This window comes from Cervus canadensis, chromosome 16 (genome assembly GCF_019320065.1).
Source record: "Cervus canadensis isolate Bull #8, Minnesota chromosome 16, ASM1932006v1, whole genome shotgun sequence".
In the NCBI taxonomy this organism is placed as follows: domain Eukaryota; kingdom Metazoa; phylum Chordata; class Mammalia; order Artiodactyla; family Cervidae; genus Cervus; species Cervus canadensis.
In genome coordinates, this window is record NC_057401.1 from 55,085,375 (window position 1) to 55,157,463 (window position 72,089).

General features: G+C 46.5%; 1 protein-coding gene across 1 annotated transcript; it reads right to left on the reverse strand.

Moving 5' to 3' along the window:
- Positions 1 to 5,795: 5,795 nt before the first annotated feature.
- OTULINL (OTU deubiquitinase with linear linkage specificity like) lies at positions 5,796 to 33,012 on the reverse strand. Its single transcript, XM_043488792.1, has 8 exons — positions 32,698 to 33,012; positions 12,746 to 12,905; positions 12,626 to 12,657; positions 12,434 to 12,525; positions 11,065 to 11,214; positions 8,904 to 9,032; positions 7,745 to 8,014; positions 5,796 to 6,740 (listed from the first exon to the last, which is right to left on the reverse strand). Exons 1-8 carry the CDS (start codon positions 32,753 to 32,755, stop codon positions 6,567 to 6,569), a joined length of 1,065 nt encoding a protein of 354 aa, XP_043344727.1. The 5' UTR covers positions 32,756 to 33,012; the 3' UTR covers positions 5,796 to 6,566.
- Between the last annotated feature and the right edge of the window lie 39,077 nt (positions 33,013 to 72,089).

Sequence of the window (72,089 nt, forward strand, 5' to 3'; positions counted from 1 at the left end):
TGCCTCATGAGGCCAACCTTGTATGATTGTCACCCTAGTCTTTGATACCACCACATTTGTCTTTACTCTCCGAAGAGCTCGTTAATATTTCTATTAGTGAGATGCTAATTGTTACCAACCTTAATTATCAGGCGCTCTGAATGCCGATTCTTCTGCGCACCTGAGCTGTGAAAAACTCCACGTGTATTTAATGGTTTGCGGCATGCCCTGGTCACACCAAATTCCCAGAAAACGTCAGATCTATGCTGCAGGCACCCAGGCCCCTACCCAGGTCACAGATGATTGGCTGGAGCCGTGCACGTGGTTCATCGGCCATCGCAGGTTGAGCCAATCAGATTTTACTTCTCAGGCTTTTTTAACTTGTGAACTAAGATGCAGCTTCCTTCAGTGGCAGGAGCAACCTTGTGTGCCCAAAGGATGGAGAGCGGGAGACAGAGGTGAGAAGGGAAAGAGAATCACTTACAGAGTGAGGCGGGCAATCTGGAGCGATGAGACCATCTCTCCATGATTCATGAGAGATGCAGCTGGAAACTCTAATTCTTGGCTCTCAGGCCCCAGCCGCCTTCCAGGAGGATTGGCCGTGCTTCCTGCCCTGTTGGTCTGTAGGATTCTCCTTATCAAGCTGATTTAAGTGGTTCTCTGTCCTTACCACCAAATGGCTGGAACAGAACCCAGAGTATTTTAAGAAACATATTTTTTGCATTTCTGGCAAGACTGACTCTCGGGCAGTATTTCATATTAATCATAAAACAGCAACTGAAGCTCATAAACATGTGTCATTCACACTAAGACCCCACACAGAATTGGAATTCATGGATGTGCTCAAATCTCTTCCTTATTACAGACATTGAGCCTATGCCCTTATTAGCCTGCCATCCACTGGGCCTGTGAAGGCCGAGCACAGCGTGTCTTTCAGATGCATGAAGACCCTCAGAAACCAAGGCACAAAATGGATATGTCTGGTGGAGAAGAGACCTTATAAGCCATCTGATACTTAAGAACTCTCTCCTATCCCATTTGCCACCAGAAGTTATCTACTCTGTTCTGGTGATAAACTTCCAGGCCTTCATTTTTCCTGATTTCAGCCATGCACGCCGAGGGTTGCGTCCTTCAGCTCCTGACTTTGATAAATACCCGAGCTGGGCTCCAGCGTACCTGCCACAGCTTTGTGGATTCAGGCTGCTATGCCCTTGGGCCGTTTGCCACACCAGCCCCACCCTTCCCCGATGCCTCCTACCTGGGACCTGCCTGGCAACACTGCGGAGTCCGGGCTGGGGTCAGGCCTCTTCCACGGGAGAGGGAACACGGAACATGTGTTCTCCAGACATCTTGAGGTTCTGTTTGCTCTTAGGAGTTCGTTACCCCAATAAATAATGTTCTTTCATGAGCCACATTTGTTTAAGAACCCATTTCTCAGTGAACTAGATGTCATTGGTTAATTTTAACCTCACTGTATTGTGGCCATTTCATAGGTCACTCTGACTTGATGCATATGTTGGGGTATCACTAGCTTCAGGAAGCTTCTCTCCCCAGGACTCCATCTAAAAACTTGGTCTCTTCAAGTTTTGGATCAATAAAAAAAGAAGGAAGGAAATCACCACACTATGAGATTCTTTGCTTCTTTAAGAAGGTCAACAGCTGCACATGGCTTTCATTATCAACTAGTGACTTGGAATTTATTTGCTATTAGTGTGAGCACTGGTCAAGTCAAGGCGATGTAAGACCCACACTCCTTCCCACAGGAACTTGAAATCCAGTAAAGAGACAAATGTGAAGATTCCTGTTAAGCATTAAGAACTGAAATCAAAAGGAGGTTCTTGGTGATTTCTGCTGAGAGAACATAGAAACCTATGGAAGCCTTCTCAAAAAGCAGCAAATGTAACTGGGACTGTCTGATGATTGATCCAAGGAGTTCTGCCAAGCAGAGGGTCATGCCTCAGAAGAGAGACCCCAGCCCCCGCGCACCTCTTCAGTCAGGCATCCTGAGCAAGGCACACACTGGACAACTCCACACAGTGGCCTTGGTTGGCCCAATAGCAAAACAAAACAAAAGCACTGCCCTCTCATTCTGGCAAAATCCCAAACTCCCAGAGAAATAACATCGGGATACATTGAATCTTGCCTGAAACTCGTTTCAGTGTGCACTATAGACCAGTGCCACATTTGCAAACTCTCTGCTTGTCTGCAAGAAAGTGTACACAAACTGAGAGCAAGTGTTTAGAAACTCTCATCGCAATCTGACCTCAGTGCAACATTTCACTTTTACAAAAGTGCCCGTCTGCCAAGAACTGGACATTCAAAAAACGGGTCCATCACCGCACTCACCACAGACAGCTTTACAAGCACTGCTCTGCCACAATGTTCAAAGGGAAAAAGGCACTTTACTTCCTGCTTTAAAAAGAGAATCATGTGACATTTCCTCTTCCTGTTCAGTGCATGGAGAGTCTTCAGCGTGCTTGCATGAAGCCAGGGACTCAGGAGGGACAACCAAAAACGCAACTAATAACACAACTGGTCTCACAAGCAGACTGAAGTGTCCACTCTTACCCCGTGAAATATACACCAAGTGGGAAAATTAATTTCTCATTTACTGTTTTATGACTAATGTATTAAACCTAGGTCAAATATACACCGGTGCTGACCTTTTCCTTTAATCATGCTTAATTACACCTAAGGCTAGCTCCTGATGAGAGAGAGAAACACATATTTATCTTTTTTTTATTTAGCTGTAAGATATGAATATTTTATAACATTTTCACCAAGTATCACCTCATTTCTGTTTTTTTTAATTTATAGTGTGATACAGTGTGTGTGCTCAGTCATGTCAAACTCTTGCGACCCCATGGACTGTAGTCCGCCAGGCCCCTCTGTCCATGGGATTTTCCAGGCAAGAATACTGGAGTGTTTTCCTCCTCCAGAGGATCTTCAAGTAAGTCATAAATGTGTCTACTTAGATTCACACACTGAAAGTTCCAGAATATTTGTGCAGCTTTTTAGGTTTTCACCCCTGTTGTCAGTTTGCACCAACTCCTTCTCATCACCTAGCCCTGGGGCCCTTCCCACAAAGCTGGTCCAAACAGAGGCCAGCACCCAAAGGAAGTCTGTGGACATGCTGAGAGGTGGACACAAGCTGAGACTGGCAGGTACATGAGGAGGTTCCCCAGTTGTTTCCCAGATTCTGTCTTTGGGGATGATGGTGATAACAAACCATGGGGCCAGTGAAGTCTCAAGCTTCCGGGTTTGTCCATGTAGACGTGTTGATGTATGCTAAGGAGCAACAGAGTCAAGCTGTCCTTCACGTCACCTTTCCAAACTCAAGGGTGAGCAAAACAGAACAGTTGTCGGGGAATGTTTAACAATAGGATTCCTGTGTGCTGTTTCCCATCTCTCTTGAGCCCTCTGTTCCTTATGAGTTCCTGTCAGGAGCGAGAGTGGCAAGCCACTCCCAGGATTGAGACATAGAGACGGGATGCTTGCATAGGATTTCCTCCATTAGCTTTTCCATACCCTCTTTTGCTATGGATCGCCTTTTGGCCTTACCATCTCTATTGCTCCTTGTTTCCTTGGTAACTTGTTAAGTCTGGTCTTTTGATCTTTATCTGAAGAAGCTACCTTGTAATATGGTATATATATTCACACAGAATTCAATAAAGCACCCTTGTTCCACCAGAGACTTGGGTCCCCATGTCCTTCTTTCTCTCTTTCTGGTTGATTCCCTGGAATGCGGAGGCCAGCTGTGTAACCCAGGGAATATTAGCCTCTTTCCTTCTTTCACTCTCTCATCATCGACTCAGGACCACCAGGTTCCGGTCCATTAAAGGACCCCAACAAACAGTAAAATGTGATACTGATAGTTTTAATTACCAACCTGTATTTGGTTCTGTCTAGATGTTCCATCTGAGGTTTTATAAGTTAGAAGCAAGAAATATTCTTTGCTTACAAAAAGGCTATTTCAGTGGAAACAATATTTCTGTACTTCAGGAATGCCTCTTAGAACACGTCCCATGTTTAAATAAGCTGTTGTTGCTGTTTAGCCTCTAAGTCATGTCTGACTCTTCTGTGACCCCATGGACTGTAGCCCGTCAGGCTCCTCCGTCCATGGGATTTCCCAGGCAAGAATACTGCAGTGTTGCCATTTCCTTCTCCAGGGGCTCTTCCTGACCCAGGGATCAAACCCGTCGGCATTTTAAAATGGTGCTAATTTATATGTAGTTCCTTCTAATTAGTTTGTTACATTCATCATACAACGGAATTAAAAACAAAAACACATAATACCTCGTCCCCTAAAATCTTCTATTTCAATGTTTTCCCCAAACGCAGCAACTACTGAAGAGTCTTATTTTTTACTTTCATTATTATCATATTTAAATGTTTTCCACAATTTGGTCTTGCCCCTCTATTTAAAGAATTCTTTTCCCACCCTGCCCCATCCCCCAGCACGGTTAAGGATAAGCATCACGGGTTGATGACATGACAAGACTTATAAGCTGCCCTTGCCGCGCTAAGTTGCTTCCGTCCTGTCAGACTCCGTGTGACCCCGTGGACTGTAGCCCGCCAGGCTCCTCTCCATGGGATTCTCCAGACAAGAATACTAGAGTGTGTTGTCATGCCCTCCTCCAGGGGGTCCTCCCAACCCAGGGATCAAACCCAGGTCTCCTGCATTGCAGGCAGATTCTTTTACCAACTGAGACACCAGGGAAGCCCAGGGATTATGAAAAACCATAGATGCAGGCAAGGGCTGTAGAGATTAAGAAAGGCTGTAGAGATCCTGCTTTGTGAGGCTCTCAAGGTATCACAAAGCCCCTGGGTCTGAGCTGGATACTCTTCAGCTCTTCACCCAGAGAACAAAATGTCAGCAGGCCCAACAGTGGCTTATGTGGTGCATGCAGGAGAGTGTCCCCATTACAGAAGAATCTAAACGTTGGTTTCATAGACCGCAGCATTTAACATACCTCCTTTTCATTTACAGTAAACATATGGAAACATGAGAAAACATTAGCATCAAACATGTTTATAAGTAAGTCATTCTTAGAAGGGGTTTGTAACTTTGAAATAGTATCCCATTAGCCAGGATTTTAAAAGTTACTTTCTAAAAAAAAAAAAAGAAAGTTACTATGTATTTGCCAAAATACAAAACAGGACTAGCAAAGTACCTCCAAAATCAAGACTGCCAAAATAAACTGGAAAAGTATTTCCAAAATAGAGACAACCAGAAGTGAGCGAGCCTGAATATGTTAGTTGTCTACAGTTGCTGTAACACGAACCGCAAACTTAGCAACTTAAGCAACACGTTTATCTAGGTTAGAGGCCTGACACGGGTTCCACGGGGCTAAAATCGAAGTGTTGGCAGGGCCTCGTTGCTGCCTGAGGCTCTAGGGGAGAATGTGTTCTCTGGCCTTTTCTAGCTTCCAGAGGCCGCCCACAGCCGTCAGCTTGTGGCTCCTTCATGTAACTGCAGTGACATCCTCGTAGCTGCTGCAGTGACCAAAACCAGCTGCCTTGCCTCTGTCTCTCTTACTGTTCGTCGCTTCCTCCCATCTCCCCCTGACTGATCCTCTCCCAAGTCCCCTCTTCAACTTTAAGGACACTTGTGATTATGCTGGGCCCACCTGTAGAACCCAGACCACTCTCTCTATTTCAAAGTTAGTGGATTAGTACCTTAGTTCCACCTGCAACCTTATTCTCCTTTGCTGTTTAACCCAACCTATTCACAGGTTCCAGGGATTAGAATACAGATATTGGGGCGGGGGCGGGCATGATTTCTACCTACACACATTAATACACATGTAAATAAATACACATTAAATACACCAGTTTAATATTTTTGTGACAGTTCAATAATTGTCATTCAGTTGCCTTAATCTGTAGAATGTATCTTTTTGGTCTATATAAAACATATTAAACTGGCCAGATGCAACAGTTTAAAAAAAAAAAGTAAAGAGATATAAAACAAACTGTACAACATTACAAAGTAGTGGCTATGTGTATGTATGTGTTTAGATATGTATATATAAAACTATACATGTATACGTGCATGTGAGTATAAACACACACACGCACAATTTTAAAGTTAATCAAAGGGTTCTGGAAAATCAATATACCACAGAGATTCCTGGGAAGGTAATACTTATAAAATAAGGCCATGCTTATGAAGATCCCAAGTCAGTCAAAGACAAGATTCCTAATGAAGAACATAAAAGGTTACAGCCAAAGAAATTCTTTCCCTTTAGTCCTTTTCCCATACTTGTTTTCTTCTCACTTGTTTCCTGTTGTTGTTCTTGTTCAAACTAAATGTCCTTGTGCCCTACTGTGTGTGAAGTGGCCAGAATCTTCACAAACAAGGGCAAACCACCAACCCACAAACCCATTAGTGCAGCTGCGCTGGAGGAAACCAGTGTGAACAAAGGGAAGGCACCACGGGGTCCCCTGTCCAGGGTACCTGCGCTCCTGGAGAGGGAGGTCCCGAGTCCTTCCACGGCAGCAATGCCAGCTTTGGTTTTCTAGAAACACTACTTGCAAGGGTGACTTCTGTCACTGGCGAGAGCTGTAGCCCAGTCCAGCCTGACTTAAAAGACAGGAATGTGGTAGTGGCGGTCGTTCTCGGTCAGCAGGGAGATCTCCGGCCACTCCCTGAGCGACTCCTCTGGATAGCAGACTTCAAAGTCTCTGGAGTTAAACTTGAACAGTCTGAACACTTTTATCTTTACTTCCAGGGAGTATCCGAGTATAAACATATCAATCTGTGGGGAGATGAAAGCAAGGTCACGGATGCACATTCCCAAATGCCCACCTCCCCCTCCAGTGGAGGGAGAGTGTTCTGCAGCTTGTGAGATGATGGGCTCGTGGCCAGACCCGCACGTGAACCGTGCGTGGGTGTGGAATTGGGGACAGACATGGAAGACGTCTGCGTGGAAGGCAGGAGACAAACAGAGAAAGGTCTCTGTAGGGGGATCACAGAGCAAGCTGTTTGGAAAAAATATAAAGGAATGTTTGCAATAAGAGTTATCCCGTTTTCTAACTTTTTTAAAAAAAATCATTTTAAATGAATTAATTTTTATTAAAATGTCAGGTAATTTTGAGTACCTCCTAGGAGAGCAAGGCAAAACGAAGCCCCTTTGCTATGCACATAGAAAAGCATTGTCTGGACTTTTAAAGTTTCAATAACTTTTGTTTACCTGCGCTAAATAACCACATGCTTTCCAAATGTTAATCTCAGTTCACAGCTGGACTTCCTGCCAGGTAACCTCTGTAGTGGGAGAGCCTGTTCCCACCTGAGAGGCAGCGTGAAGGTCAGACAGGCGCCCGGCACTGCTGCTGGCTGGCCACCGAGCTGCGAAGACACAGCAGCCAGTGTGGGGCAGGAAGGCTTGTATCACTCTTCCTGACTGGAGGGCAGTAATACCCACCCACCACCTCTCTGCGGGCTTCCCGGGTGGCTCAGTGGTAAAGAATCTGCCTGCCAAGGCAGGAGACCCAGGGTCGATCCCTGGTCCAGGAAGATCCCCCGGAGGAGGCAATGGCAACCCTCTCCAGGATTCCTGCCTGGAGAATTCCATGGACAGAGGAGCCTGGTGGGCCACAGTCCATGGGGTCGCACAGAGTCGGACATGACTGAAGAGACTCAGCACGCAAGCCACTCTGCAGCTGGTTTTATCACTGCTGACAGTAAACTGCAATCACCTACATGCTCAAGTATTGCCAACATTGTCCTTCATCAGACACACGATTCTTCTGCCCCGATTACCTGCTCCAGTCCACACGTGTCGCCGACAGAATTCAGGTGATTCATCATGAAGCTCAAGGGGTCAGATGAGGTTTCCCGGGTAAACAGGAGTCGAAAAAGACTGGGGATGACCTTTTTGGTCTTCATTTGTTCATAAACCTCGGTGACTTGATAGAGCATGATGAACTTCAGGGCTTCATAAAGTTTATATTCCAGGAGAGCATCAGAAAAAAGGATGTTGCACATACTTCCTCTCTTGTGATAATCTTTAATCCCACTAAATTCAGTCCACTAAAAACACAGATGTTAAGTGAAACTTAGAAGAGAAAGGTCAATACATACACAATTGCATAATCTTTAAAGTACTTGTAAAACAAACCAGGGATTAATGAGGGGACCCATTAACTTTTTATTTTATATTTTTTGACACTGATTGTTGTAGCTCTAAGTATTGATTACTTTTACAACAACAAAGTAACTTAGATAGTTTTTCAAAAATACACTGTCTACTAGGTAGAATACTAAAGAAGTCAGCCTCCTAAAGCTACTTCTAAGGATGTCAGATTACACAAAGGATAGTCCAGTGACAAAGAGTACTAATTAGCATTCTTCACTACTAGCTGTGTGCCAGGGTGGAGTATAAAGCAATCTATGGGTATTTGCTCATTAAATCCTCATAATAACGGTACAGAGTTGAGACTACTCATTTTTTTAGTTTTACAGATCAGAAAGCTGTGGCACTGAAACGGCATTTCCCAAGGAGGATTCATTTCAACATCTAAAATCTGTGTCTTGTAAAAAGCAGGAAAAACTCTTTAGTCAAATGATAACATCTGTGCTGTCCCCGAGTTACTAACAGGGTGCATTCCAAAGGGCATCTCCCAGTGTCTTGTCTGGACCTCACACCACATTTTTCTAGAAAAACGAAAGTATGTGATCGTTAAGGTTGGCTGGCTAGTTAGCCAAAACTGGCCCAACAACCGTGTAGAACAACATTGCTCTCGATCATTACTTGGGAGGAGAACAAAGAGCGGGAAAGGAAATGGTCAGTTACTAGACGAGTGTTTCTGCCTGCACTTCCTTCTCACAGGACACAGAGCGACATGCCTGACATGGGAGGCAAGTGGCTGCGTGTGGGATGCACGCTCTTATTCCTCGTCCTTTCCCCCTGGATACTCACCTGTGTTTTCAGTAATTCCACACATCTGCGTAATTTTCCAAACACATTGGAACCTGTATACTTCTCAGGACCAAAACTGTACTGCTGGATCCAATTACAACCTTGCGAAAAGAGCAGTTTTTCAGGAAGCTTGAAAAGGAAGTAGATGCCAAGAGTGGTCAGTATCTCAGCGTGTCGGACACACAGCTCGGAATATGGCACAGCGGGTAATCTTATCTCATTCAGAAGTCTTCAGTGTAAAAGATTGTAATGGCAGTTAAGTAAAACATAGTCTCTTTTTAGATTTGTGGATTGATTTGGATCACCTTCTTGATTCACAGTTTTACAACAGATGAAAACGTGAATGAACACTATGTCTACAGAAACAATCTTTTTACATAAAACACTTCCCAGACTTCCTAGGTATATCCATTTAGAAGTTATGTTTAACCAAACAGCATTAGCGTAATTGGCCAACCCAATACTTCAGGGAACACATGGATTATAGAAGGGTGCTTTCTGTGGTTCAAACCTAGCTCTTCACTGGTCTGTTGAGAGGTTACTCAACCAGCACTAGTTATGTTACCTCTTAGCGCATCCTCCACTGTAAATGAAGGGCAATCTTATCCATTTTTCAGGACTCTTGTTGGATTAAATATGATCATGGAATGCATAAGAATCTGATCCATTGTGGGTATCTGATCCATCTTCCACCCCGCTGAGCTTGTGGAGCCCAGGGTCTCAGCTATGTTCTCTGTCCTCAGCAACAGGGCTGGCACACAGCATACACTTGACAACTGCTACATTAAACTAAACTACCAAAACAACTCTAAATAAAAGATGTTAAGGAAACAAACCATGTGGAGTTATATATATGCATATACTTTATATTTCTTTGCTTCTCCATCCATGTGGTTAGGCATATCATTGTTGTTTAGTCGCTAAGCCATGTCCGACTCTTTGTGACCCCATGGACTGTAGCACGCCAGACTTCCCTGTCCATCACTATCTCCTAGAATTTGCTCACACTTATGTAACAGGCATATTACATTCAAATAAAAATTAAGGTTATTCATCAAGAATATATTGCCTGGCACTGTCAAGAAAATGAAAAGAAAAAAGACAAGGCACTGGCTGGGAGAAAATCTTTGCAAATGACATATCTGATAAAGCACTTTTATTCAGAATAATAAAGAACCCTCAAAACTCAATTTACAAAGTTGGGTGAAGGATTTAAACTGAGACTTCTCCATGGAGGTAATGTGGGGGGCAAATTAGTACCTGAAAAGGTGCTCAAAATCATTATCTCTTAGAGGAATGCAAACCAAAAGCAGTGATACAAATGCACCCTTATTAGAAGGGCTAAAAAGCAAACAAGAAACCTGAGAATGTAGCAGAATTGGAACTCACATGTTATTGGTGGGAAGGCAAAGTGGCAGAGTCACTTAAGAAAAGACTTGGCAGGTTCTTATAAAGTTAAAGAAAAACCTATCATGAGACCCAGCAATCTCATTCCTAGGTATCTACCCAAAAGGAATGAAAACATAAGTTCATACAAAATCCTGAATGGGAGTATTTGTAACAGCCTTATTCAAGCTGGAAGCACTCCACATATCCTTCAACTCGTGCATGAATGGGTAGACAAGATGTCCTCTATTCATATGAAGGAACGCCACTCAACAATAAGAGCACTGAACCACAAATCCACGGAACAACACGGATTATCTGCAAATGCATCATGCTAAGTGAAAGGGGCAGATTCAAAAGTCTACACAGTGGGTCATTCCACTTCTCTGACATTCCGGAAAAGGCAAAACTAAAGGAACAGAAAACCTATCAGTGGATGCCTGGGCTGAGAGACGGATTGGCAAAAAAGGGATATGAGGGCATCTTTGGGATGGAGCTCACACACTGTGCTTTGGATTAAAGGACCACTTTACTTACAAAAGACAGACGCCCTTCTCAAGAGAAGATGCTGGCATTAAAAACAAAATTGAGTACGACTATCTGAGATGATTTCTTTGCAAACTGGCGTGAGAGACAGAGGACTGAGCCACAGGACCTTCCATCTCCTGACACCGTGTGTACAATACAAAACCACCCGCGGAAGACCCCGGACTCTGTGTTGCAGTTCCCATCAGCATGACTTCTGCCAAATTTCTAGCGTGAGGACCTAACGTACCTTCACAATATCTTTTTCTTTCATCCAGGATGGGAAAGCGAGGCCCCGGCTGAAGATCTGAAACAGCACCGACCTCAGGGCGTCGTAGTTGTCTCTCCTGACTTGTCGAACACATTTAATATGCCGCCGCCAAAACAGCTCCTCGTAAGCCTATTGGCACCAGACGAAAAAGCCGTTCTTAATTCCACTGGACAAGAGACTAAAGGAAGCTAATTCATGGCATCTTTAGCAAGGCGCTACTCCCAAATAAAGTGGACAACAGAAGCAGAACCAGCATGGGTTATGGATGCGACCACGTGCAATTTTCAAGTGACTTTTGTGTGTACAGAGTCCATGTGATGCTATTTTAGTTGATAACTTCCTGGAAGCCCAAGAGTCAGGGAATGTCATTGTGGGGAGAGGATGGCTACAACTTGACTGCAGTGAAAACTATTATATGTACTTTTAAGTCCATGCTAAAGAGTAATTGAAAACTACTTCTTTTTCCTTTTTGACTTTTTTTGGCTTTTGCTAGTGACAAGGTTGACAACACAGTTGGGGATATTTACCAAGACTGGTCTGATGGAAAGTCTGGTCTAAAAAAATCCTCCAAATATTTTATGTCAATGTGCCTGATTCCTTCAAGGACAGAAGTCGCCAATGCATGTGCAGATTAAAAATATATCTTTATTTATTTGGTTGTGCCAGCTCTTAGTTGCAGCATGTGGGATCTTTAGTTGTGGCATATGGGATCTAGTTCCCTGACCTTGGATTGAACCCAGGCCTCCTGCAATGGGAGTCTTAGCCACTGGACCACCAGGGAAGCCCCCTGGTGGGCTTTTAATAGCCCTGGCCAGGAGAGAGCTGAAAAGGGTACAATGCTCAAGTGTCCTGAAATAACAAGCCTAATTTACCCAAGTCCTGGAAGGCCCCAGCGCTAGGTGAAAGGCCTGAAGGTAATGCCTCGTGGCTGTCTGGCTTTTAACTGCAGCCACAGTTGTTCCTGGCTCCATATTTGGTAAAGCACAGTGGAATGCATGGAGAAGGAAATGGAAACCCACTCCAGTATTCTTGCCTAGAGAATCCCGTGGACAGAGGAACCTGGTGGGCTGCTGTCCATAGGGTTGAACAGAGTCGGATACAACTGAAGCGACTTAGCATGCATGCATGCATTGGAGAAGGAAATGGCAATCCACTCCAGTGTTCTTGCCTGGAGAATCCCAGGGACAGAGGAGCCTGGTGGGCTGCCATCTATGGGGTCGCACAGAGTCGGACATGACTGCAGCGACTTAGCAGCAGCAGCGACTTAGCAGTAGCAGTGGAATGTGGGTTTCCTGATTTTTACACACAAATTCTCCATCCACCACGACCTGAATAAACAGACACACACCTTCCTCATCAGCTTGGCATGGGGTGTCTCTCCTTTCCACTCTCTTGCACAATAACTGAGTAAATCAACTTCCGCCTCCACGCTGAGGTTCCCTGAACCAAATCAAAAATACACAGTGGTGAATTTTCCCTTCCCTTTTCCCTTCCTGAACCCTCTCTTAAAATAAGGAAACACAGGTGTGAATATATTTACTTTTGAATCTTCTCTGCAGATATCCAATCCACCTAAAAGATAAATGGAAATAATAATATCAAAGTTCTATTTTGAACAGCAAGGGCATTTTTTAAATTTAAAGATGACAGAGCCACATACCATTTCAGCCGGTGCCCTAAATACAGCTGCAGCCTTCTGAAGTAGCAGAGGATGGCCGCCAGAAATGAAACTGCCAACGTCACCGACCCCTTCACCACTCTCCATGCGGTATCTAAGGCTTGGCTGGTGACTAGTGTCCAGGAATGAACTTGGTCATTTCCTACAAAAATGTAATAACAGTAATAATACTGTAGCGCACAGGGAACTATATTCAACATCCTGGGATAAACCATAATGGAAAAGAGTACAGAAAAGAATGTATGTATGTGTATAACTGAGTCACTTTGCTGTATAGCAGAAATCAACACTGTAAATCAACAAGACTTCAATAAAAAAAATTATGAAGTACAATTACACAAGCCTGCTTTATTTAAGGGGAAGAAATTATACCTGTAAAAGGTCATCATTGATTTAAATAGACATTTTTAGAGCATTTAAAAATTCAACCTAAATACTGAATAATCAGTGTCATACATAAGAATGTGTTTGTCCTACAAAATTCAAGAGGAAAAGGGAACATAGAGACCATGGGTTTCAGAATCCCTCAGAGCTGAATATAAAACCCGTCTTCCCCGGCTTATTCAGCTGTGTGACGGTGGGATCCCTCCATGTCCATGGGGTCTCTAAGAGTCGGACACGACTGAGCGACTTCACTTTCACTTTTCACTTTCATGCATTGGAGAAGGAAATGGCAACCCACTCCAGTGTTCTTTCCTGGAGAATCCCAGGGATGGGGAAGCCTTGTGGGCTGCTGTCTATGGGGTTGCAGAGCTGGAAACGATTGAAGCGACTTAGCAGCAGCAGCAGACACTTATGAAAAATTTTAATGAATTGTTTAAAAATGCAAGGTGTAACGCATTTAAATCTATAAGGTAAGATTTTTACTAAAAACTCTTCGGTATTCCTCTGAAAGGAGGTATAACATCACAGTATAAAGACAGATCAACATATGTGCACATAGTCACTGACTCGTTGATGAACGTTTGGATTGTTTCCACATTTTTCACTCTTACAAACATTCCACTCCACCAGTCCTGTGGACTCATGGTGTCTTTTAGGATAATTTCTAGAAGAGGGAACTCTGGGTCCAGAAGTGTGCACACTTCCAGCTGTGACAGATGTTGCCAGAAGGGCCTCCCCACGCAAACTGTCGGTTAACACTCCCACCAGATGCGCGTGCCTCGGTTTCCCTAGAGCCCAGGAATGGTGATGCTTTTCTCACGGTAACACAGTCACCTTTCTTCTTCCATGAAGAGCCTTTTAGAGCAGCGGTACCCAACCTTTATGGCACCAGGTTTCATGGAAGAATTTTTTTCCATGGACTGGGGAGGGCGGGGTTTGGGGATGACTCAAGCACAGTATATTTACTGTGCACTGTATCTGTTATTACATCAGCTCCACCTCAGATCCTCAGGCATTATATCCTGGAGGTTGGCGACCCCTGAGGAGCATCTGCCTACATCCCACTGGGTCATCCTGGTTTTCTGTGGACATGGAGGGCTTGCAGGCCCTGGGCCGGGGCCTTCATGGGGCACGGCTCTCATTGGTCACAGCCTCCAACCAACATACTGCATTCTTAAAGGTACTGCCCAGCCCCTTGGGGTGTTTGATTTGAGACCCCTGAAATGGGAGCTCCTCCTGAGCCTGAGCCCTCTCAGCAGCTGCCGGGGCCTCCATGGGGACCCACCACAGACTACGGTCTCCTCACACCACACCCACACACATGGACTTCCCTAGCCTCCTGCCCTAAACCTCAAAATTAAACCCCACCTCCAAACTTGGAGAAAGGACGACCTGATCAACTTATCAGAAAAATCATGGGAGGGCTAAACAGTCCCTTTTCGGGAAAAATGGGAACAGCAGCCTAAAGTCCTTGTATTCACTCGGCCCAGGGTACCCACAGGTGTTGGTCAATAACTCAGACCATGAAGGGCCAGGGAGTGGACCACGGGCGCTGCTGTGGGTACCAGCAGGACTCAGGCCTGGAGCTCAGAGACAACAGGAGGTGTTCAGACAACTTCATATGCAAACATTATCAGGAGTGCGGCTTCTCAGTCAAAGGAGAGGAAAACACGGTGTTTTAGTAGGAAAAAGTATGATTTTTAATTAAGTTAATTAAAAGAGCTACAATCTGAGCTTTGTGCCAGACTCTCTGGCACGTGTTTTCTAGGAACTGTCTCATTCGCTCCTGCCCTGGTCCTGTCGTACACGGGGTGGGGGGTTCCACGCCCCCAAGTGTCTGTCCCTTAACTGCGGGAGGGAGGGAGGGAGGGCAGGACCCCCCAGTGCCAGGATGCAGGGAGCGCTGTTACCGTTACCCTGGTACATGGAGCCCCCTCTTGGAGCTGCTGGACGGTTGAAGGAAATACTGAGCTCTCGGTCAGGCGCACAGGAAGTACCCAGCCCATGCTCATTATTATTTTATCACCTGAGGACACTTCGAGGGTGAGAAAGATTAAATAACCTGCAGAGCTGGAGTCCAAACCTGGGCAAGGTCAAGCTGCACGCCGTATTGCTTCCCTACCCACCTCTGAAGGACGGAGCTGAGTGGACCCCTAATCAGCTCTGCTACAGAAAATGGAATCTAGACTCTTTAAAAATTAAAAAAAAAATTCACCTGTAAGAGGATTATAACTCCAAACAACAGATACAGAGGCGAACACCACAAGTGAGGTGCCAAGCAGAAGACTATCATGATCACAACTTTGATGGTCTTGTGAGTCAGATCTCATTTCCCCAAAACCAGCTGAGAGGGGATAAGATCTTCCACGTCAGACTCTTCCTGGGATCCCCCTGGGCCAGCCAGACAGACGGAAGTCAGCACCCGCCCGCCCCACTTCCCCTCCACTACCCGGCACCCTCCCAAACGAGCTGGCCTTGGGGGGAGCCCCCTGGACTAACTGGAAAAGAAGTTCCACCATCAGGGAGTCAGTCTTTCAACATATTCAACAGAGGAGGGAGAACGAGGGTCAGAAACAAGGGGAACTGGGCGGTGGGGGCGGGGTTCTGGCAGTCAAGAAAAGCGCTGCCAGGAAAGACGGATTTGATCTTTTTTAAGGCTCATCAGGAGATAAAAATGAGATTTCTTTTTAAGACTTTTGGGCTGGACCACCTGGGTGGTGGCTGAAAATGAGGTAATGTATAAAGCACGGGGCATTTCTGTGATGCTGGAAAGTGGGTGAAGTAGGTCTCACACATTCCCCACAAACCCATCCCCAGCATTACCACCTGCAGAGACCCCATCCCCCACCACCACACACACAGTCACACCCACACCCATACGCCCGGAAGGAACACCCAGGGAGCTGCGATCTCCTTGGGTGACGACACCAGAGCCTCCTGCAGCCCAGAGTGTGGCCATCTTGACACTGGCATCCCACCTGTGACCGACGAGACCACTGACTGTGACTGAAAAAATTAAAAGCGCCTGTTTTTTTTTCCTGTGGTAAAATTCTAGTTAGAATTTTTTTTTTCCGTTCGCTAAAATGTACCAAAACTGAAATAATTCAAACAGGAAACCAAAAAGAAAAAAAAAACCTGAAAACAAAACTTAAAAAGACACAGAAGAGCCGGAAGCTTGAGTGACGACACTGACAGCACTTTTGCCCTCACGTTCAGGGTCACGCTCCCGGAGACCCCCAGGGTCTGGCTGGCCTCCTACCTGCGGTGGTGCCCCGGGGCTGAGCCGGCCCTCCAGTCCTCCACCCCGTCCACTCCCACCAGGCCACCCGGGGCATCACTGCCCCCACCCTCAGCTCCTCTGCCCCCTGAGCCTGGCCCACTCACACGCTCCTGAAGCAGAGGCAGATCAAGGGCTACAGAGCGGGCCTGGGGGGCAGAAGCTAGGCCTGAGCTACAAGACAGAAAAGGCAGTTCAACTTAGATGTCTGAGACAGATCACATGGTAAGATCACCTTGTTAAAAACTTCCCAAAAAAAAAAACAAAAAAAACCCAAAACTTCCAAGTCCTGCCTTAGAGCAAACAGAACTCTGCTCCTTGGATGGCATCAACTCAATGGACACGGATCTGAGCAAACTCCAGGAGACAGGGAAGGACAGGGAAGCCTGGGTGCTGCAGTCTGTGAGGGAGCAAAGAGTCAGACAACGACTGAGCGACCGAACAACGTCAGCACATGGAACTCTGCTCAATGTGATGTGGCAGCCTGGGTGGGAAGAGAGTTCGGGGAGAACAGATACATGTGTGTGCATGGCTGAGTCCCGTGGCTGTTCACTTGAAACTACCACGACACTGTTAATTGGCTATACTCCAATTAACCCAGAACACCGGGAGAAACCAAAGAGCCTCTTGACGAAAGTGAAAGAGGAGAGTGAAATAGCTGGCCTAAAACTCAACATTCAGAAAACAAAGATCATGGCACCCAGTCCCATCACTTCATGGCAAATAGATGGGAAAAAAAGGAAACAGTAGCAGATTTTATTTTCTTGGGCTCCAAAATCACTGCAGATGGTGACTGCAGCCATGAAATTAAAAGACACTTGCTCCCTGGAAGAAAAGCTATGACAAACCTAGACAGCATATTAAAAAGCAGAGCCATTATTTTGCTGGCAAACGTCCGTCTAGTCAAAGCTATGATTTTTCCAGTAGTCATCTATGGATGTGAGAGTTGAATCACAAAGAAAGCTGAGCACCAAAGAGTTGATGCTTTTGAACTTTGGAGAAGACTCTTGAGAGTCCCTTGGACTGCGAGGAGATCCAACCAGTCCATCCTAAAGGAAGTCAGTCCTGAATATTCATTGGAAGGACTGATGCTGAAGCTGAAGTTCCAATACTTTGGCCACCTGATGCAAAGAACTGACTCATTGGAAAAGACCCTGATGCTGGGAAAGACTGAAGGCAGGAGAAGGGGATGACAGAGGATGAGATGGTTGGATGGCATCACCAACTCAATGGACATGAGTTTGAGCAAGCTCCGGGAGTTGGTGATGGACAGGGAGGCCTGGAGTGCTGCTGTCCATTTGGGTCACAAAGAGTCAGACACAACTGAGTGACTGAACTGAACTGATACCCCAATACAAAATACTTTTAAAAAGCCCTGAAACTTCAAGGTCAAAAATACTTTTAAACTTGAAAAATACAACAGCTATTTCTATCAGCTTCAAGGCCATATTCTGGTTAATTAGCAGGAGACTGGCCAAGAGAGCCTGACAGGTTAGGAAGCAACCAGGGAGAGGGGATGGGAAAGGCCCCCCGCCCCAGGGAGGAGTCAACTGCGGCCACGTGGTTCAGTGGACAGGGAGGGGCCCTGGAAGCCCCCCTCACCCCTCGGTTATTCTACTTCCCACCCTGGGCTGGGAGCTGGACTGGCAGGCAGTGAAGTGAAAAGACACGGTCTCTGGCTCCAGGGAATTCAGGGTCTGGTGGCACGATGCCCTGATGCTGGGAAAGGCTACTTGCCAGCTTGTCCAGGCCCCCAGGTTACACGTCCTGGTGTCAGGGCCCCGCCAGGACTCAGAATAACACAGAGTCCTCATGCTGTCTGCCCCGGTGGGTCACCTCTCTCAGAGCTGAGTTCTGAGACATAAAGCAAAATGTGGTTTGTACGTCCAAAGGAATAAGTGAAGCAATGTGGAAACAGAACGATAAACACACAGAACAAATCCTGTTAGGTCATCGAGGTTTCTGAATAGTCTGGAGCCCGGGGGACCGCTGGAGGTGTTCAGAACATTAGCACAGTGGAGGGACAGCCTGGGTTTCTAACAACCAGCACAGCCTCAGGCTCGTGCAAAACCACAGGTTATTTGGTTGTTTCTGTGTCAGTTATGGGGGAGATAGAACAAATATCCTCTTCACAAATCTTGGAAATGGTGAGGTCCAAAGGTTTTCTACACTTTTGGATTTCAGATATTAATCCTGCTTAAGAAACAACAGTCTTCCACTTAGTAAAGTTCTATAACCAACAACGACAAGATCAGTATCACTGAGGAAGAGAACCGCCAACGAGCAAGCTTTTTATCTTGAAAGTCGTGACCAGTGAGTCACAGGACTGTCAGACAACTGATTTCAAGCTAGGTGCACAGTCCACATCCCCCGGGACTGGGCACGTCCACCCCAGGCTCCTTCCTGCAAACCCAGAGTTCAGCAAATGCAGCAGGAAACGCTCTTTGCCGACGCTGAGAGGACTGTACCACGTTTTTAATGACACCATAGCTCAGTGTCCTCACATACTGGGTGCATCGTTAGGTGTGTTCAATGCCACCTATCACTTGAATTTTCTAACCTTGTGGAGGGGGCTTAAAACCCACCCAACTGCAAAAACACAGAAGCAGTAGGTGGGCTAGGCTCCAGGGATCCCAGAACTCCAGGCAGGCTCCCTGGCCTGGCCCCAGTGGAGACAGCAGGCTGGCGGAATGAGCCTAGGACCCAGTCTTTATTCTGCCATTTTCTAGCTGCAGAACCTCAGATGAGTCATCTGCAAGAGTCTCCCCAACAGTGGAGACCAACAGTGATGCGGGAGGGTGGTAATCAGACACAGGAAGCCTCGAGCGTGCTCACAACATACAGGCCGTGAATCTGCGTAAGCTGTCGGCTGAGCCCCTCCACGTGGTCACCATCAGTGTCTCCACACCTCTGGGGGTGGGAAGTGATGGGAGCTCATTTCCTTTTCTAGGGTGTTTCTCCATCGATCAGATCTATCACTATTCTACGACTACAGATGACGCTGCTCTGCGGGCCAGGTACCGATGCTACCACAGTGAACTGGGAAGACTGGACGTTCCTCCATCCAGTCACACCTGGATAGACTGTCCTCGCGTGTCTGGAGCACGACCAAGGCCGTGCAGAGGACGCTGGTGGGGGTAACACAGGGATCTGACCCAGTTGGGGGAGGCTCTCCTGAGGACATGAGGCAGGGCTGGGACCCAGAGCCTGGACGGGAAATTGAGGGGAGACCAGCAAGGCTGCATCCCCTTGGGAGACGCTGATGCTGAAGAGCAAGGAAAGCCCCCTGCTGGGTTGGAAGCAAGAGGCTGGCGTGACCAGACCTGTCACCACGACGTGCGTCATCACTGCTTGGGGTCACGAGGAACACGTCCAAGTCCCCTTCCACACAACAGCCTCTCAGATTAGTGACCATTTCACAGGGACACAGGATGCTCTGGGCTGGAGGGGCTGGAATCCTACTTGTTCTCTAAGGCTCAAGTCACACCAGCCCCTCGGCAGGATGAATCCCTCCCCCAGTACCCCCTGACCCCACCCCCCCGCCAAGGTCCACACTGCAGGTGGGTTCTGGTCCAGTGTATTCATGACTGTGTCCCCTACGGGCCAGAAAGCCCCTCTGAGGTGAAAGCTGAGCCTTAATTCACTGTGGATCTGGCCGCTGGTGCGCGCGCGCTTCATCTTTGAAGCCCGGAGAAAGCAAGCAGACGCCTGAACTTGAACCTGAGTGCTCCGACTCAAGGTCAGTGCCCCTTGAATTAACTACACAACCGCCTTCCCTGAGTACTTCTCTTCCAAGAATTCAAAACAGTTAACGAGCACAAACTCTGAAGGCAGCTGTCGTCCCACAGTGCCTTGTCCTCTTCTAGCTCAGATACCCCAGGTCTCCCTACCAGGCCTCACTTGACATGGTTTGGTGCAGGGTGGCGGGTGGGAGGGAGGCCTCTTCCCCATCCCTGTGATCCTTCTGGGGATCCACCCCCAACTTAAAGTGTGACCATGGGCAGGAACACACTGTCCTGGGTGTGACGCAGGCAGGAGAGCCATCGACCACGTGACCACTGCTTTGCTCTCCAGCGGAGTCAGCAAGCTTTCCGTGCAGGGCCGAAGAGGGAAGCTTCCAGGCACTGCCGGCCATCTGGCCTCCGTCCCACCCGCTCAGATGGGCCACCAGAGGAGTGGAAGCAGCCATCAGACAATACACAGTGGGGCGGTGTCCCAAGAAAACTTTCCTAGGGACGCTGAAATGTGAATTTCATGTAAGTTTCACATGTCAGGAAAAGGAATTCCTCTTCTGACTATTTTTTCCCCCCTAACTATTAAAAAAAATGTAAAGACCTTTCATAGGTTGCAGGCCACAGAAAAAGTGAGTGGCCCTTGGGCTGTGGTTGACCAGACTCGGTATCAATGATCCGTTCGCATTATTGCAGTCTGTGACTGTATTAGCAGTCAGCCTACCATTGACCTGAAGCCCTTGAGACCTGCTGCTCCCTGTCTGCTCAAGGGGGCGAGGGGGGGAGGCGCTCTTGTCCCCCCTGTCCCCAAACCTCCAGGTGGAAGAATTTTCCTGGAGGTCTGGTACTGGCCTCCACTCCTCTCCCCTTGCTCTTTCTTGAAGGTGGGAGACTTCTCTGACAGCAGGTGTTAAGACCCTCTGCTCAGCTCAACCCACTACTGCCTGCCTGCAGAGAGGGGCCCGGGGGGAGGCCATCTCTCTGGGAGAGAGGCCTGACCTCTGAGGGGTCAGCACACCTCAGGCACTGCCAGCAAGCCCATCTGGCCACACCACCTAAGACACAGGATTTTACTACCCAGCTGATGTTAAAAAAAAAAAATCCCTGACTCCCATGTCCACCTTTTGGTAAGTTCAGAACCTGGGGAGGGAAGCAAGGGCTTATCCACTTCACAGGGCAAGCTCTCCGAGCCCCAGCAGCTGGCACACATCCCCACGAAACTTCACATCACTGGACTCGGCTCACTGCTCCCACTCAGCTTCTGTGATGCTCTGTCCCCCTCTCAACTCTTAGACCTTTAAAGATCAAGCTTGTCTTCCACACCCCAGCACAGATCATTCATGAACACATGACCCAGGGAGAACTAACGGGACACTCTGAGACAAGCCACTTTCGCCCCACAGTGATTTTTCCATTCCTCAGAATCATCTGGCCTCTGTCACTAATGATTACTAATCCTTCTAATTGGCTTCCCTTCTTCAACACCATTTCCAGTCTGAAGTTGGTGGTGTGTGTTTTTTGTTGGTTTGATTTTTTTTTCCCCACAATGGACGTGTCATTTTTAAAAAATCTTTTGGGCTTTTCTTAGCTGTAGGAAAGACCCACATCCTGGCAGCCAGGGGGGTCAGCTGGAAAGGCCTCTAAACAAGTGAGAAGGCAGTGAGGCATCGCTTATTGCACCATCCCAGCCAGAGGTCTCCGAGAGCTGGTTCTCTTGGAACCAGGAACCAGCCTCACACGTGACCCCAAGCACCGCCGGAACCGACTGAGAAGTCAGGCTTGGCCCACGAGTGATGGGAGCCCACGGCGGGGCCCTCCCTGTCCTCCTCCTCTCACCTCTCAAGGACCCTTCTACCTTAACGTGGTCCTTCAGGTCTGCTCTCCTAAAAAGAAAGCAGAGGCTTCAGAACAAACGTCAAACATTACAGAGCATCGTACTCAAAGTCTTTGCCAACAAAAGTCCACGTAGTTAAAGCTATGGTTTTTCCAGTAGTCATGTGCGGATGTGAGAGTTGGACCATAAAGAAGGCTGAATGCCAAAGAACTGATGTTTTTGAACTGTGGTGTTGGAGAAGACTCTTGAGAGTCCCTTGGAGTGCAAGAAGATCAAACCAGTCAACTCTAAAGGAAATCAACCCCGAAGACTCATTGGAAGGACTGATGCTGTAGCGCCAATACTTTGGTCATGTGATGCGAAGAGCCAGCTCATTGGAAAAGACCCTGATGCTGGGAAAGATTGAAAGCAGGAGGAGAAGGGGATGGCAGAGGATGACATGGTTGGATGGGATCACTGACTCAATGGACATGAGTTTGAGCAAGCTCCAGGAGTTGGTGAAGGACAGGAGGGGAGGCTGGCGTGCTGCAGTCCATGGGGTCACAAAGAGTTGGACATGACTTTGCGAATGACCACCACCACAAAGTCTATTGACCAGGAACATCCTTATCACCTGGGCATTCAGAAACGCAATCCTCGGGCCCCACGGAAGTAGAATCTGTGATCTACAATATTCCCAGCAAACTACGTGTTCACCGAAGCCTCAGCAGTACTGCCACGGATCAGGGAATCACCCTGGCCCTGGCCTTACCTGTAGAGAATTTGATTTATTGGCCAGGGTCCTGGCGCCTTTTTAAAAAAAATCCCAGATGATTCCCATGCATCACTGGTGCTGAGACACACTGCTCTGCAGTCGGGGCTTCCTCCATCCTTGCCTATTTCTGTTAGTTCAAATATATCATCATCTGCCAGTTAATCTCCAAAACTACCCTCAGGGGAAACTGCACAGATAGAAGAGCCTCACGGGTCACATCATCCAACAAGTTTAAGTGCCCCCTGTGCTGTGTGCCTCTTCCCCTTTGGCCAAGGCGAGGGGCTACTTCCACCAGTCAGTGGCTGTCTTTCCAAGGCTTGGAGCTACGCCAACCAAAAAAGGAACTTTGCTGTAATTAATAATAAAGGAGCCTAACTGTATATTAATGTGACCTCCAGGGAGGGTGACCCACTCCTCCTGACTTGCCCGGGACCTCCCCAGTTTTAGTGCTGAGTGTTCCTCATCTGAGGACACCCACGGTCCCAGGTAAGCCGGGGTGGGTGCTCTCCCCACCTCCGGGCCCGCCGGGTCTGACCCTGATTCCTCCCTGCTTTCGCGCCTCTTCAAAGCTCTTTGCTCCAAGATGACTGGCTGCCCTCAGCATCTCCATCAGCGCTCACCCCTGCCTCCATGCCCACCATTGGGATGCATTCGTCCCTGTCTGGGATGCTCTACACTCTACTTACTCTCCAGCTCTCAGCTCAGAGGTCACTTCCCAGGGCCAAGCTTCTCCAACCCCATCCCAGCCCCACTCGCTCACAGCACGCGGTGTCCTCTTCCTTCACGGCACTCATCACAGTTTACACAACTGTGTTTGTGTTTGATTAGGGTCTGTCTCCCCATGTAGGTACATGTCTTAAGGACTGGAATTGTTTCTGTTTTCGCTCTGCTTTCTTGGTCCCTAGAAACACAGTAGACAGTTCATAAATATTTGTCGAATAAATAAAATGAATCAATGGAGTCAGAATCCAGTCTGTGTGTCTCCAGGAGAGACTGCCAGCCAACCCCAGAACTGTTGTCTCTTCTTCTACAGAAACAGAATCTTGACTTTGGCTGGATATGCAGCTCCTCAGAATAAAGACTACATTCCACCCTCCCTATGTGTGGGTCTAGCCATGTAAAGAGGGGTATGTACTCCCGGCCCTTCTTCCTCCCTACCAGCTGGAATGTAGGTGTGATGAATGACATTCAGCAGCCATGTTGGATTAAGGAGGAACTGTAGCTGTAAAAGCCATGCAGGGTGGAAACAAAGTGGAAGGAGCCTCAGCCTCTGACACCATGGAGGCCCTTCTAGCTCTGGGGAGCCACCTCTAAACTGCCATGAGAGAAATAAACTTGATTCACTCATTCGGGGTTGCTCTGTTATCCCACCATACCTGATCCTAACTGTCTTTATCTTGCCCATCCCTTCTGACTTGTAACACGCATGCCAGAAATGGTGAGCCACCAGTCTGTTTCCCCTTCCCTTAATTACACTCATGTAAATAGAAAGCAGCAAGTGAGGTGTGAAGCCGTCACCTAGTGGGATGGCGTCAAGGCAGAAGGATGGGCAGGCCCCAGGGAGTGAGGAACTTGACTCTGGGTCTGGTCCTAGACGGCCGGCCGAGGAAGCTGGAACTCAGCTCCCTCCCCTACAGACACAAGGAGGCCAGGCCAGTTACCGCCATTTCCCGTCATCCTCCAGAGGTCTCTCCATGTTAACATGTTTCAGAGTTTTGCTGGCAGAACTGTCACGTGACGGCACAAGGCATCAGATTTTAAGAAGCTGTGAGACAACTGAAGTTAAACTAGACTTGAGCTTTCTTTTTTATTCATGAAGGGTGGCACTGAGGGTGAAGAAGGCAGTCCCTGGCTCTCCCAAAGCCGAAACCAAAACAAAGGCTTTGAGGCCAAGAAAGCGTGTTGAGAGGTGCCCACAGCCACAAGATAAAGAAGACCTGGAGGTCATCCGCCTTCTGGCGGCCCAGAACACTGCGGCTCAGGAGGCAGCCCAAATATCCTCGAGAGAGCACTCCTAGGAGAAACAAACTTGACCACTAGGCCATCAGCAAATTCCCTCTTTACCACCGAGTCAGCTGTCAAAAAAGCAGAAGACCACAGCACACGTGTTCACTGTGGATGTCAGGGCCAACAAGCACCCAGTTCAACAGGCTGCGACACTGACGTGGCTAAGGTCAAAACCCGGACCAGGCCTGATGGACAGAAGAAAGCCTGGGTTCAACTGGCTCCTGACTGTGACGCTTTGGATATTGCCAACAAGGCTGGATCATCTAAACTCAGTCCAGCTGGCTAATTCCAAATATAAAAGTTTTCACTACTTAAAAAAAAAAATGGACTTAAAACATTACTCAAAACTTGCACCACAGGCAAGATGCCCTGAGCGTGGACAGAAGACACATGAGCCCTTGACAAATGCCAGCATACACTCCGCCCCGAGACGCCCCTGCCTAGGTCTGCAGGTCTATCACACGCTGACCTGAGAGCACAGCCTTTCCCACAAAGGCCTCCATGGAGGTGACCAATTTCTCAAAGACATCAAGAAACAAAAGAGGAAGCTTGAGGAGCCTGGGGCGGGGGTGAGGGGTCTGCAGCTGCACATGTTACGGGCCCCAAACTGTGAATGCATCAGTGAGGTCTGTGTGGGAGAGGACGCTGGAATATCAAAGCCCGAGGAGCAGGGCAGTACTAGGTAGGTGTACAAGCGGTGTCTGTACTAGTCCTTGTCATGACAGTCAGCTGAGCACCCCAATAGGGGTTTAACAATGCTTACGGAACGACACAGAGGGCCACACCATAGATAGAACCCATCTAATAAACTCATTCTCAGGTGGAGTGATTTTTCTCTCTACTTCAGATTTCAGAGGAAGGAATCAATACAGCCGAGTCTCGCAGGGCTTTAGGTGCAAAAATTGAGGGACGCCACATTTATGCAAATAATTCCATTGGCTACATTTGCATTTCAAGATGCCGGGCAGCCTTAGCTATGAACCGAACTCCCAGTTCACCAGTTAAGTAGCAAGTAGAATGACACCAGCACCAGCAACCCCCACCTCTGGATGCTGACTGACGCTCCTCAGCATGCTGCCCTGGCCATCTCTCCCACTGCCCCCACCTCTCACCTGTCCTGGCAGCCAAGCTGGAGGACAGAGAGCACCCAGGTCTCCTGGCCCTTCAGAGCTCTCACAGCACAGCGGAGGCCCTCCTGGGACCCCCTCCCTGGCAGTCCAGTGGCTGAGCCTCCTCGCTCCCGAGGCAGGGGGCCCAGGTTTGAGCGCTGGTCAGGGAACTAGACCTCATGCACTGCAAGGGAGGGTTTGAATGCTGCCCCTGACCAACCTCGCCCGCCGTAACTAAAGATCCTACATGCCGCAGCGAAGACTGAAGCTCCCAGGTGCCGCAACTAAGACCCAGCACAGCCAAATTAAAAAAAAAAACTTAGCAGGAAAAAATAGTTGAGGCTTTTCTATGGGATTCCCTCGTAGTTCAGTCGGTAAAGAATCTGCCTCCAGGCAGGAGACCTGGGTTCGATTCCTGGGTGAGAAAGAGCCCCTGGAGAAGGAAATGGCAACCCACTCCAGTATTCTTGCCTAGAGAATCCCATGGACAGAGGAGCCCGGTGGGCTCCAAGTCCATGGGGTCCCAAGAGCCGGTCGGACACAACTTGGTGACTCAACAACCAATCACAGGCCAGGAAATATACCCACAGTGCGCCTGGTGTTTTCTAAGACCGGGAAGAAGTTCAGTTCACTTCTCTTCAACCTGAGGGATCAAACGCTCCAGGGAACCCTCTCTGCCCTGGCTTGGAGGCAGGTTTACACGTGGTTCACAGCCTGTGTCCCCGCCCACCTCACCTCCTGAGCCCCTGGGGACCTGGCCTCTGCCCACAAGGCGTGGTGGGAACAGGGGTGCAGGGCCACCGTAAGGGGCACACGAGAAGGCAGGATGCAGGACGCGTGGCTCGCTTCCTTTTAAGAGAAAAAGACAGCTGTATTTGATTCACAGTTCACAAGATTTACACAAATGGGTGGGGCTCTTGCCCCCCACCCCCACCTCACCCCCTACAATCAGGGCAGCGCCTCCAGACAGCCTGTTTGATGGGCCTGAGACTGAGACCCCCAGTGTGTTGGGTCCCTTCCAGCCTCCTGGGCTTGACATCTGACGTCCACCTTGACCTTTGAGGTGGGGCCCAAGGCATAGAGTCCACCTGGGGTGCCTGAGTCCTGCAGGCCAGGGCCAAGCTGGGCTGGGAAGGCTCCTGATGGCTCTGGGGGCTGCAGGCACGGAAACCCCACCCAGGAGGCCAAATGCAGGTATCCAGGCAGCTACTGGTGCTCGGGGGAGGGGCTGGGATTCTGCTTCTCTCTGAATTGGGAGAGGACTCTCCTGAGAAACTGACTTCCAATTATGTTATTTCTCCATCTGCTGGAAGACTGTGCGTACGTGCTAAGTCACTTCAGTTGTGTTCGACTCTTTGTGACCCCATGGACTGCAGTCCACCAGGCCCCTCTGTCTATGGGATTTTCCAGGCGAGAATACTAGAATGAGTTGCCATGCCCTTTTCCCAGGGATCTTCCTGACCCAGGGATCAAACCCGAGTCTCTTACGTCTGCTGCATTGGCAGGCGGATTCTTTACCACTAGTGCCACCTGGGAAGCCTGCAGGAAGACTAACCCTAACTAATAGTCAATAAAAAAGAAAAAAAAAAAAAGTAACAAGGGGATTTCCCAGACGGCCAATGGGTAAGACTTTGCCTTCCAATGCAGAGGGTGCAGGTTGGGTTCCTGGTCAGGGAGCTAGAATCCCATATGCCTCACCACCAAAAAAAACTGAAACGTAAAATGGAAGCAATTTTGTAACAAATTCAATAAAGACGTTTAAAAAAATGACACAGGTAAAAAAAAAAATCAGTAACAGGGTAAGCAGAAAGAGCTAATAAGGTGTTTTAAATGACTATGCATCTAACAATTCCACATATGCTCAAAGTCAGAGTCACCTGGCTAAATCAACAATAAGACTTACTGTTAAATTCTTAATTCAGAGATTTATTGAGCGTAGCATTTTATGTGCTACAGTTTCTGGGACTGTTGTTTATTACCTGGGAATCCCAGCAACAGTACTAACAGACAATGGTCCTCAGTCTTCTAGAAATGAACATAAACGTTTTATTATCCTCTTATTTTAAACATGACGGCACCTGTCTATTCTGGCTCGATTAAATGAAAAAGTAGAAAAATAGAGTGTGACTCATATAAAAGGTCACTGGAAAAATGAGTACATACACAAAAATTTTTCCCTGTTGACTTAAGGTAAAGTGACATTTAAATGTTTTTCTATTAAATTAATTACAAATCAATAAATGTATATACAGCCTCTGTTTTGAGAACAGATTGTCCTAAGTAACTGAACATTTACCAGAGGATTCAAGGGGACAGGAGAGAAAGGTCAAACACACCAGTCCATTAACTCCTTTAAAAGGTACATAGAGACTTCAAAGCTGTGTATAAAGAAACACACGTGTAGGAAGTTTTAGCTCGATAATGGTGACATTTTCATAATCTTCTTCCGTACACAGAACTGTGAGTTCCCTTAAACAACAACAATGGTACGAAAATGATAACCCAACTTTACTTTAGAACAGCTTAAGTGTGATGAGGTAACCTTGGAAGCTACCGTTTTTCAGATGTAAGACTTGGACCATAAAGAAGGCTGAGTGCCAAAGACTTGCTGCTTTCAAACTATGGCGCTGGAGAAGATTCTTGAGAGTTCCTTGGACAGCAAGGAGATCCAACCAGTCCATCCTAAAGGAAGTCAGTCCTGAATATTCATTGGAAGGACGGATGCTGAAGCTGAAACTGCAACACTTTGGCCACCTGATGGGAAGAACAGACTCATTTAAAAAGACCTTGACGCTGGGAAAGACTGAGGGCAGGAGGAGAAGAGGACAACAGAGGATGAGATGGCTGGATGGCATCACTGACTCAATGGACATGAGTTTGAGCAAACTCTGGGAGACAGTGAAAGAGCGGGAAGCCTGGCGTGCTGCAGCCCATGGGGTCACAAAGAGTTGGACATGACTTAGCAACAGAGCAACAACAAGAAGCCTCGGAAACCAGCGTGTCCCCAGGTATCAGTCTGACCGTTTCAGGAGACAGAAGCAGGCGGATGGTTCAGAATCTGTTGTGGGAGGGGCCAGGCTGCACGGTTTGAATCCTGGCCACCACTTACTAGCTGGAAACTCTGAGGAAATTCCGTGACCATCCTGGGCGTCACAGGGTGGTGGTTGTAAAGATTACATAACACTCTCCATGAGCAGTGTCTCCGAGTCCAGCACATACCCGCTGTTACTGTGGCAGGGACAGCCTGGGGGCTGTAGACTGAACGCACCCACTCAAGGGAGCCAGGGAAAAAACGTCACTTTCAAATTCAGTAGTTGTGCCAATGAAGAATTTCTACTCAGCTAAGACACATGGTACCACAGTTTACATTTTATTTGGCATTTAGTCCATCTCACAGACACAGATGAAGAAGGAAATGGCAACCCACTCCAGTATTCTTGCCTGGAGAATCCCATGGACAGCAGAACCTGACAGGCTACAGTCTGTGGGGCCGCAAGAGTCGGACACAACTTATCGACTAAACTACTACTACTAAAATTCGCATTAGGAGAAGGAAATGGCAACCCACTCCAGTATTCCTGTTTGGAGAATTCCATGGACAGAGGAGCCTGGCAGGGTCACAGAGAGTCAGATACGACTGAGTGACTAACACTAACACACACACACACGCACACACACACACACAGGGAAGAGCAGAAGAATAAAAGTGCGACGCGAACAGGCCGACATAAATAGCAGCTGTGGACTACTTGCAAAATTTGAAGCACTCTGCTGTGGGCTTCTGGTGTGGGCATGTGTTTTCAATTGCAGTGTTTGTTTTCTTTTTCCTCAGCTTTCAAACTGTTTTTTTAAGGAAGGGAAACCTTTCTCTTCAAGGTTCCAAACAGCACACAGAGCACGGGAACCAATTACTCCTCTGCTCCCGGCCACCACGGTCCCTCCCGGGGTCCCCTGTGTGTGGTTCAGCTCCTAAAAGCAAAGACCTTGGAGGCACGGGCAGTGGGACAAGCTGCCGGCTCTCAGCTCCCCTCTGCAGTCCGAGAGGAGGAGCGGCTGGGTGTGCCCTACCACCCTCAGCCTCCACCTGCTGTCGGGTCACCAGCTCTTCTGATTTGCCCTCTCACCTGAAACTCAGAGACGCTCTGCAGGTAAACTCACCTACCTGCCCCAGGTGGTACCTGTGATGACCCCAGGGACCAGGCCCGAGGCTGCGTAGGGCGGGTCACAAAACACCTGCTTCAAACATAAAGTAGGTCACCCCTGAATGGCTCTGGAATAATGGAATCCATGATATTGAGGAATACACATTTTAATTAACAGGAAAGTTAGTTAAATCGGAAAGTGGGGGCATCTACAAGTTTGTGCAGGACACAGTTTCATAAAATGGGAATAAAAATAACAACTACCTTCTAGTATAATGATCACTGTAAGAATAGCAGCTAACCTTTGAGAGCTTATTAGAGCCAAGCATGGTTCTAGGCCCTTCATACATAATAAAGACACAAGTAGCACTCAGACACATTAGCCATTACCATTATCTCTAAACTCTTTGTTTAGCACTGGACTCTTTTCCCCAAACAAAATATTACCCAGAGCAGCATATAAAACAAGAAGAGAAACACAGGTTATTTAATATGGAGCTTGAGTGAGGGGACTTGGCTTTTGGGGCTCCCTCCATCCCACATCAGATGTTTGTGTCCCCCAGGTCAACTCCCAGGGACCACAGGGAGCCCTGTGGCTCCTGAGAACACGGTTGAAAACTCATTTATCCCCGATTCTTTGTACTAAACAAATGGAGATGGGCCTCTGTCAGAAACCCCAGCAGTGCCTGAACCAATAGGAAGTTAAATACCTCGCAGGGTGGCCAGAAGCTAGAGGAGCCCCAAGGAGTGGTGGGCACACAGCCCCTCCTCAAATGCCAGACCCGCCAGGGAAACGCTGGGACTGGTGAGCTTAGTCGCACTTCCCTGTTTCTTCCCATCTTCTCCTGCAAATGACCGATGGGGCCTCTTCCTGGTCTAATATTCTGCTGCTGACAGTGTCTTTCCCATAATACTGCGCATGTTTAGTTCATGATTCTCAGTATCCAAATACTTAAAAAGAAATAGTTAAAAATGGCTACCAAAAAACTCCTTCCATCCCTGTCTGTTCAGTGGGTTTTCTTCTGCTGTTGCCTGTTTTATTACTGTCAAATAATATTTATTAACATTCACTATTATCGCAAAAGTGAATCTTGGTCTCTTACCAAAAGTCTTAAGGGTAGGTAAAAAAAATCGAAAACAAAAAAACCTGTCTCCACCCTAGCTTTGGCAACTGGATTTAAAACTTTGTCCATCCCCCCCCACCCCCCCCACCCCCGTTCCCCACCTCCCCACCCCCAAACATGACCAGCAAAGAAGGCAAACTATGCTCTTAAGTCCATGTAGGTTATGTTTTGGAGAAAGTTTTCCATAACCTGATCTTTGAATCACACTCTTCCACTGACACACGGACTGCAGTCTCCATGGGCTGAGGCTGAGGAAAGAATTCTCTTTGCGCTCATAGCGCTGGCACACCCTGAACTTGGTGCGTTGGCAGGGAAAATTCCTGGCAACTCCATTAGGCCCAGAGTAAGACATCTTTCCGCCTCCCCAGCTAGCTTTTTCCAGCTGTACCCCTACCTCCACTTCCATCTCTGCTCTCTGCCAAAATAAGCCACGGAGAAGGGAAGAAAAATCACATAATAAAAAGTTCAGATGAATACACCCGCAGAAAATATTTGGCTAATTCTATAACAATCCAAGGTGCAGAAAGGTTGAAAAATGAGATCGTTCTCCAACCTTTTGGGAGTGGGAGGTACGTCAGTCACCAGAATTCTAGACTGGGAGGGGCTTGATGGATCAGCTTAGCCGTGTGCCTTCGTTTTCAGGGACCAGGACCCAGAAATCCCGAATGGTAGACGTCTAGGCACACGGTCCTGGGCGGAATGATGTCTAGAACTCCTGACCCTGCTGTTTTCCCACCACACCCATCAAACTGCTGTGTGAATTAAAAGCTCCTGCCCGGACCAAGGACCCCCAATTAAGAAACTGTCCTAACAATTTCCCATCGACGCTGCAACAGGCGAGCGCTCTCCCCAAAAGCACCGGTGGGTGGGTTCTCACCCCCTGGGGTGGCTTTCAGGGAAACACGCAAACGGGAACGTGCTCCAAGCTGAGAGGCAGCTCCCCTTCCTCAAACTTGGGGTTCAAAGGAGGGAGGGACAACCCCCTCCCCCTGTCCGGCGAGGGAGGAGACCCTGGCGACCTGGGGCCATATCCAGCTGCTGCTCCTGCCCCCGGTGACATTTTTGGGGTATGTTTGTTTTTGTTTCAAAAACCGGGAGTTTTCTCCGTTCGCTCATCGGGTCTCAACTGCCGCGAAGGTGTGGACCACATCCTCTGCCGGCAAAGCGCGAAACCCGTCCACTTCCCTCCGACAACGACCCAAAGAGAGAGAGATCTCAGAGGGGACGCCGTCGCTCGTCGGCGCCGGGACGCCCCCCCCCCGCAAACCCCGTCACACCGCACCCCAAAGAGAGCCCGCGCTCTCCGTCCGGGAACCTGGCAGCGCCGCCTCGGCGGGTCGCTCGCCGCCTCGAGACCCGCACCAGCCCTGCCCGCCGGGGCGGGGGCGGGGGCGCAGCTCCCGACAGAGATGCGCCCCCCGACGGCCGCCCCAACGCTGCACCCGGTTCCCCTCCCCACTCCCCCGTACTCCCCACCCCTCGGACCGCCGGTCCCGGGCCCCCCGACGCCAAAGGCTGCGCCGACCAGGAGAGCGCGTCCCCGGCTGCCCGCTCCGCGGGCCCGGGGCCCACCTGAGGCGTGGTCGCGAGGCCGCTCCCGCTCCTGCGCGGGGCTCTTCCGCGCCGCCATGCCGGCCGCGCGCTGCCGACGGGCGCGGAGCCTCGCCCGCTGGGTCTGACGGACGCGGCGGCCAGCGGCCGGCGCCCGCGGCTCGCTCCCAGGCGGCTGGCTGGTGGGCGCTGGAGGAGCGGGGCGGGGACCGCGGTCTGAGCTCCGGCCCCCGGGCGCCCCGGGGGGTTCGACGGACGCGCCGGAGCGCCAATGGGAGGCCGCGCAGCGACAGGGGGCGGGGACAAGTGGGCGGGGTCTGGGGAGTGGGCGGGGCCTCCGCGCCTTTCTGGATTCCCCAGTCGGAGCGGCTGTCAGCGGCTGCGTGCTCTGCTGCGAGGCGGGCAGCTACTGCTGGGATGCAGACCCTCGTCTCAGGAACTATCCTAGCAGTGCCACCTGGAGGGATCCTTGATCTCCCTGGCGTTTTATATCGGAGGCCCATTGAGTGGGAAGGAAAGAAGCCTGCTGAGTGGGATGATGTTGGAGAGAGGGTTACCTCAGTGGCAAGGTTGCAAGATTCTTTTCCCTGGCACAAACGTTAAGCCGCTAATTGGTCACGGCGATGGGAGGGCGAGACTGGAATCCAGCTGTCGACCCGGGGCCTGACTCACTAGATTGGGCTGTTTTTTCTGATCTTTATTTCCCCTGACTCAGTGGAATGACGATGTGCTTACTTAGAACTCAGTTTACTTTCAGTTCCGTTGCTCAGTCGTGTCCGACTCTTTGCGACCCCATGGACTGCAGCACGCCAGACCTCCCTGTCCATCCATCACCAACTCCTGGAGTTTACTCAAATTCATGTCCATTGAGTCGCTTATGCCATGCAATCATCTCATCCTCTGTCGTCCCCTTCTCCTCCCACCTTCGATCTTTCCCAGCATCAGGGTCTTTTCCAATGTGTCAGTTGTTCTCATCAGGTGGCCAAAGTATTGGAGTTTCAGCTTCAGCATCAGTCCTTCCGATGAATATTCAGGACTGATTTCCTTTAGTTTACTTTAGGAGAGGTTATTGACAAAATTGATCATCTCTTAAAGCGGTTTAACAGTAAAGGAAAAAATAAAGGAGTAGCAAATAGTAAAAATAAACAGTCTGACAATAGAGAGGCGCTCACAACAAGGATCTTTCACCCCTGATTTCTTAGTAACATGACTTTTTTTTTTTCCAGAGAAAAAGGAAGATAATTAAAATCCTGGTGAACACTTCCTCTCTCTCCAATATACACAATTCCAGAGACAAACAGGCTTGCATGTGACATGGTTTGGCATCTTTTGAAAAATTCCATCACTAAAGAAGGATGTGGAAAACACCCTGGCATTTTAGGTGGCTCCAGTATTTAGGGCAATGTCTGCAAGTAACCACTTTCCCCCTGTTCTCTGGTCTTTGGTAACTCCAGGAAAATTCTGAATCAGAGCAACAGCAATTAATATAGTGCTGGACATTTACCAATAGCTGACATCAGGTCAGGCACTTTGGTAATCCTTTTATGTATCATTTTACATATTATTTGATCTAATCCTCACACCAGCCTATGAGGTAGGTACTCTTGTTATAAACATAAGGAAACTAAGGCTCAGTAAATGCTAGTGCAGAGTTTAAACCTAGTTCTGATCTCTCCACTGCCCCACCATTCTGCAACCCATGATTCACAGAAGATAATAAAAATGTTCCCAAATTCTGCTGCATGTTTAGGGGAAAAAAAAAAAAACCTCCTTCTATCCAAATCAGATTTTAACCTAGAGGTGTTGTTTTCTTCTACAGTCATAAACCATGACTTGCGTGTATAGAGCCTTGTTACTCATACAAATTAAAGGACTTAAAATTGTTGTGTGTAATTAAAGTTATGAGCCATGATGAGTACAAATTGTCTATTCTAGAGGCTGAAAATACCAGGACTAATTTCTTGTAATAAAATAAAATTTGCTTGAGTCCTTTAACTACAAAATAAATCAGCCAGTAACTTTCCCCTCCTCCCACAAGATAAAATTTATGAACACAGCTGTTGGGACTCAGCCTAGAATCCTTTCAGTTAATTCACAATCAGGGTTCCTTGGTTTGGTTTGCTGTTATGTTCACTGTTACCCTGAAAGCTGAGTGGAAGGCCTCTTTGTGTGGTATTTACAGACGTAGACCTTGAAGCCAGACTGTCTGGTCTGGCTGCATACTAGCCATATGGACTTGCTCAATTATTTAACCTTTTTGTGCCTCAGTTTCCTCATCATAAAATGAAGCTCAAGTGAGTATCTTCCTTAGGGGGTTGTTATGGGGATGAAGTGATTAGATATGTCCTAAAACCTTAGATTAATGCTTGGCACATAATAAGAACCACATACATATTAATCTAATCGAGGATGTGACTACGCATAGAGGTTTCTGATTGACCTTCTGGACTACCCATGTGTGATTTACTACCTGTCTTAACAATTACAAGGTTATCAATCCTTTTACTGACCTGGAATATGAGATTAAGAATTATGATCTCGAATCCTTAGTGCCTAGCTTGTGGCTTGAATTTTTTTTTTGTATATAGACAAATCTTTATTGCTTTTACTAACACCAATTCTTGCCTTCTACATTATATTACAGCTTGAATGCACAGGCTTTAAAAAAAAACTATCAAGCTGGTACTGCATTAGAAAAATAACTGTCATTGAGCCAGCATATTAAAATCATACACTGTGTTGTCCTTGGTCACTCAGTTGTGTCTGACTCTTTTCGATCCCATGAGCCCGCCAGGCTCCTCTGTCCATGGGGATTCTCCAGGCAAGAATCCTGGGATAGGTTGCCATGCCCTCCTCCAGGGGATCTTCCCAACCCAGGGATCGAACCCAGGTCTTGCGGATTCTTTACCATCTGAGCCACCAGGGAAGCCCAAGAATACTGGAGTGAGTAGCCTATCCCTTCTCCAGGGCATCTTCCTGACTGAGGAATGTAACCAGGGTCTCCTGCTTTGCAGGCGGATTCTTTACCAGCTGAGCTACCAGGGAAGCCCATTAAAACCATATATCATGAACCTACTAGGTAGAGCTTGGATATGTTCGAGTGGGTACATTGAGAGTATGGTGTGAGGTCATACTCTCATAAAGGTCACACTCATGAAGATACCTCTAGCAATTATCTCAGCTGAAATGTTGACACATATATTATACTCACCAAAACAGCGACCTTTGAACCACTGAAGACAAAGCCAACGCCTAGAAGCACATCACTTGATTGTGATGCTGGAGAGTTTGGAATGAGTGGCCAGGGGCAATGGCTACTCAAGTTAGTCACATGGATGATCTTGATATGGTCCGCATCAGAAGAAAGAAAGAGAAGGGAAAAAAGAGAAAGAGAAATGGGGGAGGGGTGGAGAGAGAGAGAGAGAGATGCCTGGTCAATAAATTCTAGCAAATATTTTCTCAGACTTCTTGTTTTCATAAAGTTTTCTTGACCATTTGAACTCTGAGAATGGAATGTGAATGTCCAGAAGCACTGAAGACATTGCAAAATGTATTTTCCGTTGCAATGCCAAGCTTTTCACATTACTCAAGGGTCACTCATTCATATCTGGGTCAGTCTCAGGCCAGGACAAGTTGACATTTGTTCTGAGAACAGTGGAACCCATGACGCATTTGGGCAGTAATTGCAATTTTCATTTCTACTGAGTTTGCTTGGTTGACTGACTCCTAGTTAAATGTCCTCCTCTTAACTGAGAGACTGCAGAGGGAGTTGCTGTAATTCCTGCACCAAGAACTTTCCTCGGCACTGGAAGGGGCTTATTTCAGTGCTCACCAAGTGAGAAATGAGCCAGTGTGTGAATGAGGCAACGACAAGACTTCCAGCTAAGAACCCATGGAATTTTCCCACCTGTACTCACTTCCAACTGTCCTTTCTCCAAATGCATTGTCTTTCTTTTTGTGGGAAAGTATACATAACATAAAATTTACCATTTCATTACTTTAAGGGTATAGCTGAGTGGCACTATGTACATTCACATCATTGTGCAAATATCACCAACCATCCATCTCTCAAACTTCTTTCGTCTTCCCCCTCCCTCAGTCCCTCTGCCTCTGAACTATTTTCTCAATATGCCTACTCTAGCTTCCTCAAGTGGAATCATACAGTATTTATCCTTTGGTGACTAGCTTATTTTACTTTGTCTATTAATGTCTTAAAGGTGCATTGCTATTGTACCACATGTCAGAATGGCCTTCCTTTTCAAGGCTGAATAACATTTGATGGTATATATATGCTACAGTTTGCTTATCCATCAATGGACACAGGTTGCTTCCACCGTCTAGCTATTGTAAATAATACTTCCATGATCCTAACTGTACAAATAACTGTTGGTGTCTCTGTTTTCAATTCTTTTGAACATAAACTTAGAAGTGGAATTGCTGGATCATATCTGTTTTGAGGAACAGTCATAAAACAGTCATACTTTTTCCACCACAGAAAACACTTCCACCAAGAAAGCATAAAGATTCTATTTCCTCCACATCCTCACAGGCACGTTATTTTCAATTTTTAAAATAATATCCATCCTAACGGGTGTGAAGTGATATCTTACTGTAGTTCGGATTTGCATTTTCCTAATGGTTAGGGATGCTGAGCATCTTTTGATGTGCTTATTAAACATGTGTAACATCTTCTTTGGAGAAATGATTAAGTCCTTTGACGATTCATTGTCTTTGAAAACATAATGGCATCACTGTTGATATCCATAAAAGTTAAAATTTGAGTAACCCTTATCTTTACTTCCATTCTGCACTGTATCAGGTAGGGTCACTTTTTCTAATAGAGGCAATGTATAGAGGTTAATAGGTCATGATGATGATGATGGTGATGATAATGGCAGAACTTAGTTGAGCACTCATGAACTGCCAGCCTCTATTGATTACTCAGCATGTATTACTTAAGGCTCCCAGGTGGCGCAATGGTAAAGAATCCACCTGCCAATGCAGGAGACACAAGAGACGTGGGTTCGATCCCTGGGTCGGGAAGATCCCCTGGGAATGAGAGTGTAAGAGCTGGCGAGAAGGATACAGGAGGTCAGCTGAGAGCCATACAGGGAAGTGAAAGATGCGGGGGTGGTAGGTGTGGAGAAGAACTTCACGATTTTGTATCGGTGCAGACCAGGACTTAGTGTTTCCTTTTTTTTCGTGGCAACTTAGATGCTTCGTGTGTGCTCAGTTTCTCGGTCATGTCCAGCTCTTTGCGACCCCATGCACTGTCACCCACCATGCTCCTCTGTCCATGAGATTTCCCAGGCAAGAATACTGGAGTGGGTTGCCATTTCCTTCTCCAGGGGATCGTCCCAACCCAGGGATCAAACTATTGTCTCTTGCATTGGCAGCTGGGTTCTTTACCACTGAGCCACCTGGGAAGCTTCACTCAGTTACCCAATTCCTGATATCGGTCCTGCCTGTAGTTTGCATAGAGCCAGGCTTGCTCACCATCTCTGGCCTTTGACCTTACACTGCCTGGGTGTGCTTTCACCTGGCTGACTCTAGGGGTGCTTCCAGATTCTGCTCAAGCCTGCTAGCCTTTGGGGAACACTTCTGGACCACCCATGATGAGTTAGCAATCGGTTCCACTGTCCTCCTTTGTATTCCCATCATTCCCATTGCACCTCTACTTGTCTCTCCACACTTGACTATGAGATCCCGAGGCCAGGGACAAAGTCTCAGTCTCCCCTGGGTCTCCTGCTTAATATCTGGTGGACCCTGAATAGTCACTGGAAGGACTGATGCTGAAGCTAAAGTTCCAATACTTTGGCCACCTGATGTGAAGAGCCAACTTATTGGAAAAGACCCTGATGCTGGCAAAGATTGAGGGCAGGAAGAGAAGAGGGTAACAGAGGATGAAATGGTTGAGTGGCATCATCGACTCAATGGATGTGAGTTTGAGCAAACTCCAGGAGATGGTGAAGGACAAGGAAGCCTGGCATGCTGCAGTCAGTGGAGTCACAAAGAGTTGGACATGACTTAGTGACTGAATATTAGCAACAACGCGAGCTCTTGCAGAACACAGAATATAGGAAACACGCTTCTCTCAAGGGCTCACCATCCACTTGCCTCCTGATTGCTGGGCTCACAGAGTTTGCTAATAGATTCCTTCTCTTTCTCTGTAAATGGGCTCTGGACGTCCTTGTCAGACAAATTGGTTTCCTGAAGGATGGCCCTTCCTCTTTGGTGCCTGGTAAGCTCTTTGAGATGACACGAACAGCAGGAGCCTCACCGCATGAAATATACAAATGAGAAAACAATTTTTCTGTACAATTGGATGGTTAAGAGAAAACACATGAAGAGACACAATCTCGAAACCTTTTAGATGTGTTACTGGGCTTGCGGTTCTGATTAGCCAACAAAGCATATTTTTATATTTAGTTAAAGAGGAACAAACACACAGCAGCCTTTGTGGCTTTGACTGCCCCCACCCACCCTCACTTTTAGAAGTAAATCCAGGAATAGGCAAGAAAACCAGATTGCTCTTTTTCTCTGAATCATTTATTTTTCGGGCTCCCTGGGCAGGCACACTCTGTTAATTGACTGCCTGACATATTGCTTCAGGGTTGACATCTAAAAGAGAGCAGGTGGAAAAGAATCAACCTTGGAATCATCTAGATCTGGTTCCCCACCATCAATCTGTTGTTGTTCAGTTGCTCAGTCATGTCTGACCCTGTGACCCCATGGACTGCACCATGCCAGGCTCCCCTGTCCTTCACTGTCTCCCGGAGCTTGCTCAAATTCATGTCCATTGAGTCAGTGATGCCATCCAACCATCTCATCCTCTGCTGCCCTCTTCTCCTCCTGCCCTCAATCTTTCCCTGCATAAGGGTCTTTTCCAATGAGTTGGCTCTTCATATCATGTGACCGAAGTATTGGAGCTTCAGCTCCCAGTGATTACTTGAGAGATAATGGAAAATGTCTTCTCCATTCTGGGTCTCGGTTCCTTTTATTTTAAAAGGAATAGAAGGTGCTGGATGACTTCTCATATCCCATCTCATCCTCTAATCATGATTCTGAGATGAAAATTTCCTTCAACAGGTTGTTTTAAAAAGTCGTGGTGCATATAAATGATTCCATATGAGGAAACAAATAAAACTCATAGTGTCAAAGATATTGACTGACACTGGGAATACATATTAATATGTATATGGAGGTAGTAGAAACAAGAGATGGAGAAAGAACCCTAGTAAATTGTTTGAGCTCCTTGATTCAGCCATACCTGAATCAGTAGTACTCCTGTATCTCACAGTTACATGAGCCAAAAAACTCCCCTTACTCCCCTACCTTTTTTAGCTTAAGCCTAATTAAGATAGGTTTACTATCAGTCACAACTGAAATAATACTAGTACAGTGTATACAACCAAATGTTTAAAATATTTTTATTTATTTGTTCACTGGGTCTTAGTTGCATCATGCAAGATCTTTCATTGCAGCCCATGGACTCTCTAGATGTGGCGTGTGGGCTCAGTAGTTGCGTGTGTAGGCTTAGTTACTATGTAGCGTGTGGGATCTTAGTTTCCGGACTAGGAATCAAACCCATGTCCCTTTCATTGTAAGGCAGATTCTTAACCAACAGACCATGAGGGAAGTGCTAGTGCGATTAGTCACTCAGTCGTGTCCGACTCTTTGCAACCCCATGGACTATAGCCCGCCAGGCTCCTCTGTCCATGGGATTCTCCAGGCAAGAATACTGGAGTGGGTTGCCATGCCCTCCTCCAGGGGATCTTCCTGGTCCAGGAAAGGAACCGGGGTCTCCTGCATTATAGGCAGATTCTTTACCAGCTAAGCTACCAGGGAATCCTTTTGCAGCCGATTTTATAGGAAAAAAAAAATTATGCACAGAATAATATTGGAAGAATAAACCCCAAAATATTAATAGCTGTTATCCTGAGTGATATGATTAAAAGCTATTTTTTATTTTCTTCTACTTACTTGTCAGTATTTTTCAAATGTTCTAAAATTAGATACTACTGTTATAATTTTAAATGTTATCTTAGCACATGATCCCCTAAGAAAATGGGGGGACTGTTTCATGTTGTAGACAGTCTTGCCTCCTTGTTTTGGCCCTTTAATCTGAGTTTGGTTTCATACATGATTGATGCTTTTTGTGGAACAGGTCATTGCTCAGGCCTTCAATTCTGTAAGATGGTGGGCAAACTTCCTCTAAAGGGCCAGACAGTAAATATTTGAGGCTTTGTGAGCCGCACACCCTTCATGGCAACCACTTGTGTCGTGAAAGCAGCCCAAGATAATTTATAGAGGAGTGAGCATGGCTGTATTCCAATCAAACTTTATTTAGGAACACTGAAACTCAAATTTTATATAATGTTCACATGTCACAAATTAGTCTTGATTACTTTTCAACCATTTAAAAATGCAAAAATTGGGATTTCCCTGGTGGCCCAGTGGATAAGAACCCACCTTGCAGGGCAGGGGACATGGGTCTGATTCCTGGCCAGAGAACTAAGACCCCACATGCCTTGGGGTAACTAAACCCACCCTGCAACCACTAAGCCCACTTGCCATAACTAGAGTCTGTGAGTCACAGCGGAAGATCCCACATGACGCAACGAAGACCTGAGGCAGCCAAAGAAATACATAATTATTTTAATTAAAAAAATTAAAATGGGAAAACTGATTTCAACTCACAAACCTTACACTGGGCCTGTGCGATGTATTTTGCCGATAAAAAGGAAAAATTTTTAATTACTGGAAGTTGAAAACTGGTAGACAGTGTTTAAAAGTGGCAGGTTCCCTGAAGGCATTGTCTCTTCTACCCTAACCACACCAGAGAGGAAAAACAAGGAAATGGAAAATCAAAGAGGAAACACCGGTAGGTAACAACAACAAAATGATGACATCACATTTTTAAATGAGGGAAGGGAGATGGAGAAGGGATAAACGAACAGAGAGAGAAAGCTTCCGCCTGAAATGCCCATGATGAAAAAACCAAGAAGAAGCATAGTTATTAGCAATCTCGACAAGATATACTGAATGGTTATCATATTTCTGGTACATGTATCATATCATTTAGTTCTCATCAAAGATCTCACCAAGGAGGTGAGATTATTATCTATATTTTATAGATGAGAAAACAGAAGCACAGAGATATAACAAGATGCTTAGAAATTGAACTAATCAGAGAATAAGAAAGAATTCTTGGCAGAAACAGACACACAGACTTTGAAATTGAGATTATGGTTGCCGGGGTGGGGGGGGGGGGCGGGGCGGGGCGCGGCAGGGGAAGGATGGGCGAAAGGATAGTTAGGGAGTCTGGGATGGACAAGTACACATTTCTCTATTTAAAATGTATCACCAACAAGGACCTACTGTATAACACAGGCAACTCTGCTCAATGGCATGTGGAATCCTGGATGGGAGGGGAGTTTGGAGGGGAATGGATATGTGTATATATATGGCTGAGCCCCTTTGCTGCTCACCTGAAGCTATCATAACATTGTTTATTAATCGGCTATATCCCAATACACAATAAAAAGTTTTTAAAAAAGGAAAGACTTCTTGGATGTTAAAAATGTGGTAATCCAAATAAAAGTTTCAACAATGCCTGGCCTAGAGTACAAGTTTAAGGGAGGAAATAATTGTTTTGGAGCATGTACTTTCTGGTTCCACATTTCTTTTCCATTATTGTTTTGTGATCTATACTTGCCTCCAAGACAGAGCACCATTCATATTACAAGCCCTTATTGGACAGAGGATACGATTTTAGAATCTTGGATAACAGCACAATCTCTACTCTAGATCCCTCCTTTGACGGGACTATGAGGTATAGAGAAGCCCATCAATTTTCTTAAGGTCCTGTAACTACCGAGTAGGTATAACCAAGATAGAGGTCTGGTCCCCCTGCTCCCAAGTGAATGCCCCTCCATTGGTCTGTTCTTGGTTCAGCATTGTGGTGGACATGCAGGGTGGGTCAGCTAGGCCCCTTCTCTCAGGGGATGCCCACCCTCCCTAGTTATACGATGTCTTAGTTCAGTTCAGTTCAGTTCAGTCGCTCAGTCGTGTCCGACTCTTTGCAACCCCATGAATCGCAGCATGCCAGGCCTCCCTGTCCATCACCAACTCCCGGAGTTCACTCAAACTCATGTCCTTCGAGTTGGTGATGCCATCCAGCCATCTCATCTTTCTGTCGTCCCCTTCTCCTCCTGTCCCCAATCCTTCCCAGCATCAGGGTCTTTTCCAATGAGTCAGCTCTTCACATGAGGTGGCTAAAGTACTGGAGTTTCAGCTTCAGCATCCGTCCTTCCAATGAACACCCAGGACTGATCTCTTAGGATGGACTGGTTGGATCTCCTTGAAGTCCAAGAGACTCTCAAGAGTCTTCTCCAACACCACAGTTCCAAAGCATCAGTTTTTCGGTGCTCAGCTTTCTTCACAGTCCAACTCTCACATCCATACATGACCACATGACTAAACGGACCTTTGTTGGCAAAGTAATGTCTCTGCCTTTTAATATGCTGTCTACGTTGGTCATAACTTTCCTTCCAAGGAGTAAGCGTCTTTTAATTTCATGGCTGCAATCACCATCTGTAGTGGTTTTGGAGCCCAAAAAAATAAAGTCTGACACTGTTTCCACTGTTTCCCCGTCTATGCCCCATGAAGTGATGGGACCAGATGCCATGATCTTAGTTTTCTGAATGTTAAGCTTTAAGCCAAATTTTTCACTCTCCTCTTTCACTTTCATCAAGAGGCTTTTTAGTTCCTCTTCACTTTCTGCCATAAGGGTGGTGTCATCTGCATATCTGAGGTTATTGATATTTATCCCAGCAATCTTGATTCCAGCTTGTGCTTCTTCCAGCGCAGTGTTTCTCATGATGTACTCTGCATATAAGTTAAATAAGCAGGGTGACAATATACAGCCTTTTCCTATTTGGAACCAGTCTGCTGTTCCATGTCCAGTTCTAACTGTTGCTTCCCGACCTGCATATAGGTTTCTCAAGATGCAGGTCAGGTGGTCTGGTATTCCCATCTCTTTCAGAATTTTTCACAGTTCACTGTGATCCACGGAGTCAAAGGCTTTGGCATAGTCAACAAAGCAGAAATAGATGTTTTCCTGGAACTCTCTTGCTTTATCAATGATCCAGCAGATGTTGGCAATTTGATCTCTGGTTCCTCTGCCTTTCCTAAAACCAGCTTGAACATCTGGAAGTTCACAGTTCACGTATTGCTGAAGCCTGGCTTGGAGAATTTTGAGCATTACTTTACTAGCGATGATGTCTTAAAGGGGATGCAAATCACAGGGCCATTCGAGCACTTCATTGTTTGGGTCAAGAAGGGGCCAGTGACCCACACAGAGACAACTGGAGCCTTCCCTGGGTTTGGAATACGGACATTAGAATAAAGAAGTCACTTTACATTAGGGTTGCTAGTAGAGGGGAAGAAAAAAAATCTTTTTCCTATACTCATATTAGGTTCCCCAGCTGGGATTGTATAAATTAGACCAGCAAAGCAGATTAAAAGAGAAAAACAGAAGTGATTTCTCACGTTCATGTCTCCTTAGATGGGAATACCCAGCGATGAGTAGCCCAGAGAGGTGGCTAGAGTTAGGTCTTATATGCCATCTGAGGCTAAACAAAGAAGAAGGGTTTGCAGCTTCTGGGCAAGGGAGGTACTATGAGACAATGACCAAGAATCGGTGCTAAACCGGGGCTGTTCAGTAAGGTTTGTTGTGCAGATTTAAATTGATGCCTTCTCCACTGACAAGAGTTGAGAGTCTTCCTGGTACAGGAGAAGGAGACCTCATGACAAATGGAAATTTACTTTAAACATATAAATTTCCTTTACCAAAAAAAATCAACTTGTGTCCTGTCTTTAGAGTTTTTCTCGTGTCTGCTAATTCTTAAAGTCTTAAAAAAAAACCAAAAAAAACTCTTATTGGAGTATAGTTGATTTACCATGTTGTGTTACTTTCTGCTGTATAGCAAAGTGAATCAGTTATATGTTTATCTATTCTTTTTAAGATTCTTTTCCCTTGTAGGACATTACAGAGTACAGTTCCCCGTGCTCTACAGTAGGTCATGATTAGTTATCTATTTTATAGATAGTAGTGTCTATGTGTCCCACTCTCCCAATTTATTCCTCCCACCCCCCACCCTGCCCTTTTGGTAGCCGTAAGTTCGTTGTCTACGTCTGCATCTCTATTTCAATTTTGTAAATAAGTTCATTTGTACCTCCAAAATCTTTAGCTCAAAATAATCCATCTGCCAAAGAGGCACAGTTGGGGGTGGCATATTCTAGTACCCTTTCTTCACTGGGAAGGGTCTACAGTAAGACACTGTACCAAGTGTGATGCCAGCCCAACCCCAGCGATGGAGACAGAGATAGACGGCCTCGATCATACCACTGGGCATGGCCAAGGGAAGTCCCCAGAAGACAGCTGTGCGTGCAGCCGGTCTAGAGATCAATCAGATCAGTTGAGACAGGAAGCTGGAGGATTCCGGAAGGGAGGCCCCCAGGGAGAAAAGTCAAACTCGTTTTCTATTAATGCATTTGAGCATTTGGGAAATAATACGGTAGGTACCTGGTGGAGGGAATGGCACACACGGAAGAAAACTAAAATGTGAGCACGTAGGAAACAAGTAAGTGAGCAAAGTGAGACAGTGAGCTCCAGGAAGAACAAACAGTTATGCAAGAAGGGAAACATCATACACCTTGGCTCAGCAACGTGCAGTATTGTTGTAATCAGGCCAGAAAAAATGTGAATACCAAGCTAGGGGGATGGGAGGAGATAAAAATGTGAGAAAGAATAATGGACATTTTCATCTCTCTTGTGTCAGGAAATCAAAAGATAATGTCTAAAACGATAACGAGTTGAAAAGGCATGATATTTAGAAATAGGAAAAGAAATACCAGAAGAACTAGGAAAAGAAATTGAAATTTTAGAGCCAGAAGCTTGGAAGTTTTGCCGTTGTTACAAGCTTTCAGAAACAATGTGGTTTTTAAACTTATGGTTATCAGAGGGAGGGATAAATTATCAGGGAGGGATAAATTCAGAGAGTGAGATTGATACATACACACTACTATATATAAAATAGATAACTAATCAGGACCTGCTGAATACACAGGGAACTCTACTCCATACTCTGTAATGACCTAGATAGGAAAAGAATCTGAAAGAGTGGCTAGGGAAATTCCCTGGCAGTCCAGTGGTTAGGAGTCTGTGTTTTCATTGCCAAGGGTCTGGGTTTGATGCCTAGTTGGGGGATTAATATCCTACAAGCTGCATGACTGTACAATGTGGCCCCCAAAAAATTAAATGGAAAAAAAATTTTTTTAAGATTAAAAAATTAAAAATAGTGGATATATATATGTATTACAGATTTACTTTTCTTTATACCTGAAACTAACACAATACTGTAAATTAACTATACTCAGGTAAAAGTTGTTTTTTTGAAGTTATGTGGTTTTTAAAGCTATATACACTTACTACTTTATATATATATAGTGTATATAAAATAGTAAATACATATTTATAATGCTGGAGTGGGTAGCCTTTCCCTTCTCCAGGGGATCTTCCCAGGTCTCCCAGGGATCAAACCCAGGTCTCCTGCATTGCAGGTGGATTCTTTACCAGCTGAGCGACCAGGGAAGCCCCTTTTCTTTCATATATGTGACTGGGAGCTTCCCTGGTGGCTCAGTGGTAAAGAATCTTCTGCCAATGCAGAAGACTCCAGTTCAATCCTTCAGTTAGGAAGATCCCCTGGAGAAGGAAGTGGTGACCCACTCCAGTATTCTTGCCTGGAGAATCCCACAGACAGAGGAGCCTGGCGGGCTACAGTCCAGGGGGGCGCAAAGAGTCGGACATGACTGAGTGACTAAACAACAGCAAATATATATGACTATGTTCTATATGTATGTAGTAAATATATAAATTTATTTACTAAATATATACATATAATTTCCACCAGGATGCATTTTGGAAAAATGTAACATTATCAGCAGTCCCTGAAAAGCCATAAATGGGTCTTGACCTTAAAAATAAATCAATTATCTTATTCCATTATGAGTCAGCAAATAAGCACAAGAAATAAAAGAACCATGCCTCGCTCCAGCCTAAGTCTCTGTGAATACAGTAAAATATGATGATACAGAGGGAAGAAAAGGAACGGGAAAAAAGTTTTCATTAAAATCAACATCTTTACAACATAATGCAAAAAGAGCTGCTTGTCTTCCGGATGACCCTGGAACTCCAGCTAGTGTGGAGGCAGCCGGTGCGCTGGCAGGAGCCGGGATCTGGCCCCATACCCGGCAGCACACCCTGTTCAAGGGCAGGGCTGAGATCTCAGTACATAAAAATGTAAACACCTTAAAAATAACAGCCATGAAGTGCGGGGATGTGTTTGTGCCAGAGAAAAATGAAAAAAGTTTCCATTTTCCAGGAGCTCAATAGTCTCCAGCCTTCTTCTCTCCCCATGGTTCTTGAGACGAACTCCCTATACGACTTTTCGTTTGATCCTAGCCCTCCAAGGTCCTGCCAGGGACATGCGAGACATTTGTGATGCTTGTGGTTCTGTCCTGAAGGCCAAGAGAACATTCCCAAGTTGTGTGAACCACCAGAGAGGGTTGCTGCTTGCTTGTCTGCCTGGGCTGAGTTCCAGAATCTCAAGGGGTATGACCTGAGAACTCCTGGTCTGAAGAACCACCTCTGACTATACCAGGAGGACCTCTTCCACCCAGAGGACCACAGGAGGGCAAAAGATTTGGATAAAAAGGGCGGATCCACCCTGTGGAGCATCATTTATATGACGTACAGGGAAAGACCACTTGGTTTTGAGTGCCAGAATCCCAGTGGGAATTATCACTCAATTAACCTTGTATTTTTAGTGTTGGGCTGCCCAAGAAGTTCGCTTAGGTTTTTCTGTAATAGATTGTGGAAAAACACAAATGATTTTTTGGCCAACACAATGGACTATAAAGAAAGCTGAGTGCTGAAGAATTGATGCTTTTGAACTGTGGTGTTGGAGAAGACTCTTGAGAGTCCGTTGGACAGCAAGAAGACCCAACCAGTCCATCCTAAAGGAAATCTGTTCTGAATATTCATTGGAAGGACTGATGCTGAAGCTGAAACTCCAATACTTTGGCCACCTGATGTGAAGAACTGACTCATTTGAAAAGACCCTGATGCTGGGAAAGATTGAAGGCAGGAGGAGAAGGGGACGACAGAGGATGAGATAGTTGGATGGCATCACCGACTTAATGGACATGAATTTAAGTAAACTCTGGGTGTTGGTGATGGACAGGGAGGCCTGGTGTGCTGCAGTCCATGGGGTCGCAAAGAGTCAGACATGACTGAGCAACTGAACTGAACTGAATGTAAACAAATCCTGTGTTCTACATTTGGAAGCCTTTCTTGGCTCCTAATATCTCAGATATTGCTGCTAGATCTAAGGAACTGGCTTAAATTTAAGGCCAAACATAAACACAGTGTATGAGGCTCCAGGCTCCAGAGGTACTTAATCTCCTCCCAGGTACGGTCTCTTGAATCTGCAAGTTACTGGTCTCAAGCTTGGTCTCTTTTTGAGCATGGTCAGTGACTCAAGAAATACACATTTCTCTCTCGAAATCATTATATTGAAAAATAAAAACAGCTATGGATAAAATAATATTTGAATTGGTGCCACATGCTCAGAGACTAAAGAATCCTCCTGCAATGTGGGAGACTTGAGTTCTATCTCTGGGTTGGGAAGACCCCCTGGAGAAGGGAATCAGCTACCCACTCAGTATTCTGGCCTGGAGAATTCCATGGATAAAGGAGTCTGGCAGGCTACATACAGTCCATGGGGTCACAGAGTCGGACACAGCTGAGCGACTTCCACTTACACCACAAAGTGAAGCTCAAAGACACTTGGAGCCTGATAGTTTAGGGAGGGGAGTCCCACAGTCTCCCTTACCCCATCCCTTTTCTTCTCCTCTCCTCTTTTTTCAACTTTATTGAGCTATAATTGATATACACCCTTATGTAAATGTAAAGTGTACAGTGTGTTGATTTCATCCATTTATACACTGCAGTAGATCACCACCACAGTATCAACTAACACCTCTATCACTCACATAACAGCCAGTTCTTTTTTGTGTGGATCGCCCTTCTTTGCTTACTTGATTCTCTTGTTCTACTTTTCAAACTTTCACGTGTCTTCTTTACCCCTGTGAAGAACTAAAGAGAAATTGTAAATTAGCTCATTGCTTTCCTGACCCACTTCCAGGTCAAGGTATTTCTCAGCAGCTCACATTTCAGACACGTTTAGGATGGAACGGGCTTCGGTTCCAGGGGATGGTTGGCAGTCATCTCCTGAATGAACTCTGAATGAAGAGGGGGTAGAACCCAAGTTTCCTGTGGTTTTTATTCTAGGGTTGGCAGCTTGAACTGCTGGTAAGCACGTCCACGCCCATTCCGGGTCCCACATGGCCGCGAGTTCACCTTCACCTGCCCCGTAGCCGGGAAGCTACTGGTTCAACCCGTACCATCTGCTGTTTGCCCCGGGAGCACTTTGGGCAAACAGGGCAGAAAGGGCAGGTGGGGCAGGAAAGAACCCTAATTACCTCCGACTGAAAACACAAGGCAAAGATGAAGGGCCTCAGATTAGTTTTATAGCAGGTAGCAGTGCCAGCGACAGGCTCGCCCCGCAGGGCCCACAGGAAACCAGAGAGGAACTGAGTTCACCACCCTGGGCACTCATCGGCTCTAACTGGTGTGCTTTGAAGCCAAGTCTCATAAAACATATCAGCAGCCTCTCAGAAAGAAGAAACAGATCATGGAATAAGCGTTACCTTGTCCTATTGCCGAGTACCCCTACAGTCAAGCGTGGAAAAATTATTTTTTTCTTTCTTTGCTTCCTTAAACCAAGTAGTAACAGACAACTGTCAGTGACCATAGAAATTCAGCTTCATTTTTTTTTTTTCTGGTTGATTTCAGGCTTGTTACAGCAAACTGGGTTTGCTCCCCAGACTCATTCTTCTGCCCGCTGCCCACCTCCCATGGCTTGCCTCCTGTGGGCAACTGGAGCCCTTCCGTTTACAAAGGCAAAACTCAAACCATCAGGGTGCAGGGGCAGAAACGTGTACACATTCTAAAGCCCTTTAAATATTTTTCTGAAGGGCTTTCCTCCAAATCTCTGTAAATGAAAGCGTTGAAATTTAGAACTGCTGAGATTGTCCTAATTGCAATTCAAGGATTTTCTGGTGGAAATTCACTTGTGCAACAGCTTGAAGGTCAGAGGCAATGGGCAGCTCTGTCATTTGCAGGCAGCTTGAATATAAACAGGCAGAGTCTGACAATCACTCATGTCCCCATGTAGACAGTCAAGGACAGGGAAACCTGGCATGCTGCAGTCCATGCCAGACACGACTGAGCGACTAAACAACAACTGTAGTTATTTTCCTGGGAGAGCCTCATGGACTTTCAATTTCTTCAGTCTCTGCTGATGAAGAAGATGAAGGGCAAGGAGAGTTGAGGTGCAATGCCCAGGGGAGGGAACTAGGCGGGGTCCTGGGAGTAGGGGGTCTCTTCTCCCTCCCCCAGCTAGGTTACAAAAATACAGTATCCCCACGGGGCAGACTGAGGCTTCTGCGTGGGAAAGGAGACCAGCAAATCAGTCCCTAACCAGGGCTGGCCATTAGGATCCCCGCAGGCCTTTCTGCCCCTTGTAGTGACGCCTGAGGCAGGGTACAAAGTGATGGATGGAGAATGTCCTAAAGGGCAAAAGGACTTGCCCGCTGATGGAAGGAGTTTTGTTCTCATGCTCTTTGGCTGTCTGGGTTAACCCTCAGTGCTGTCTTTTGACATCCAGGGAATCTCATTAGGCAGTAGTGGTTCCTGTGATGCAGAAAAACCAGACTTAAACACTATGTTATTTCAGTTACCCTGAAAGGACTGGAACTTTATTTTATAAGCTCTTTTCGTTTAAATCCTTCCCAAACTGGAATCATCAGAGGGGCTTTTGGAAAACAAGATTCCAGGCCACCAGCCCCAGAGATTCTAAGATGCAGATTGGAGTGGGACTGAGGTTTCTATGGGTTAACGTTTCCAGGTGATTCTGGTGGGCAGATTCTCAGTTTAGAAAGTGGGCTAAAGCTTGGATATAGTTTACATTCTTATGGGTTATTTTTCAGGCATCACTAGGTCAGTGGCCGGAGGTGAGTCACTGACAATCAGATTACTGCTATTAAGCAGGCCACCATTTATGAGATGATCATATAAATCAATTAACAAAACTGTGCACACCTCCTGGGCATGTAGAAGAGGATGAACAGGCCACGGTAATCTAGTCTCACTGCATCACTCGGCTGTCATTTCCTCCAAGGGTTATAATTTACTCTTAAGTACAACAACAAATTGAATCATCATAAATAAAAACCATAAATTTTGTTGTTGTTTTTGGCTAGAAGTTATAGGCATAACATACAATAAATAAGAGTATCTTCAAAAAGAAGATTTTTATTAAGATTTATTAAGTTAGGATATAGCATTTGGGTATAATTGTGTTCCCATAAATAAAAGCATTTTTATGTAGAGGACTTAAAATGAATGTTTTGGGGACTGATGGTCCCCCTAGGAAGGTGAGAACTGTGTGTTCGGTTTGTCATGCAGGCCCAGGTGATGACACCATTGTTTTTAATAAGTAGAACCCTCATAGTAAAAAACATACAGTGTACCTAACATTTTGCTGGATCTTAGCTTTCAAAAAATTAGAGCTCACTTCAAAAAAAAAACCCAGAATATGATTCATACAATTCGTATGAAATTCTATTTTTGTCATATGATTCAGAAATAGAATTTCCATGAAAAGTGAAAGCATTAGCTGCTCGGTTGTGTCCAACTCTCTGCAACGCCATGTACTGTAGCCATAGACAGGCTCCTCTGTCCATGGGATTCTCCAGGCAAGAATACTGGAGTAGGTAGTCATTCCCTTCTCCGGAGAACTTCCATATGATCCAGCAATTTCATTTCTGGGTATATATATCCAAAAGAAAAGTAAGCAAGTTCTCAGATGTTTGCACATTCTTGTACACATGAGGCATTATTCACAACAGCCAAAAAGAGGAAAGAGCCCAACTATCCATCAACAGATGACTGGATAACCACAGTGTGATATACCCTACAGTGGAAAATTACTGTCTTTAAAAGCAAGGACATACTGACCCAGGCTGCAACATGGGGGAACCTTGAAGACATTATGCTAAGTGAAAAAAAGCCATTCACAAAAGGATACATCCTGTGTGATTCTACTTACGTGAGGTACCAAGAGTGATCAAATTCAGAGAGACAGAAAGTGTCCTAGAGCCCATGATCTACAATAAGAGAAGCCCGCACACTGCAACTAGAAAAAAGGCCTGCACGCAGCAACAAAGACCCAGCACAACCAAAAAGAAGTAAATCTTTTTTAAAAAAAGGAAAAAAAAAGCTGTGTTTCCAAATTCAGTCACATTCGAGGTACTGGGGGTTAGGACATCAGCATATGAATTTGGTGTGTGGGACCCAACACAGCCCCAAGAGCTCTTCTTTCTTCCTCCCAAATAGCGAATATATTTCCGTCTCCGCCTGCAAGGATCTAAGCCACACCCGGGTGGGAACTTGGTCTCTCCTAGCCGGCACACACGCAATAGGCATGTGATCCATATTTGCTGATGGCTAAGTTCAGAACTCATGAAAGGGATGCAGCTTCTTCTCAGAATGAAGTTCTCTGGGGTTAACTCGCTCTCCCTCCAGGAAGATGCTAAGTGGAAGTTCTAGTCTCCACCAGGGCCATGCCTTCCTCCTTGGGAGCGTTCTCTCTCTTCTCCCTTTCAAGAGGGTGGGGTTCCGGGGTGCAGCAGCCGCCCAGGGGTTTCCGTGACCCTTTCTCCATGTTCTTGCTGTCTTCTCAGCAGACAGACGGGTCAATGACTGCATGCCAGAGGCTCCCTCGTGTCCAGCCCTGCCTAGAGCTTGGGGGCGGAGCTGGTGTGCATTGCCCGGAGTCTTGGTCCTCGGTCCTTGGTCCTTCCTGTCCTGCGGGCCCACTGCTCCGGGGCTTGCTCCCGGGTCCTCCTGCCATCATGCAGAAGCGCGTGGGTTGGCACGTGATGTCTCAAGGTTTGGGGCACTCTCCCCTTCCGTCTGGGCTTCCCTCGTAGCTCAGTCGGTAAAGAATCTGCCTGCAGTGCAGGAGACCCAGCTTCAACCCCTGGGTCGGGAAGATCCCCTGGAAAAGGAAATGGCAGCCCACTCCAGGATTCTTGCCTGGAGAATCCCATGGACAGAGGAGTCTGGTGGGCTACAATCCATGGGGTTGCAAGAGTCGGACACGGTTTAGCATTAAAGAGGAAGAGAGACCCTTCTGTCTGGATGTGTCCCTCCTCTCCTAGCAGGGAGCGGGGCCCTGGCAGGAGTGGGGACCAGCTGCGCGAGTGTCCCAGGCCGAGCTTCTAATCAGGCTGATGGAGCCTGGCTGCAGCCTGATACCCACTCAAGCCTTGGCATTTGCTCTTCTTCCCAGGCTGCCCCTGGGGAGGCCAGAGCCAGAATTCTGCTCGGGGATTTCCTGCCTCGCTTCTCTCCCCTAACTTGGTGTTTCGATTCGTCCTCATCCCCCTCAGATTTTGATCCTGAGAAGCAGTGAACTCTCCTCCCCCTTCGAGTCTGTTGGAGCTCCTCTTATCACCGTCCTTCTTCCCTATTTTGGCCTCATCGCTGCTCTTTATTTTTTTCTTTCCTGAAGGCCAGGCTGCCAGAAGAAGGAGAAGGAAGAAGAGAAACAACCCCGGGGGACCAAGAGGAGAATTTATCAGCCAGGATTTCAAAAACAGCTTCCTCCTTACATCATAATGATGGAAACGTTTCGTTTTGTAGTTGCTGAGGGAAAAGTCAACAAGCCAAGGGTTACGGGAGCCCTGCCTCTGTCTGGAATGTTCTGGGGTCTTCCTCTTGTGCCCCCAGGAAAGCGCTGTGGGTAGCCCGGCAAGGCGACCAGGCATTGACAGCTGTACTGACCCCCAGACTATAATCACGGGGAAACAATGGACCGCCCCTCCACCACTGCCCACACCCAAAAGTTAGCCACTGATCACCCTGACCCTTAGTAACGTGAGACCCCAGAATGAGGACTGGAGTTTCCAACACATGTCATTGTGTACTTAACCCTGGAGGGGGACATTGCCTAATCCCAAACTTTCCCTTTCAGCCAGGGATCAAAAGTAGATTTTTTGTGAAGCTAGTGAAGAGTCTTCACTGATCCCATGCTGCCCTGGACTCCTCTCCCCACTCCCACTCTGGTAGAAGCTTCTGGTTTATTCTTGTGGTCAGGACAAGCTGTCTCTGCAGATCTGCTAGGGCATTCCCCACCCCCAGCCTTCTGGCCAGTGTCCCACTGAAAGGAAACTGAGAAGCAGTTCTGTGATGTCGTCTGTGGCATCGCCTCTTGGGACTGCCTGCTGGTAAGCAGTTACGATACCAGGAGGAGCTCTGGGCACTGTTTCTACCTAGCTTTTGGAGCCTGGAAAGGCTGGTGGGAGTTGTGTGGGAATTGTCCAGATGAGCATTGCTATTATGCCATACAGTGTCTGCAAAACAGGGCAGAAAGTACAATAACCAGCTATGAGAAAGCATCCCAGTGGGGGTTGTCTATAGTTTAAGTATGGCTTGATGATTTTCTTGTGATGGCAAAACGCATTTGTATTAGGTAACACTGCAGCGGACAAGATACTGGGCTCTCGGCCATGCCCTGTGCCCTCACTGTTGAGAGGACGCTCACTGGGGCTACCTGGGACATGGCACAGAATTTCCATAGTGTTAAGAGGGGAGAGACCCCCCTGCAAACCCAGGGGCCTGGAGCATAGAGAAAAAAGTACAGACTGGACCAAAATAGAATCTGTTTCTGGGCACACTGGTTGCCATCAGACCCCCGGTTTGATTTATAACAGAACCCCACTGAATAACCTGTGCAAGTTAGTTTATTTATATGTGACTCTTGCAGTTGGGAGTGACGCAGACATAACTCAGACTGCCATTAACAGGAAAGGGAATTCATAGCTCATGTTACTGACACATCGGGGTTCCTTCTGGCTTTTGTTGTTGTTATTGTTCTGTCGATCAGTTGTGTCCAACTCTTTGCAACCTCATGGACTGCAGCACACCAGGCTTCTCTGTCCTTCCCCATCTCCCGGAGTTTACTCAAACTCATGTCTATTGAGTCGGTGATGCCATCCAACCATCTCGTCCTCTGTCGTCCCCTTCTCCTCCTGCCTTCAATCTTTCCCAGCATCAGGGTCTTTTCTAATGAGTCAGTTCTTTGCCTCAAGTGGCCAAAGTATTGGAGCTTCAGCTTCGGCATCCGTCCTTCCAATGAGTATTCAGGGTTGATTTCCTTTAGGATTGACTGGTTTGTCTAAAGCTTCTGGCTTTAGACATGGCTGAATCTGGTATTTTAACTGTGTCATCATCAGCCTTCCTCTTTAATTTTTTTTTTTCTTTCTGTTCTTAGCGGATATCTCCTCTTATCCTTATTATGTCCTATACAACAAATTAGGAAAATGGTCAGTATCACCTGGGTTTGCGGGACCTCTTTCATTAGCTAAAAGTCAGTGAGGGACTTCCCTGATGGTCCAGTGGTTAAGAATCTGCCTTGCAATGCAGGGGTTGTGGTTGCGGAACTAAGATCCTACATGCTCTGGGGTAACTAAGCCCTTTCTGCAACGAAGATCCTGTGTGCTGCAACCCGATGCAGCCAAATAGGTAAACAAACATGTCTTTAAAAGTCAATGAAATGAGTAAGAAGATCTTTGTTTCTAAATAAACATTCTCCAGCCTTCAAGAAATGGCTGGGGAAAACACAAGATGGACCTGAAGCATCTTTAGTAGCAGAAAGTAAGCAAGTCCAAAACAAACAAACACAGGGGTATGTCAAATGGACACAGGAGACAGCAAAAGGAGCTCCCAGGGACCAGGGCTGGAACAATTTGCATAACAGATTAGGGCAATCTAATAAACAGCCATTCTAATTATAAATATTAACACTTTATAGCACGTGGAAGCAACTCAGAGTTTAGGAAATAAGATATCAGATTGTAAATCCATCTACACAAAATGTGCATTGGATAAATAGTGAACGATCATAAATATCCAAAATGTCAAGAGGGGTCATGTTAGTGATTGAATTCCTTCTGAGTTTCTGCAATACTGTGTTACTTTTACACAATTTTTTGAAAGATTAAATTCATAGTATAAATAATCTCTTACTGATTGCTTTTAAGGCTATAGATATTCTTGTCTGAGATTTGCTTCAAGACCTGTTTATATATAATCAATTTCTGTGGCAGACTTTGAAGTACAAATTTATGTTGTACCTAATGACATGTCAAAAAACTCCAGAAAGAAAAGGGCACCCTCCTACACTGCTGATGGGAATATAGTTTGGTGCAGTCACTATGGAAAACAGTACGAAGATTTCTCAAAAAACTAAACAGAGCTACCATATGCTCCAGCAATCCCTCTCCTGGGCATATATCCCTATAAAACTACAATTCGAAAAGATACATGCACCCCAGTGTTCATAGCAGCGATATCCACAACAGCCGAGACATAGAAACAAAATAAATGTTCATCAACAGGTGGATGGATAACGATGTAGTACATATACACAATGGAATACCACTCAGGCATAAAAAAGAATAAAATATGCTATCACAGCAACAAGGATGGACCTAGAGATTATTGCACCAAGTGAAGTAGGTCAGAAAGAGAAAAACAAATACCATACGATGTCACTTATATGTGAAATCTAAAATATGACATGACATAAGGGAATTCCCTGGCAATCCAGTGGTTAAGACTCTGTGCTTCTCCTGTAGAGAGCATGGGCTTGATCCCTGGTCAGGGAACTAAGATTCCGCATGTCACATGGAATAGCCATATATATATATATGACACAAACGAACTTACCCATGAAAGAGAAATGGGCTCATAGACATAAAGAACAGACAGGTGGGAGGGACAGATTGGGAGTTTGGGATTAGCAGATGCAAACTATTATGTATAGAATGCATAAACAACAATGTCCTACCATATAGCACAAAGAACTATTTTTAACACTCTTTAATAAATCATAATGGAAAAGAATATGAAAAAGTATATATATGTGTGTGTATCTAAAGACACACATATATATATAACTGAATCACTTTGTACACCAGAAACTAATACAACATTGTAAATCCACTATGACAGTGACAATGACAATGTTAACTGCTTAGGCATGTCTGACTCTTTGTGACCCCATGAACTATAGCCCACCAGGTTCCTCTGTCTGTGGAACTCTCCAGGCAAGAATAGTGGAGTGGGTAGCCATTCCCTTCTCCAGGGGATCTTCTTGACCCAGGGATCGAACCCAGGTCTCCCACATTGCAGGTGGATTCTTTACCTGCTGAGTCACAAGGGAAACCCAAGAATACTGGAGTGGGTAGCCTATCCCTTCTCTAGGGGATCATTCCCGACCCAGGAATTGAACCAGGGTCTCCTGCATTGCAGGCAGATTCTTTACCAACTGAGCTACCAGGGAAGCCCAGAATTCGAGGTCTCTGCCAAGAGGAGGTGATCAGTCTCCAATCCTCTTAGCTGAAGCTGAGGCCCTTTGACCAGATTCCTGCGTCCAGAACCCAGGGACTAGAAAAAAATGGGAAGGATAGGAAGCGTTCAGGAGAGGAAAGAGAGAGGGAAGGGGAGAGAGGTCAATAAAGTTTCTTGTTCCTTACTGGTCGGGGCACTCTGGCCAGTTGCCCATGTCAGGAGGAGACCAGGGACAGAAGGGGCCCAAGTTGCGGCCACTGGGTCTGGCCCATCAGCAGGCAAGCTGGCCCCTGAGTACCCCGAGTGGTCAGGACGTCAGTCGCAGGGAAGGACAGTCCCCAGCAGAGTCGCCGTTTGTTGCAGGAAGGGGGACCCCTTCCAGGGCCCAAAACTGGGCTCTTGTCTAACAGTCAGAAATGAATTGTCCGAGAAGACACACGTACTGACGAAGCAAGAGATTTTCCTGGGGAAGGGCACCCAGGTGGAGAGCAGTAGGCTGAGGGAACCCAGGAGAAGGGAAAGTTCTGTCCGTGTTCCCCAGTGAGAGGCAAAACCTTGAGGCTTTCCCTTTTAGGTCAAATGCCAAGAAATAAATCCCACTTGAAGTATCACGTTAGTTCGTGAGGGGAAACCAAGCATAGTGCATGATGTCGACGGGAACTCTCCATAAATAACAGACAGCTTAGGGACTCTGGGGCTTGGCCAGTCTGAGTGTTTCCCCTGCTGTAACTGCTAGAGAGTCTGACTTATAAACCATCAGCTCACCACAGGAAACGCAGACAAACACTGAGAAAATCCACTGGGACAAAGTAGACCTCTGGCCTGTGAACTGCCTGAGGCCGGAAGTCTGGTATTCCGAGCACATGTTACTGGATAAATAATATCCAGGGCAGCCCACAGGAGCCTGCCTGACCCTCCTGGTCCACCCTGGGAGTGGACCAAGTGACTTATGTGATTTAAAAAATGAAAGTAACATTTATTGAAATGAATGAAGCTGAGCCCGGGAGAGGCGGGGTCCTGGTGGCAGAGCAGAACAGACCTAGGGTGATCCATCTCAGTTTCTCCCTCTAGAATCCACATGTTTGAAGAACAGTGGGTTGAATTTATAGAGAATTTAAAGAGGAAGTAGATAGTGAAATGGCTTCTTTCTTAGCTTGCAAGCGAACTGTGGGCGCTGGCAAGGGCTTTCGTAACCAAAGCACTGACTCTTTGCAAGCTCTCCTCTGCCTGGAGGTGTGTGTCTGTGTGTCTCCCTGAATGGATTTGTCTGTTGGTGTATGATGTATACACAGCTGTCCCACCATGCCTGGCTGCAATTAATGACCCCTTCATTTTTTAAATTACGTAAGTAACTTGGTCCACTCCTACTAGAAAAATGACAAAAAAATCATGAACACTGTAATAACTGCAGGATTAGCAGGACAGAATTACTGCATTTAAGAAGATGAAGTTTTAAAATTGATTTCTATCTTATGAAAGCCAACACACACACAGAGAACAGACAGCTGAAAGGCCTCCCCCTTGGGTCACTCAGCCACTGTGTCCCCGCCCCAACATTTTGTGTCTTTCTGTCTGAATTCCACCACCGGGTGTGCACGTACATAAATGTTTATAGTCCCCTCTTTCCTTTTATTTTTTAAATGCAAACAGGAACACTTTATACCCCATTCTACATCTAGCTTTAAAAAATACCTATCTGTCTATCATCTATCTTCTAGATCATTCCATATCATTTCTAACCCATTTCCTCAGAGAATGAGATCTCTGTAACAAACAGAAAGTCTGGGGAGCACATGTCACGAGATACTCCATTTTCAAAGGCCGTCTCCGAGTCAACATATTTATCGTGTTCGAATGATAGCATAGCAGGCAGCCCCTTCCAACCTTGGTGCTGTTAAACTGGACAGAACAAAACGTGTTGGGATCATTGTTTATTAGCTCATAAACAGTGACTCCCAAAACCCATGCAGGACATGAAGCTAGAGAGCTGAGTTTTAACATCCAGGATGTTCAAAAGTGTCCACGCGTGAAACGCCGAGTGCCAGCCCATCCCCGGTGGAGGGTGAACAGTGTCAGAACTGAACTGGACTGTAGGACACCCGGTTGTTGTCTGAGAACTGCTTGGTGGGGTGGAAGGAACCTTAGACCTTGGAATTAGGTGCAGAGTCTTGGGTCTACCTTCACGGCTGCCTGCCGAGGCACCTGGAGGCTGGGCGGTAGGCATTCCCAGGCACGTGCACCCTTCGCTGAAAGCCCCATGGCTGGAGGACACGTGAGGAAGGCCTGCGCCTTGAGCGCAGCTCCGCACCAGGCCACGTGGTGCTTTTGCTGAGGCTAGGGGGACCCCAGGTCCTGCCAGTGAGCCTGCAGCTTAGGACACAGGCTGATGGCACCCCATCCTTGGGGGAAGGGTCTCACACTGAGCACGTGACCACCTCCTGCCGCGCATGGGTGATGTTTTGGTTTGCCTTAGGTTCTGATGCGGTGCGAGGGGAAAGAATAAAATCTAAAGGAAAGGGGCCCGACGACAGCCCATGGAAAGGTTCCAGGGACCTTCTTCATGGAAAACAGGAAGCATTTTCAAGGATTTTACAAGGAGCCTTCTCCAAATAAAAGCAGGGTTTTACAAACACCACCCTGGTTGGAAGAGTTTCCATCGGGGACTAGTGGGCCTCTGTTTGGGAAATGACCCCCCCCCGCCCCTTCCCCACCCCGCCGCCCTCCCCTGTTTTCTCTCCCAAAGCCTGTGCCTGCAGACAGGGTCAGGCCCAGCACTGCCCACTCACAGATCAAGACCCCCACCACCGTTGGAGAGTGTCCCTGGGCGCCAGGACCTGGCCGGTACTCCTCTGTGCATAGGCTGATCAGTTCCACTTCAGAGGTCAGGAGGGTGAACGGCTGTCCTGGTTTGCCCTGGACTGAGGGGGTTCCTGGGGCACTAAACCTGGAAACACCCCAGGCAAACTGGTCCTACCCTAACATGAAACCAAGACAGAAAAGATGACCCCACGGCCCTGGTGGTTCAGTGGTTGAGACTCTATGCTTCCACTGCAGGGTGCATGGGTTTGAGCCTTGGCCAGGGAACTAAGATCCTGCATGTGGTGTGGCCAAAAAAAGCAAAAAGAAAAAGAGAAGATGTCTGTCCCCCACCTCCATTCACCTCTGTCCATCCCATGTCCTAGATCCTCCTGTAGGACTTCAACGCACCCACTGATGCCACTTTTTCACAGACTGGTCTCTCCAATCTTTGGTTGTCTTTTTTTTTTTTAAGGTATAATAATTTTTAAAGTCTTTATTGAATTTTTTACAACATCGTATCTGTTTTCTTAGCCCCCTGACCAGGGAGAGAGTCCATGCCACCTGAACTGGAAGGCGAAGTCTTAACCACTAGACAGCCTGGGAAGTCCCTCTTTGGTTGTCTTAACTAATAAAATTCCTTTGCCAAATTACACCTTGCCATTAATAGGACTTCTACCCAAATAAGAACATAAAGCTCAAATTCTAATTTTTTTTCTTAAATTTTTTTTTGTACAAGTCAAACTGATGAGTGGGATATGCAAGACTGAAGTGTTACTGGGCACTAGGCTTTCACTATCAAACATTTAACTGCAATTTCATCACCAATTCAGCAAAGAAGGGATACAGAAAGAGACGGGGTGGGAAGACTTTTGCTGCTCTTGGGTTGTGAAGGCCACCTTGTCTCCTACTCCCAAGACCCTGGCTAACTGGATATTCTGGTAACATATTTCCTAAGAGTCTCCTCTCTGGCCAAGGACTTAGATTTCCTTCCAAACTGTCACTATAATTTATGGACTACAAACTTTTCCTCTTGCAGGACGTTGTTCGATGTGCTGTGTATAAGGGCTCTGTCTTGTTTATCACGCAAGACTAACAAAGCCTGGCATGTTTACTCACTGGGAGAAACGGGGCTGGACCACGATGGGACAGAGGCAGGAGACCCAGGGGCTCCTCTGACTCACCACTGCTCCGCTCTCTGACTCTGTCCTCTTCCTTGTCCCTGCTCCAAAATCACCCCAACCGTGTATATTAGGACGTGCAGGCTGGAGAGGCGTCGTGTCACTCCGGGTGCCTTTCCACCCTTATCTTTGTCGTTTTTAAAACCCTGCACTGATGGGTGGAGAGTGAGATCTCATTTCTGTGTCCGTGGTTTTGATGCTAACGAACGGACCCTCGAGGCTTACACAGTGAAAGCAGAGCAAAGCTTTTCACCCTCATGCACGCTGCTCAGACCTTCCTGAGTGCCCGCGGCACTGGGGATCTTGCTAAAATGCTGGTTCTGATTCAGTGCGACTGAGATGGGGCCTGCCAGTCTGCAGTTCTTTCTTCCTGAGGCTGAAATAGATTTGATTCTTTATTCCTCATGTTAGTAGATAGGCACGGACAGACATACTAGGTCATGAATGAAGGAATGAGAAGTCACGGGCTAATGCAAAGACTCAAGATAACGTCCTCGGTCTGTGGATTTCTTTCATTACTTCTGTTTCTATTGTTTTCTATGCTTTCGTGCAGCAGTGAATTTCAGGTCTTGAGCAGGATGCAAGCTGAAATTCTTTTCTACCACGTGGATTTCTACATTGGCCACTGCGGTTATACATGCATTGCACAAGTGAAAACCAGCATGGAGCGCTTTACTTTTGGCTGAAAGCAGGAAAGAATGACTGGAGTTAATAACCCAGGCAGGAAATGACATTCTGCATCTCTGACCAGCTCCCAGGGGCTGCTGCTGGCCCAGGGGCCACATTTGGAGCTGTGACGGAGTTGAGCATGACATGTGCCCAGGACCGAGGCGGCCAGGATGAAGTTAACAACCAAATTCCTTATGAGGCTCCAGTAGAGTTAAACACCTATGATCGTTCTGTAGACCATGGATTCTACAGCTTGTGAGCTTCTGTTTCTTCACCAGTTAACAGGATTAATTATGCTTGGTTATGAGGACTAAATAAAAATAACATTTCCTACAGTCAGAGGTCCACACATACTGTCTCACACAGTGCTTTTTCTTTGTTGGATTTACTTCTGGTGATTTTTCCAAATCTACACAACAACCTTATTGATTTAATAAATAAACAGTATAGTATTTCCTTGTGTGAAGGTACCTTATTCAATTGATCCCATATGAATAATCCTTCAGTTTGGTTTAGATCTGTCATTGGAGGCGTGCAGAATGCCCCGATCACTGGCATTGTCAAGGCCCCTGGTATCCTGCGGGGCTCTCTGAGCGCTGGTCTGAGGTGAGGCTTCACACAAATTGATGTCAATCTAGTTAATTGACCTCAACCATACATTTCCCAAGTGGAAGTTAACGAAAGGGAAATTTAGGAAAAAATGTTCTTAAAGCAACAGTGATATTTTCTGAATAATAGGCGTATGTCTCCAGCCTCTGTCTCCACCCTCACCAGCTGCTCTGCTCTCTTTGTGTTTTTTAAAAATTCTCTGTTTTCTGGGGTTGCATCAGGTGTTATTGCCGCCCCTGGGGTCTCCAGTTGTGGTTCTTGGGCTTTTGCCTCATGGTATGTGGGATCTTAGTTCTCTGATCAGGGATCAACCTCATGTCCCCTGTGTTGGGAAGTGAAAGTGAAAGTTGCTCAGTCATGTCTGACCCCATGGACTATATAGTCCATGGAATTCTACAGGCCAGAATACTGGAGTAGGTAGCCTTTTCCTTTTTATAATTAATAAATAATGTAATAAATATTATATTTTATTATGTATTTTGTAAATGTGTACAAAAGTGAAAGTGAAAGTCACTGAGTCGTGTCTGACTCTTTGCAACCTCATGAACTATACAGTCCACGGAATTCTCTAGGCTAGAATACTGGAGTGGACAGCCTTTCCCTTCTCCAGGGGTTCTTCCCGAACCAGGGATCAAACCCAGGTCTCCCACATTGTAGGTGGATTCTTTACCAGCTGAGCCTCTAGGGAAGCCAAAGAATACTGGAGTGGGTAGGCTATCCCTTCTCCAGGGGGTCTTCCCGACCCAGGTATTGAATCGGGGTCTCCTGCATTGCAGGTGGATTCTTTACCACTGGACCACCAGGGAAGTCCTTGCTTTTCTTAACAGGAAAGTTTTAACACCTCTGACATCAACATTCTGATGATTCTCCGATGGCTGGGTCCAGCCCAGGCCTTTCTCATAGGCATGAGCCATTTACTGGGGATATGAATTTCAGGATCTTCTCCATGCATTGATACTCTCTTTGAATCCTGGCACAATCTAAAAAAAACAAAAGGTTAAACTAAGCTGTCCCACACCGGGTTGTCTGTCCTGTGTCAGGCCCAGTGACCTGATCACTGGAGTTTTACAAGCCATCCTGACAGCTGATCACGTAAGGGCTCTTTCTGCTTCCTCACTCTCCCCCAAGGCTGCTTAGGCTCTTCTTAGGACTCTCTGCATTTGCATATGAATTTTAGAATTGGCTTGTTGATTTTCACAAAAAACCCTGCTGGGGTGTGATTGGGGCTGTGTTATACCTATGCATGAATTTAAGCAGAACTGACATATTTCCAATATTCAGCCATCCCATTTATGAATGTGTTATTTCCCTCCATTAATTAGTACTTAAAAAATTTCTCAATGACATTTTGTAGCTTTCAGTGAAGAGAAGCTTTTTGTGCAGCTTCTGTTAGATTTTTCCTAGGTACTTTATTTTTTAAAATATTATTAGAAATGAGTTGCTTTTCTTTCACAAAGTACTGGGCTACCTCCGCCCCCACCCCCGCCCAACCCCAAATCCTTGCTTTCATGACTATGACTTATACTTGCTTAAAAAATTGTTCTTAAAACTCAAACTGAGCAATAGTTTCCTTGTTTTGGGCTTATTCGTCCACTCTGAAACCTGAATGCCTTGGGGACATTGGCGACCGCTGATGGAATAAGATTTCATAATCATTCCCAACTGTATGTAGACGATTAGTTTCCCCAGGGTGGCTCAGATAGTAAAGAATTCGCGGGCAATGCGGGAGACCTGGATTTGATCCCTGGGTTGGGAAGACCCCCTGGAGAAGGGAATGGTAACCCACTCCATTATTCTTGCTATGGACAGGGGAGTCTGGCGGGCTACAGTCCATGGGGTTGCAAAGAATCAGACATGACTGAGTGACTAATACTTTCACTTCCACAGGAACTGAAGTGCTCCCAAAGAAGAAAAAGCCCAAGAACTATGGAAAAGAACCCATTTGCAGAAGTCAGAGGCAGAGAGGGAAGGTTCTCACCATGCCGATGGACACTTGATGGTCAGATCACCCTTGGCTTCTCAGCTTCTCGCATCCTTCTTAGAAGGCTCTGAATCGGAGGGAAGGGTATCCCTGGTCCCTGCAGCTTTGTCTGTGGGGTGTTCATGGTTCCAGGGATGTTTGTCCTACGGGTCTGAGGAGGCAGAGGACTGGTCATCCTCAAACACCAGTGCTGAGCCAGCTTGGCCCCTGGCTATAGAAACATGTTCAATCTGCCTGCTTTCCAAACTCAGGAGCACTTTAGGACGTGAGATGCAAATGTGTGGAATTGGAAATTCTTGCCTACGGATAGGACTTCAATACCATTTTGCTCAATGGCAAGTCCAGGATCTGTCCATTTCAATCATGGGCCAGAGCTGACAGTTAACCATTTCTTGGGGAAGCGAGCAAAGATGTCCCCCTGCGGTGAGACCAGGCTAAGTGAAGAGCAGGTGCAGCTAAACTTCCCATGGATGGAAACTTGCTTCCAGATCTCTAAGTGAGAGACCGAAGATATCTGCTCAGCAGTTTTTTTTTTTCCAACAAAAGATCACAGCTTTATTCAGCATGAGCTTTCAGCCACCCCTGGGCAGGATGGCACTTTAATATGAAGAGATATTAGAAGTCTCAGATGTGTATATTACTGCATTGAAAATCTTGGTTCAACACAGTGACTACTCAGGCTGAATTGTGATGGAAACTCTCATTTGTGGAAATACCTTCAAGGCAAAGATTAGTGACACCTATACTTTTGAGCAAAGTTGGTTTATTGCTGGTTGCCAAAAAGGAGAATGTCCCCCATGGGAAACTGTAGGACGTTTCAGGAAGAGGTTGTTTCCAGTTTTCAGCTATTACCAATAAAGCAGTTATGAACATTTGTATATAAATCATTATTCGGATATACGTTTTCATTTCTCTAGGAGTAGAATGGCTGGATCATATGGTAGGGGTAGGCTCCACCCCTTTTTTCTCATACTTACTTTGCTTACCTTCCAGGCATTGTTTTCCTCTTCCCGGCCGAGGCAGCCATTAAACCTAAAAGAAATGACTGCCAAGCTTCCTGGCAAAAGATCAAATGCCATCTAAAGTCAATACCAGGCCACATTAGTTCTCCTTAATGCCATTTAAAAGTGAAGGACACAGTTACGTATTTAAATGACATACAGAACCCAGTGCAAGGAAATGGTCTTTTCCATTTAGCATCACAGATCCTCATTTTTTAAAATTAATAAACCTATGCTCTCTTTTTATTGGCACCTGCAAAATGATAAAACAGCCCTGTGAAAAGTCGTTTTTCAAACACAGCGATTTTTTAAGCAAATGTTAGAGAATTTTAGGTTAATCATAGAAGCACACAGCCCCATAAATACAAATATAAAAGTCTGAAGCTGGTGCCCTCATTAAAAATAACTTGCAGAGTCACTGTGCCCACAGAGTCAATACATTATAATACAAGGCAGAAGCTGGCTGGACGTTTGGCAGATAGTTTAAGGCATTACTCACAGGGGTAATGTTAGCAGAAGGATGACTCAAGACTTTCCACCTTAGCAGAGCAAGTCCTACCTCTAAGCTGGATTGTGGTCCAGTAGGAAACAGGGGTCATGAGTAAAATGTCCTCTGTAGGTAATGGCACATGGGTAGTGGTTGGCTTTCCGGGCTTCCCTGGTGGCTCAGTGGTAAAGAATCTGCCTGCCATGCGGGAAACCTGGGTTCCATCCCTGGGTCAGAAAGATCCCCTGGAGGAGGAAACGGGAACCCATTCCAGTATTCTTACCTGGAGAATCCCATGGAATCCCAGAGGAGCCTGGTGGGCTACAGTCCATGTGGTCACAAAAGAGTCGGACACACCTTAGTGACTAAACAACAACAACAAAGTGGTTAGCTTTCTAGGGTAGCCTGTAGCCCACCGAATCCATCAAGTACTCTGGACGCTGTTCTCAACTAGCCAGAGGGACCCAGATGCCCTTGGGAACCAACCCATGAAATCTGGCTTTCCCCTTCCAGGGAGAAAGTTTTCCTGACTTTGCCGTGATGGGGTTGGGCTGGAACAGGCCTCCGGGGTATGGGCCCCAGGGGAACAATGGAGCAATGGGGTGCAGCCTGGGGCCAAGACTGGTGAGTGCTGGTCAAGGGAGGAGCCCCTGAGGATGGACCCCTGGGTTCTCCCCAACGGCCCCCCACTGCTGACCCTGTCCTGAAGAGGGAAGAGGCAGGCAGGAGCTGGGCTGGTTGGGGAGCTGGCCTGGGCTGTGCGGAGAGCCTCCAGTGGGCAAAGGATGGAATTCCAGCTCTGAATCAGAGGTAAGGGTGTACTTGGGGTAACCCCTGGTCCCCATAGTTTTGTCTGTAGGGTGTTTATGGTTCCAGGGAAGCCTGTCCTAGTGATCTGGCGAGGGAGAGGGCTGGTCATCCTAAAACACCAGTACTGGGCCAGCTAGGCCACTGGCTGGCTATGAGAAGGACAAGACATTGAAAAAACTTTTGATTTTGAAATAATTTTAAGCATACAGAAAGTTGCAAAGATAGAACAGGGAGGTCCCTTACACCGTTGTGTAGTTTGGTTACATTTTAGGTATCTATAGTGTAACGTCACAACCAGCAAACTGACATCAGCACAACGGATGTGTTTGGTTCCATGTCATCTTATCACATGTGTGGATTTGTGGAACTATCATTGCAATCAAAACACAGAACGGTTCCATCACAGGAGTCCCCTCTCCACTTCCGCCAGCCGCCGGTAACCACGGAGCTGTGGCCCCCTCCATAACTTCGCCATTTGGAACATGCTCTATAAATGGATAAATACTGTATAAATACAGTATGTGGGGGCTTCCCTGGTAAGCTGTAAAGGAACTGCCTGCAATGCAGGAGACCTGGGTTTGATCCTTTCATCAGGAAGATCTGCTGGAGAAGGGACTGGCAACTCCAGTATTCTCGCCTGGAGAACCCCATGAACAGAGGAGCCTGGCAGGCTACAGTCTATGTGGTCACAAAGAGTCAGACACAACTGAGAAGCTAACGGAACTTTCCTGATGGCTCAGCGGTAAAGAATCTGCTTGCAATGCAGGAGACCCAGGTTTGATCCCTGGGTTTGGGATGATTCCCTGGAGAAGGAAATGGCAACCCACTCTAGTATTCTTGCCTGAGAAATGCTATGGACAGAGGAGCCTGGCAGGCTACAGTGCAAAGGGTCACAAAGAGTCGGACATGACTGAGTGACTAAGCATGAGAACAACTCACACACACACACAGTTTGCACCTCTGAGCTTGGCTTTTTCCACCCAGTCTAATTCCCTTGAGATCCATCCAAGTCACTGTATGTCTCAATAGCTTGTTGCTTTTCGTTGTTAAGTAGGATTCCAGAGAGTGGATGAACCACAGTTTGTTTATCTGTTCACTTATTGTAGGACAGGTATTGTAGTTGCTCCCATTTGGGGTTATTAGAAATAAAGGGACCATAAACAATTTTGTATAGCTTTGTGTGTGCACATCCATTTGCACTTCATTCCTGGGTAAACGCCTAGGGATGCGATTGCCGAGTTGTGCAGAAGATCCCCTGGAGGAGGGTGTTGCAACCCACTCCAGTATTCTTGCCTGGAAAATCCCATGGACAGAGGAGCCTGGTGGGCTACAGTTCGTGGGGTCACAAAGACTCAGGCATGACTGAAGGACTGAGCACCCACGCATGGTAAGCAAATGTTCAGTTTTTAAAGAAACTGCCAAACAGTTTTCCAGAATGATGGTATCATTTTACATTCTCATTAGCCATGTGGGAGTTACCAGTTTCTCTGTCTTCACCAGCATTTGGTGTCAGCACTGTTTTTATTTTTGCTGTTGTACTGGGGGTCCTAGTAGTGATAACTCATTAGCGTCTCAGCTTGCTTCTCCTCAGTGGCTAGTAATGTTGACTCACCTTTCCAGGGCTGCTTGTCATCTGTGCATCCTCTTTGACTTTGGATTGCAGCCCTTTGTCTGCGACTTCTGGGAGCCAATGCCCTTTTGAAAAAATAGACTTACTTTTCAGAGTAGTTTTAGGTTCATAGAAAAATAGACCAGAAAGTAAAGACTTCTCCTATATTCCCCTTCTCCAAACACACACAGCCTCCCTGACTAGTAACATCCCTCACCAGAGAGGTGCATTTGATACAAATGACCCACCTACATGGATACTTTATCATCATCCAAAGTCCTGTTTCATTTCACCTTTGGTGTTGTACTTGCTATATTTGGGGGCATATGGGGCCCAAATATAGTGACATATGTGAGCATAGTGACATGGAGGGCTTCCCTGGTGGCTCAGTGGTAAAGAATCTGCCTGCGATGCTAGAGCAGCAGGAGATGCAGTTTCCATCCCTGGGTCAGGAAGATCCCCTGGAGTAGCACATGGCAACCCACTCCAGTATTCTTGCCTGGAGCATCCCATGGATGCTCCACCCAGCGGGCTACAGTCCATGGGTCTCAAAAAACCGGACATGACTGAAGCGACTTAGCATGCACATACGCACATAGTGACATATGTCCATGGTTATAGTATCATGTAGGGCAGTTTCACTTCCTTGAAAATCCTCTGAGCTCTATCTGTTCATTCTTTCCTACCCTTTAACCCATGGCAACCACTGATCTTTTTACTGTCTCCCTAGTTTTGCCTTTTCCAGAACATTATATAGTTGGAATCATATCATATACAGCCTTTTCATACTGTCTTCTTTCTCCACCACCCCCCACCCTCCAGTGACTCAGACAGTAAAGAATCTGCCTGCAATGCAGGAGACCCAGGCTCAATCTCTGGATGGGGCAGATCCCCTGGAGAAGGGAATGGTAACCCACTCCAGGATTCTTGACTGGAGAATTCCATGGACAGAGGGGATGGGTGGACCACAGTCCATGGGGTCACGAGAGCCAGACATGACTGAGTAACTAACACTTTCCCATAGTTGGACTCATACCATAGACAGCCTTTTCATACTGCCTTCTTTCAATTCATACTATGCATTTAATGTTCTTCCATTTCATGGCTTGACAGCTCATTTCTTTTTATTGCTGAGTAATATTCTACTGTCTGGATGTGCCACAGTTTATTTATTCAGTCACTTATTGAAGGATATCTTGGTTGCTTCCAAGTTTTTGCAATTATGAATAAAGCTGCTATAAACATTGGTGTGCATATTTTTGTGTGGACATGTTTTCAAAGCCTCTGAGTAAATATTAAGGAACAGGATTGCAGGGTTGTATAGTAAAGTATCTTTATTTTTGTAAGAAGCTACCATACTGAGGATGGGAAGTTAGGAATTGTTGGCACAGAGGCAGTGTGGTATACTAAAAAATGAACCTCCATTAGGCATCTACGTCCTAATCCCTGGATTATGAATGTTACCTTATATGGCAAAGATATGATTCAGCGAAGGACCTTGAGCTAGGGTGTTTCTTCTGGATTACCATGTGAGTCTGAAATGCCATCACAGGTGTTCTTACAAAAGAGAGGCAGAGGGACTTCCCTGGTGATCCAGTGGTTAAGACTTCACCTTCCAACACAGGGGGTGTGGTTTCAATCCCTGGTGGAGGAGTTAAAATGCCTCCTGGCCAAAAAAGCCCCCCATAAAATAGAAACAATACTGTAAAATTCAATAAAGAGTTTAAAAAAGAGAGAGAGAGGCAGAGAAGATTTTTATACACAGATGAGAAGGCAGTCTGAGGATGGAGCAGAGAGAATTACAGATGCCAGCCTTGAAGACTGGAGTGATGAGGCCAGAAGCCAAGGAATGCTGGAAACCACCAGACACCCGAGGAAGGAACAAGTGCTTCTGTGGAGCCTTTGGAGGGAACTTAGCCTGTTCATACCTTAACGTCAGCCCAGTGACACTGACATTGGACTATCTGCCTCCAGAACTGTAAGAGCATAACCTTCTGTGTTAAGCTACCAAGTTTGCGATGAGTTACCAAGTTAAAGGCCACAGGCAACCAACTTAGTGTTATACCAAAGAATGAAATCAACTGAGGTCAAAAGGTCAGATGAAATCAACTGAGTGTCATCGGAGAAAGTGGCTTCCAGCTGACACCTGGTAAGTCCCACGGAGGGGAAATGGCATCAGTGGAAAAAAAAATATGGTAAAGGGGAGCAGAGGTGAGTGAATTTAACATCTACACAGCTGGAATGCCTGCTCTCATTTATCTTTCTGATTTCACCCACTTGACCATGAAATTCAAAGAGAAAATAAAGGAACACTGACTTCTTCCCACCTTCGAGGAATGTTATAACTCCTGGCTTGGTGGACTTTAGCACCGGGAGGTAATTTTCTTGTTTGCAAAAAAAAACGTGCTGCTTTGCATTTTTTCTCTTTTGGTGTGAGCATTTTAATAAAAGTATGGAAACCAGGTCATTTCCATGTCTTAACAACCCAGCAGCGGAGGCAGTTCTCAAATTATCAGTAGGTGTGTCTCAAGAATCTGGTTTTATGTTGCTTGTTCTGAGCTAGTCTTTCCTGTCTAAGCATGAAAAATGCTTAAACTTATTTAAAACCCATAAGTGTATTCACATGAGGTCAATGTAGTCATAAAGAAATTGATTGAACTCAGGTCTCCTGCATTGCAGGCATATTCTTTACCCTCTGAGCCACCAGGGATGCCCTAAGAAACTGATGGATAGGGTAAAATTGAGTGAGGTTTTTTAACCTTCAAAGCTGGAGCAGAGATGCGTGTCTTCCATAAGCAGTAATTATAAAAGAGGCAATTGGTTACTGGGTCTCCACTTGGCCTTTCACAAGAGGCTTTGCTTTGCAAGCCCTTTAATGTTCATATCCTATGGAAGCGGGAAACAGGAAAACCCTCTGCTAGACTCAACAGTCCTGGAAAGAGGACTTTGAGCCGAGAAAGACGTAGTCAAAAACAAACCTCTATAAAAGCTTTGACTTGTAAATGAGAGATGGCCAGTGGATGAGATGTCTGAGGAAGCAAATGTCCTGCTGCCTTAAATTACACCAGAATCATGCCCTCCTCTCCCAACCTGCTGTTGCCAGAGCAACTAGATGCCTGGACCCAACCTGAAGCCTGTCTGGAGGAGACCCTGCTCCTTCCGCGTGCTCAGAACTGCGTTGGACAATTCATCGCATGCTCCCTGACAGAAGTTACTTGAGTCACTGCTCTTCCCTTCTCTCCCTCCAGATGCTTCTAGAGACCAGAGCTTGACACACACTCCCCACAGGCCCTCCAGTCCTGTCCAGGCCCCGAGCCCTCAGCAGCCCGGCCGTCAAGTACCATCTCTTGTCAGTTATCCGTTCCTGGATATCGTCTGGTTATTGTGGAATCAGGGTAGAATAGCAGTGTCGGGGGTTAATAAGTCTTCAGCAAGAAATGAGTCGAGAAAAGGCACAGACAGTAAACCGTGCAATGAACTTAAATTCTGACCATTACTGGTTTTGTGGTTCTTCCCTTTTCCTTCCCTTTTATAATTAATAAAATTGGTTGCTTTTGAAAATAAGATTATGCAGTTATTTTTGTACCTCTCAGAAGACTCAGGGGAGCCGAGTCATTGGAAAAGGCCCTGATGCTGGGAAAGATTTGAGGGCAGGAGGAGAAG

Coding starts and splice junctions, on each gene's coding strand:
- OTULINL (XM_043488792.1), bottom strand. CDS start 32,755: ATGGCGGCGCGGAAGAGCCCCGCGCAGGAGCGGGAGCGGCCTCGCGAC. Junction 12,658..12,745: donor TTAGGGCACCGGCTGAAATG/GTATGTGGCTCT, acceptor TTTATCTTTTAG/GTGGATTGGATATCTGCAGA. Junction 12,526..12,625: donor TCTGCAGAGAAGATTCAAAA/GTAAATATATTC, acceptor GATTTGGTTCAG/GGAACCTCAGCGTGGAGGCG.